General features: G+C 43.2%; 1 protein-coding gene across 1 annotated transcript; it reads right to left on the reverse strand.

The window, feature by feature from the left end:
* Nucleotides 1-15116: 15116 nt before the first annotated feature.
* LOC310688469 (splicing factor C9orf78-like) lies at nucleotides 15117-60404 on the reverse strand. The gene is made up of 6 exons (XM_083465031.1): nucleotides 60303-60404; nucleotides 38683-38835; nucleotides 24668-24745; nucleotides 19557-19758; nucleotides 16479-16791; nucleotides 15117-16403 (listed from the first exon to the last, which is right to left on the reverse strand). Exons 4-6 carry the CDS (start codon nucleotides 19565-19567, stop codon nucleotides 15792-15794), a joined length of 936 nt encoding a protein of 311 aa, XP_083321157.1. The 5' UTR covers nucleotides 19568-19758; nucleotides 24668-24745; nucleotides 38683-38835; nucleotides 60303-60404; the 3' UTR covers nucleotides 15117-15791.
* Nucleotides 60405-60948: the final 544 nt, after the last annotated feature.

Below are 60948 nucleotides of genomic sequence, written 5' to 3' on the forward strand. Positions count from 1 at the left end.
AAGAGCGTATCCTCCTTTATGTGCCAGCCAGGATGTTATGGCTCACAGGACAGATTCTGTTTATAGTGGCATTTCCCTTGGAGGTGCAAGGGGTGATATCCCATGGGGCAGCCTTCTCTGTAATGGCTTCAATAAAGATGCAACAAATGTTGTCTCTTTACATCTGGTGCTCACTGGAGATGCCTCTCTTCTCCTTGGCTTGAACTATTAGTGTTCCCCTATGTACTATCCAGACTGTTGATTTGTATTGTATTGTATTGTATTGTATTGTATTGTATTGTATTGTATTGTATTGTATTGTATTGTATTGTATTGTATTGTATTGCAAAGGGACCCCTGACCTGTTAAGTCCAGTCGCAGACAACTCTGGGGTTGTGGCGCTCATCTCGCTTTATTGGCCGAGGGAGCCGGCATACAGTTTCCAGGTCATGTGGCCAGCATGACTAAGCCACTTCTGGCGCAACGAAACCAGAGCAGCACACAGAAACAACGTTTACCTTCCCGCCAGAGTGGTACCAATTTATCTACTTGCACTTTGACATGCTTTCGAACTGCTAGGTTGGCAGGAGCAGGGATCGAACAACAGAAACTCACCCCATCATGGGGATTCGAACTGCCAACCTTCTGATCGGCAAGCCCTAGGCTCTGTGGTTTAACCCACAGCACCATCCGCATCCCTTTGTATTGTATTGTATTGTACTGTATTTGGGAGTGGGATTGTTTTATTTGTTTCATTATATTTGGTGGGGTGTAGATGTAACCCCACCCCAAAACCTTACAGCAGAAGGTGAGTTGTTGATGTTCATGTGACAATAGAGGGATGACAGTTTGAGATCTTTTATCCAAAGTTGTTGCCTGCCTGGGGCAAGATTGCACTTTACCTTGCTTACCTTCAGCTCAAAGTACAATTGTTTCCTTATTTACGGTGCCAAAATGCTGTTTCAATGTAAAATGGCTTTGTGGCTTAATTACCAAATGCAATGTCTGCAGAACAGGAAAAATGGTTAGTTAGAATATGACTCCAGTCAAAATAGAGGTCTAGGTGCCCCTAGGGAATGCTCAAATGCAAATGTCAGCAGCTTGGGTCTGAGCATGGACAGAAAGATAGCAAGATTTAGGAAATGGGGAGATGGAAATACAAGGAATGAAACACTAATGATTGCCCATTCCAAAGAGGAGAATGAAAGCAGCAGGTTTCCTGGGGTCAGAAGCAGCCCATCCTGTTTTGCCGCCTGAGGCAAAGCAGGAAGATATCACCTGCCCCCAGCACTGAAGCCTCACTTACCAGGGCTCTGCAGTGGCAGCTTCCAGCAAGAGCTTATGAGATTTCATGAGATCTTGCCAGAAGCTGCTACTGCAGCCATGCAACCCCAGCAGCGATGGTCGGGTGGGGTGCTTGCAGGATGCTGCCCTGCAGGATTCCACCACCCAATGTGACTCCTTCAGTCCCCTTCATGAGTGGGCTGGTCTTGTTTTGGTTGTGGTTGAGTAGTAGATTCCTCAAAGTGACAGCGCATAGGATGTTAATGTTAGGGGTGTGGCTTGTTTGTTTTTTAATATCTTGCACTGCAAAGAAAGTTTTATTGGACTTTGTGTAAAGCATAAATGCATGAATGTAAGATTCTTCTGCATTGATGCGATCAAATTTCCAGCTGTGAGGATTTCCTGTCACGCTGTGTGTAGGCTTCTAAATGTCATAGAAGCTCCAGGTGATCTCAGAGAGTGTCCTCCAAGTTCAACATCCTTGCAGACCACCCAAGTGTCCCTATTTTCCCAGGACAGTCCCAGATTTTCAGGATCCAAAAGGTCTAAAGTTGCTGAGAGGCCCTATGAGTGTCTACTGGGGAAATGTCTCTGCCCAGTTCCTCTTGAATGTCTTTCTTTAATATTCTCACTTATGGCTTTTTGTGGGGGCGGGGGGGGGGGTAGCAATAGTAGTTCTTGACACAAAGGATGCAATTTGCTGTGTATGCATCTCTCTAAATAGCCCTTTCCTATACATTTCCTCAGTGGGGCCACATTCTAAGCCAAGTTAAAATAAGCTAAGTTCTAAGCCAAGTTAAAATAAGCTAAGTTCTAAGCTAAGTTAAAATAAACATCATTTAGCTCAGTTGCTTATATTTACTATTCCAGGGGCCACATTGCTGTGCTTTAAATAAGGGTCTGTTTGTAGCAAGTTGCTATTAATGGCAAGGTAGTGGCCATCCAGGACAGCCTCTAACAGTTCACATATGATCAGTATATATAGATCGGTGTCTGATTTTCATGGTTAGCAAAGAAAGGATGTAAATTGATTTTATGAAGCCTTCCTTCCTACATCGAAAATGGATAAGTCTACCAGAAGTGCAAACTAGAAAAGGCTTGTAAGAGCAAATGCACCTCACACACTCAAATTCTTCATGATTTCTGTAGTAAAGAGCCAAGAGACTGTCCCCTTAGCTTGTTGGAACAGCTCTGATGCCCTCATGTGGGAAGAAACATTTTAACACCTGCCAAGAGAACTGCAAAGTCTGTACATGAGATAAAAGGCAAACAAAACATGGAAGCATGTGGGTGAAGGATTTCAGTTTGCAGGGAACCAAGGGCCACATTTCTTCAGGGTAGTCTTCCAAGGGCCATATACTGGGGTGAATAGAAACAGGCAAAAGGGAGTAGAACAATTAATATATATATATATTACCTTAGTACAACAGGGATGTGGGTGGCGCTGTGGTGTAAACCACAGAGCCTAGGGCTTGCAGATTGGAAAGTCGGTGGTTCGAATCCCCGCGACGGGGTGAGCTCCCATTGCTCGGTCCCTGCTCCTGCCAACCTAGCAGTTCGAAAGCATGTCAAGTGCAAGTAGATAAATAGGTACCACTCCGGCGGGAAGGTAAATGGCGTTTCCGTGCGCTGCTCTGGTGTGTCAGAGGCGGCTTAGTCATGCTGGCCACATGACCCAGAAGCTGTCTGCGGACAAACGCTGGCTCCCTTGGCCTATAGAGCGAGATGAGCACGCAACCCCAGAGTCGTCCGCAACTGGACCTAATGGTCAGGGATACCTTTACCTTTATCTTTACCTTAGTACAACAGGTTAGTTTCTACCCAGAGAGAGTGAGAGAGCACCCCTTTTCTGTCTTCCAGTCAGGGCAGAGAGTTATCAGAGTTCAAGGGCACATTCCAGCCAGACAGATACATCTAAGGAGGGTGTGAAATGGGGGCATCAAGCAACGTGGCCTGGGAAGAGTTTTGAAGGCCAGACAGGGATATGTAGAGTGTTGCATTCACCTGCTGGCCTAAGGTTCACCACCAATGTTATAAAAGTAACTTGAGTTATGTGTGTTCACGGTCTTCAAAGGGTCTGTTCTGAGAATGAGGAGATGGCCTTCATTGGCTACTAGCTGTGAGAAATGGACGCTGGACCAGATGGGCAATTGGCCTGATGTAGCACATTATTCTTATGTTCTTATCTAATGACTCACACAGGATATCTCTCATATTCTCTGTTTTACTTCCATTTTGATGTTGCAACTCACATGCTCTAAAACCTCGCTTAAGCTTTGTTTAGAAAGACTCTTCCTTCGCACCCACAGCTTTTGAATTTGGCACTGTGCTGCTCATGTTGCCCTGTGTATCAGACACTTGCCTCCTTCACTCGGTGAGTTTTTGTTTGAAAAACAGCACAGATTATTATTACACCCCATTGCCAAAGTAAAGGAAGATGGAGAAGTGAGTTTGTAAGATTTATAAAGATGGTCTCAGGTGTTTTTTATATACAGAAAGAAACCTGTAAAATAGTAAGTGGCTGAAATTTGGGGGCATTGTTTACTACTGCACAGGTGACAGGTAATTAGAGGGCATACATTACAGGTCTATTTCTGTGAAAATTTCTTCATTGAAAAGTGTACCCCAAAATTGCTTTCAACCATGCTTTTCAATTGAATAACCACACATATGTAGAAGCCCAGTCTACTTTCTGAGACAGAGAAGAACCTTTGCAAGAAATGCCACTCTATTTGTAATACTGCTGAACATTGCCTTGTGGACAAATACATTTTAGGAACAGGGAATTATGGACTTCGGCAATCTCACTAGTGACAGGACAAAAAGAGCAGACCGTGAAGAAGCCGCACAGCCTCCCACTATTTTGTTGACCTCTCCATTTTATTTGGGGAATAAAGGATTATATATTTCAGCAAAGAGTGTGGAAAATCAGACATGCACACAGTTATTAATGGGAGATATTAGCTACATGGCTGTGCACCACACTATAAATTAACTTCAGGGCTGGCAAAATTTAGTGCTTTAGAGACTAGACCAAGGAGTCATTAGAATTGCCTTGTTCAGGCACCCCCCAAAAAGGAATGTCCGGTGAAATCACATCAATAAAACCTTCCTTCAGAAGGTATAGTTGAAGTGGAAAATAATTTTGCTCATATTCCATTATGTTTAAGGGACGCATATATTTTTTTAATTCTACTTTTCCTTTAAAAGAACCACTTTTTGAAAGTCTGTATCTTCTGACTAAGAAGAGCAGTATCAATCCCAAACAAGCATTTAGATCTGCCTTTTCATTTTCCTTACATTGCCCTTCTCTCTTTTCAGTACTGGAACTAAATCAGGCAGGCCATAAATACTGAAGACTGCATAAACTGCCACTAGTTACAAATAAACCAAGCTCTTTGTGTTCTTTTGTGGGGGTGGGGGATGGAGATAGACATTTTAATTTATTTAGAATTATGAGTGTTCTTTTGTCCTCACCGTAAGACGTGCTGCACCAGCAAGGAACTGAGGACAAAGGTGTATCGACCACTGTACATACAGGTGTGCTTATTTACTTATTCACAACTGTGGTTTTAAATTGATGTTCTCAATGGACTATCTATTGGGTGTAGATCCGAATTCAAGTTCCTAGCAGCAGAGGATCCTGCTGGTGTATCAGTGATACATCAGTTCCATTGTGATACTGGTGCTGGTGATACATCAGTTCCATTTTTTGCAGGACATTGATTGTTCAGCTGGAGCCTGTGTACACTGGGGTGTTGTCACACAAGCCCCTCAGCCAACAGTGTCTTAGCAGCACAGCAAGCTGCCACTGTACACCTGCATCAGCACAACTAGACACCTCCATCTGCCCCAGCTGCAACAAAGCATGTCTCTCCCATATTGGTCTCTACAGCCACAGCAGGCGCTGTAACACCCCAACAGTTTGACTTCAGCTCCGAAAGTGCAGCCTTCCATTGTCTCAGGAGACAGACAAATGCCAACCAATCAGAAAGATTAAATGACTACAGAAGGCTTTAATTTCAGCAATTTGTCATTCTGAATGCACACACAGAGACAAACATAGTTTTCATGGTGGAGTGAATTTCTCTATCCCTTTCTCATGGGCACAGTGAGATGAAATCATCCAGACTGAAATTTTTGATTTTATAAGGTTTTGCCATGGACCCTTCAACAGGGTTTTGTAGCTAAAAAAATTAGATCTTAGAAGTTCTGAAGGTGTGGTGTTGTTCTGACAACATGTGGCAAGCAGTTCTGGGTTTGACGGAACATTATTTGTACAGCTTAGACTTAAAAATACAGAGCCGTGAGTGAGCCATTATTTAACTGCACTTCTGTTTTTACCATTTAATTTTTTATTCAGTTTCTTCACATGGCAACATATAGGAAATCATTTAACCCTCCCTGAAACTTCTAACTTGGACTGTGCTATTTGTAGCCAATAAAATATATACCTTCATATAAGTAACTTCTGTTCACAGGGTTTGCCATTATATTATTAGATTAAACTATAGTCTTCATACCGTGGCAACAATAATAAGAGTTTAGGCTCCATCTAAGGTCAAATTTGTATTTTCAAATTATCTAGGGCATTAATTATTTCCTACTGTAAAACCTTCCGTTGATCCATTGGGTTCCTTTTGTTGACGATGTTCCCTATTTTCTTTCCCAGTACTTCTATTCATAACCCATAATCTTTTACTAATAGCTCATATGGTTTTTGTTTGAATTAAAACATAATCACACTGCTGTTCAGTTAATTGCTCTGAGATCAGCAAAACTGTTGGGTCCATGTGATATTCCCAGTAAGTAAAGATTCCGCTCCAAAGCTTGATATACTTTCATACAACAATGTCAAGCCTTTGAAAACTACATGCACAGACACAAGCATCCAGACTGCGTTGCCTGAGATTATTTTCCCAGACATTTTGGCATTCTATCTACCTACCTACCATCTGAAGAGCTTCTTGACTGGATGTGCTTAAAGCTCACAAACTCTCCTTAGCTATCCTGCACCAAAGGCTTATGCAACTCTTCATATATAGGGTTGGATCCTCTGAACAGCTGATAGAAGGGGTTTTTCTCCCTCTCACTGCACCACCCAACATAGGCACACACCCCACCACCAAAAAAAGCTCTTCCTGAAGATTGACAGTACCTCTAGGAGAAGAGAAGGCAGACTCCAGATTTGTGGGATCTGCTTTGCATTTGCACCATTCATGAACTGCACCCAGGAGCAAAAGACATGCTTTTTGTTGTATCACAATTAAGTGTTTTAAATTTGTTGTTAGCCACCCTAAGCCCGGTTTTCTGAACCGGGAAGGGCGGGGTATAAATAAATTATTATTATTATTATTATTATTATTATTATTATTATTATTTATTAGAACTAAAGAACATGTGTCTCTGAGCAGCTGCTGAGCACGGGGCTTTCCTGTAAGTACTAGAACTGAGCTCACAGTCTTTCCATACTATTCCACCTATTCTAGCTCCCCAAGCTTTCTACATTTCAGCAATCAAATTGAGGGAGCAAGGGCTCATTTTGTTGTTGCTATTATAAAACAATTGGGAGTCAGAAATCCTTGCTGATCTACTGGAAGATCACCCATAGATCTGCCAGTAGATCCTGATCTATGTTCAGAGATAAAGCTACATTTTCATTCAGTGTGCCTCCTCCATACTGTTGTCTTATTTCTGCGTGAGGTCCGTGTGTGTGTGTGGTGTCTGTTGTTGCTGTTGTAGACAAGAGTTTCTTAATATTTAACGTTTTTGTGATCAAATGCATTTTAATTGAAAATTGTTTGTTGGATTTGTACACAGCCTTTCTGCCAAGGCCTCCAAGGTGGGTTATAGTTTTTAAAAAATCTAAACCAAATAAATTTAAGTTGTTTCTCTTCTTCTTTCTCACAAGGTACATGGTTTCCATTGGCCTTGTGGGCAGAGGGAACAGTCTGACTGCATGAAGCCCTGACTGCTTCCATCGCCCTCTCTTCCCCTCCCCTCACTCATAATGTAAACTTATAAATTCATTCATAATTTAACCCAAGTAGCCCCATGTTGAAGTTGAAACTTTTTGATTGAGACAGAGGCTGCTTACACCCAATACATTTAAAACACATATTCACTCCTACTCCAAATCCTGGAAATTGTGTTTACCGCTCAGAAAGCTACAACTCCCAGCAAGCTTAAACTCCAATTCCGGGGGGGACGGGGACGAGGAATGAGCTTTCAATGTATGCAATCCTTGCAGCCCCCCTTCTGTTCAATGCCCTTCTGGTTCCTTGGCCCTGCGGTGTGTTTGCTACCCTGCTCAATTTCTTTTTCGCCCGTCTAATTGGATTGCTACAATGCATACTTGGAAAGGGAATAAAGTCAGCCTCTTAGTCTACTCACTTTTCCTCAAAAGGATCAATTCTAATTGCTTCTAAGGCAACCCTGGTATCCTTGCAGCAGCATCTCTGACCTGCAGACCACTCAAAACATCTCTCGTTCCCACTGAAAAGGCACTTTTCTTAGAGCATACGTAGCTGATTCTAATGTTCTTCTGCAGCTTTCATTCCTCTTCCACCTCCCAAATTAAGCCTTTCCCATCACGATTTTAATGAAAAGAAGGTGTCTCTTTCTCATACACACAGCTGTAAGTGTTGGTGGTGTGGTTTAATTTCCTCCAGACAACATATATTTAAATAATTTAATATTTATTGGGAATTCCTCCCCTTCCTCATTGTATTAGATCAGCTTTCAGACTTCCTTTCTTGTGCTCGGAATAGATATCACAATGTCAGTGCTAGGTCCAGTATCAACCAACGCTGATCCATAAGACATGAACCCTTGTTGGTGGAGCGACCACTGGAACCACAGTTGACTGGGATCTCATGACAGGACTTTTTCAGTGGCAGTTCCCCATTTATGGACTGCCCTCCTGGTGAGGTGTGTCTGTCTCCCTCTTTATTGACTTTCAGGAGGAATTTGGAAACATTTCTGTTGCACCAATCCTGGCAACCCTGAGAGAATGTTTTTAATTATTATTGGAATGTATTTTTCAAATTGCATTATTATGGATGTGTTTGCCATCTTGGGCTCCTTCAGGAGTAAGGGTAGCATATCAATTGAATTAATAGAGTGTTGTTTTTTAATGTGCATATTCTGCGTAAATTTGTGGAACGCCTGATTAAAGGTAAAATTATCAAGCACAGCAAAGAATAATCAAGGTGGCTTAAGCAAAAGATAAATCCTACCCAACTAGCTGTTTAGAGTTCTTAAAGGGTGTCAACAAGCATGTAGCTAGGGGTGATTCAGTAGACACTGTGTTCTTGGACTTAGAGGAATTTTTGATAAGGTTTTTCACCAAGGACTCCTGAGTAAACTTACCAGCAGTGTTCTCAGGGACACTGGGACAATAGCAACATTGCCTCAGTTATTGGCACAGTTGTTGTGACCATGATGTAACAGCCTTCGGGCATTGTATAGAACAGAAGTGGCCAACACACTTGAAGAAGGAGCAAACCTTGTATCTATTTAAAACAGAAAAAAAATAAGGAAACCCTCCACAATTCCCAAATAAGTGCCTAGCTTTGCCCCCCCCCTTTCCTCTTATTCCCCTTCCACTTTGTTTCATGTGTTTAGATCAGGCATAGGCAAACTTGGCCCTCCAGATGTTTTGGGACTACAACTCCCATCATCCCTGACCACTGGTCCTGTTAGCTAGGGATGATGGGAGTTGTAGTCCAACAACATCTGGAGGGCTGAGTTTGCCTATTCCTGGTTTAGATCATAAGCTTGAGGTCAAGGGCTATCTTCTACTTATTGGTCAAAAGTCAACTGTTTTGGGAGCCTTTTTCTTTGAAAAAGTGGGGTAAAAACTCTTTGAAATAAAAGAAAATACGTACTTTCATATGTGTGCACATTTGCTTTTCCGACCAGGACAAACAACAGCTTCAAAATAGTGCATGGGTAAAGAGATAAACTCCCTACACACACACACACACACACACACACACACACACACACACATATTCTGATTTGGATTCTCGCCCCACCCCACAGCTGCTAAATGCACAAAACTTCAAAGTGATGGAGAAGCATTCACTCATCTTTGTTGTTGGGTCTAGCTTGGCCCTCGGGGTCTGGATCAGACCATCTAAGTCTCTACAGTATAGAGCTTGCAGTTTTGATATTAGAAAACTATGTAATCAGCAGAGAAATGCTGAGAAGGAGAAAAAGACTTTTTAGTCTCTGTATACAAGGTCATCTATGCTTGATTGCATAGTTAAGGCAGGCTAATTAAAATGGTTTCCTCTCATTATCGCAAGTGAGAGGCCCTCTTAAAACTAGTATCTTGACTATTGAGCAGCCTGGTAATCAATTCCAAAGCATGAGCTCATCAGGATGAATTATTTTTACATTCACAGAATATATTTTGCCTCACAGATCCTTTTGGCTGCACATATTTACATACTATATTCAACCAGAGACACTTAGAAAAGTTATCACTTTAGATTGAATCGTTTCCGCTGGCACTTTAGAAAACTAGTACTTTAGGGGAAGGCAACCCAGAAACGGAACAGCTCAGCAAGAATTTTTATAAAGCACATGACTGGACTAAAGTTAAAAGGTCCCTAACACTTTCCCCCCAACATCCCAAAGAGACTTCCGGAGACTCTTAGTGACCTGGAGAGATGATGGATATATTTGTTTCCTAATCTAGGAAGGTTTAACAGCACTTGCAATTTAGTGACCTGGGGAAAATGCTATTTCAGCCCTGGCAAACATATTATTTCAAAGCCTTTCCAGAAACTGGACTTAAATGTTCTTTTTAAAGCAGAAGAATTGCAGTTCACCCAATACTCAATGAAGAATGTTTTGGTTTTTTGTGTGTTTTTTTGGTAACAATATTTTGAAAACTTCATGATTCCTGGCAATCAACCATCAGGGCAGGGCCTATTATAATTAAGACAGTGATGATCAAAGGCCTGGAAACGATGCCTTATGAGGAACGGCTAAGGGAGCTGGGCATGTTTAGCCTGGAGAAGAGGAGGTTAAGGGGTGATATGATAGCCATGTTCAAATATATAAAAGGATGTCACATAGAGGAGGGAGAAAGACTGTTTTCTGCTGCTCCAGAGAAGCGGACACGGAGCAATGGATCCAAACTACAAGAAAGAAGATTCCACCTAAACATTAGGAAGAACTTCCTGACAGTAAGAGCTGTTTGACAGTGGAATTTGCTGCCAAGGAGTGTGGTGGAGTCTCCTCCTTTGGAGGTCTTTAAGCAGAGGCTTGACAACCATATGTCAGGAGTGCTCTGATGGTGTTTCCTGCTTGGCAGGGGGTTGGACTCAATGGCCCTTGTGGTCTCTTCCAACTCTATGATTCTATGATTATATGAGTCCAGCACTAGGCCAGCATGCAGACCTTCAACGTTGTTGAACCTGCAATAATGCAACTTAGACTCTGGCAAACATTTTACCTCTAACTACGTTTATTCCTTGAATCGAGATCTATTGGTACTTTATCTTCTTGGAATGGGCCATATGGAATCTCACAGGGATCCATTTTGTCAGTTTCCTTTTCACTGAGCAGAAATGCACAGACAATTAAAGTACCTATACACTGATAATAATCTCTCTCCCCTCTCCTCTCTCTCTCTCACACACAGTTCCTTTCATCCCAGATCTTCCAGTTTTATGGATCTTGGAACTGGAAATGTCAAGCAGATTAAAGATGAATTATGACAACTTTTAGATAATGGTAGCTGCGAGAAATGCTTAATCAGTGTGGTCTTTCCACCCATGCAACTTATCAAAGTTGGGTTCATCTAGATCAGGCATTGGGGAGCCCAGGTCCTTCAGGTCTCTCGGTCTGAATTTTTAGCTCCCTTCAGGGCCACATCCTCTTTTCCCAAGCCACACTTGTCAATGGTCCTGCACCACACCCTCTTCAAATGGTTTTTTTCCCCTGGCTGATATGTGTTATGGAACAGTGTGAATGCCCCTTGCTTGCCTGCACAGAGAGGTATGTGTAGAAACCTCTGACTTTTGCATGGCTGGAATGTAGCTGACTGTATGAAGGTTAAAGGTCCATCTTTAACTCCACCTGCTTTAAGCCTCACCCACTACTTGCTCAGGAGGAAATATAGACCTTAAGCTGGAAAATGTTCCTGACTCCTGATCTAGGTCTGATCTGATTCTAGTCATCAGTGGCTAGAAGTTATCTTCAGCTACTATATTGGCTTAGAAAGTTTCACATCTTGATCCCAGAAGTGGTCTTTCATACACTGTCACAGACCCTCCAAGTGTCCTGGTTTGTGATTTGATCCTGGAATGTCCCACTTTTCTCTAGAATGTCCCTATTTTCATTGGAGAAATGTTGGAGGGTATGGAGTTATCTGACCCCTGAGCCATCTGAAGGCAATTCTGTATGGGGAATTATTTTTTTTAAAAAATGTTTAATGTGTTATTATGTTTTTATATGGGACTTGCTGATCGTAAGGTCGGCAGTTCGAATCCCCGCTGCGGGGTGAGCTCCCGTCGTTCGGTCCCAGCTCCTGCCCACCTAGCAGTTCGAAAGCACCCCTAAGTGCAAGTAGATAAATAGGTACCGCTTTATAGCGGGAAGGTAAACGGCGTTTCTGTGTGCGGCGCTGGTGCTGGCTCGCCAGAGCAGCTTCATCACGCTGGCCACGTGACCCGGAAGTGTCTTCGGACAGCGCTGGCTCCCGGCCTCTTAAGCGAGATGAGCACGCAACCCTAGAGTCGGACACGACTGGCCCGTATGGGCAGGGGGTACCTTTACCTTTATGTTTTTATATATGGTGGAAGCTGCCCAGAGAGGATGGGGCAACCCAGTAAGATGTGGGGGGTATAAGTAGTAAAATTATCATTATGGAATGGGACATCCCTATTTTCATCGGAAAAATGTTAGAGGGTATGCTGTCACCTTGTGCCATGGCATTGTCTAGAGTGAGGAATTAACTATTTATTGTCAAAAGTACACTTACAAGTTAGGAAAAGGCATGTCCATCAATCCTATGTCTCTCAGCTACTCCTAGGTGTGCACCCTTAGCTTATGTATCTCCCCACCTGAGCTGTGCACAAGAAGGTGAAGATTAAGCCTGCTCCTCCCTCTTCATTCCTTCCCTGGTCCTGGGAGACAGTGGTCCAGGAGAGGTGGGGGCAGGAGAAGGAGGCAGCATGGAAGCCCTTGACTCTACAATCTGACCTTTCTACCATCTCCTGCACCTGTTCTTCACTCACCAATCCTGCAGCTTCTTCTGCCTCTAACTCTTGTCTCCTGGCTGTTACAGGCTCTCCCATATCACCAATCTCTTCTTCCAATTCAGTCTCAGACCCTCCAAAGTGTCCTGATTTTCCAGGGACAGTTCTGGATTTATAGAAGCCATCCCAGTTTCTGAGTTGATCCTGGAATGTCCCACTTTTCCTTTGCACACCCCTATTTTCATCAAAGAAATGTTGGAGGGCATGGAGCTTTTTGGCCCCTGAGCCAAGGAGATAACTAACTATGCAATCTTTAGAAGACATCTGAAGGCAGCCCTGTATAGGGAAGTTTTTGAACGTTTAATGTTTTATTGTTTTTATATATGTTGGAAGCCATCCTGAGTGGCTGGGGCAGCCTAGTCAGATGGACAGGATATAAATAATATAATTGTTGTTGTTGTTGTTGTTGAATAGGATGTCCCTATTTTCACCAGAGAAATGTTGGAGGCTATGCAGTCTCCAACCCTCTTTCTCCTGGTGTCACTCATCAGTATCCAGTCACTGCTCCTCAGTGTCCATCTAGTCCCTGACACCTTGAGACTTACATAATGACTTCTATACAGTTCTGATGTTGACATGTATTTGGGGTCTCCTGTTGATGGAATGGTTACTATGGAAAATGCTTGCTACCTAAGGAGGCACCAAGCCAGAAAGATTCATATGTATGAAACTGTTTCTTTGGATATTATTTCCTACATGTTATACCCAAACAAGAACAGAGAAGCAACCTTGATATTTTCCATACACCCTGGAATGCTGATATGACACAGTTAATAGGTTGAGCAGTGAGCCTCAGCATTCTTAATTCACACGTCTGACCCATAACAGGCCATCCTCCCTGAACTCGGTGCTAGCATGCTTGCTACCAAGATGACGGATTGTGCATCGTGCTTCTTGCCTTGTGCAAAAGACCCCACCCAGCATCCGCTCAGAGATGAACTGGCATTTGCTCTTCCCTGGCTCCACATCTGAAAGGTGCAGACAGGAGGCCTTGACATTGCCATCAGAACCTGAAGCAGGCCAGTTGGCAGAGTAAACCATGAAAAGTTGTTTTAGGTCATCCTTTTTGCATCATTCTGATGCCTCGGGGTGCAGTCCCCAATGTCCCTAATGTGTCTCCAACCCATATTGAACCTGCCAGTTATAATTCAGCCTAAGGCGAATGAAGCCAATTCTTGAGCCCAGCCAATGTGATAGTGTGGAAGAATCAAAAACAAAACAATCTCTTATTGTGACTAATTTAGGGTGTGAGCCAATCATTCCTGCTCGGCCCTGTCTGGCTAATCCCACCTCTGCAGAGATGGAAACAACAGTTGGAAGGCGGTACAGCCATCCCTCCCCTAATTGGTCAGGCTGCTGAAACAGTCTCGCCTCTTTCTCATATGCCGTTCCTTCTAAGGGATGGAAGTAAAATTGCTCCCGCTGCATGAATTGAGTGTAAATTGCAGACTTGGAATCTTTTTCTTCTCTCGCTCTCTCCTGCTCTTTCCCTCTCTCTTCTTTTGCTTCATTATCCTAGGTTTCCCCCTCCTTCTGCTCTGCAATGACTGCACCGCATGCGCCCAGGCGCACGCACACACACACACACACTGACTTGGTCTCTCTGCTTTTAGCAATAATTTGCACATAATGGAACAGCCAGAGGGGGGTTTGATCAATGACCTCTGTCTCAGAGATGCTGTTCCAAGGGAAACACATCTGCCAACATAAAGTATTGGAGCAATCATAGCTCAGTGAGCGTCGTAATAAGCAACTGTTACACTAGAGCCATCAGTCACGTTCAGTTACAGACCTGAAAGGATACAGCACCTCAGGGAGCAATGTCCTTCTATAAATTTGGGCAGCAATGAAGAATGATTTGCAATCAAGTAATAAAAGGCCTAAAAAAGGTCCACCATGCATACTAACATCCAGTACAGCTGACAAAGGAAATAAAAAACCTTGGCATTGTTTGCTCGTTATGTAAACTACACAGCTGTCCAAGCAATTAAGATATGATTTTGGGAATTCTCTCGTAAAAATTTGCTAACAGAGCTTCCACTTGTGAAAGTGACATTCTTCTTTATCAGTAAAGTGCATTTCATTACGGTAATGCAATTTCATCTAGCTTAATAGTAGGAACTGCTTTAACCTTATGGCGAGAGTACATAAACATCATAAAATTAATGTCACCCCCATGCATTGTGGGAATAAATCTGCACCGTTTGACAGCAGTGATCAAGGGATGAAGAATCTGAACTGCACCTCCCACTTTGATATTTCAGAGATTGGGTCACAACCAGCTATGTGAGCATGTTGGCTTCCTAGTGGACTCACAGTTAAGATGTTAAAGGCAACAACAGCGCAATTCAATTTTCCAACGTCATAGCCAATGGAAATATCGCTCCATTTTAAGCTGCGCTGGAAGTTAAGCATCAGACCAAAGAAATCTCCAAGGACGAATGAAGAAAGTGATGCAAACCCTTCCTGGTAGATGCTATTTTTATCTTGTGGATCATACAGAATCGCTGGGCATTTTCATAAATGCAATTTAAAACTTTGTTAGCTGAACTGAAGAAAGCCCAAGTTGTTGCTTGCTCCATCATAGTAGTCTATGAATATTCACTAGGAGTTAACGAAGTACGTAAGAAATGCCTGGTGGATTGGGTCAATGGCCCATCTAGTCCAGAATCCTGTTCTCAGGGGCCACCCAGATGCCTTTGGGAAACCCACAAGCTGACTACAGCCCTCTCACTTCCTGCGGTTGCCAGCAACTGGTACTCAGAAATGTTACTGCCTCCAGCTGTGGAGATAGGACAACTGGAGGGGATTATTCAATTAGGCATTGACACTAGGTGGAACATTGGCAAACTGGCAGGACCAGGGCGAGGAAACTGTGGCACTCCAGAGGCTGCTGGACTACAAATCCTATCCTCCTTTAGCACTGGCCATGCTGGCTGGGAATGATGGAAGTCGGAGGGCCACAGTTTACGCAGCCCTGTAGTACAATACCCTTACCCACTACAGCCACAATGGGGGGCTACAAACTCAATCATCTTGAATTAGATTATTTATAATGCCCACCTTTTATCAAGAGTTGGTTTCATTTCTTAAAACGTACACACTGCTTCAGTGCAAAAACATCAAAGCTGTTTACAAAAAAAGTTCCCAGTTGCAGGGATGATTCTAAGTGAACCGCCACCTTCTCAAAGTCCCCTGTGCATTTGCCCTTAACGTCTGAAGAGGAATTTTTGCCTTCTGGAAAAGTCAGCCTCAGTACCGCCGGTTCATCTTCTTGAACTTCTCATAGTGATAGTCGTTGGTTGCCTTCTCATCTGGGGGGTGTTTGCAATTTGGTGGGAACCTCTCAGGTTCTGGTTTCTCAGTGTCTCCCACCCTGAGGGGATGGGCTTTGGGCTCTTCTTTGTTTTTCCGTACTCGTGTATTCAACTCTTCGTGATAAAATCTGTTGTGCTGGACGTAGCTGACGGCCATGTTCATTGGGACAAAGGAGGTTCTCCTGTCTTTCTTTTTGTTCTCCTGCTCAGCCAGCAATCGCGCGTTGGCGTCCTCGGTAGAAATGAAGTTTTTGATCTTAGCTTCAATTCCGATGCCGCTCAGCATCTCCTCAGTCTTCTTAGCTGAAGAGACCCAAATGTTCTCAGGCAGCTCATACAGACAGTCCTCTGGGTTCTTCTGCTTCACTTTCTGCTCCTCGTTTTCCACAATTCCCTTCCTTCTCTTCAGCTCGGTTTCAATGTACTTCATCATATCAGCATCTTCATCCCTCCTGTTGGTCTCTGCAGCAAAAGAAGTCCCAAGGTTGAGGTCCTCTTCTTCACTGATCCTGGCCTTGCCCCGTTCTTTCAGTTTCTTCATGTCCACCTTTCCACCGGTCTTTATTTTAAAGGGATCATCCACCAAAGTCATTTCTTTGATCCTGGCCTTGCCCCTGTCCACCTTTCCACTGGTCTTTATTTTAAAGGGATCATCCACCAAAGTCGTTTCTTCCTGTAGTTTCTCCCCCATGAGCAGAGCAGCAGCACTCACTCCATTTGGCCTCCTCCTTAGACTCTGCACTTCTTTTGCTTCCTCTCGTTTTAGCCAGACCTCCTCGGTGACCTGCGCATCCTCATCCTCATCATCCTCAGAGTCCACCTTCCTCCGGCGTAAAGCCTTTACCGCAGGCATGTCCCCGACTGCGTTGGCAGCGAACCCTTTTTTCCCCATCGCTTGTGGGAGGAACAATAGAAGCAGAATCAAATTCCTTCCCCTGTTAGACAAAAGAGCAACAAAAGATTACCACCACTAGTCCACTAATAATATATTGTTTGCCATTCCCCAATTTTCTGGTGATTGCCCGAACAGGAAATTTAAGATTCAATCTGAAATTGGCCCAATTAACATTGTTAACTTATAGCAAACTATAGGTGATATTAAGCACATGACTGATACATGCATGCATGCTTTTTCTTGATTAAATAGCAGCCAGTGGCAGCTTCTCTCCCAGGGCAAATCCAGCCACAGGATTTGCACAATGGGACCATGGCAGGGGTTAAGGGTAAACACACCCTTTCCTCCATGCCCTAGTCTTGGTCCAGGTTGAGGTGGTGGCAGCTGGGAAAGGCTGTGCTTTAGTATAGAAAGAACAAGCATGCCAGGGCCAGTCGCTGGAATAACATCACATCTAGCTTGACCCTTTTCCGGCAGTTTTTGGCATGTTAGCAAGTATTGTGGTGGTTCAATGTGTGCCCAGACTGTGACACAATGAGACCAAAAATATGGGTTGAGCCAGGCTGTGCTGTGCCATGGTCAGTCAAAGTACATGCATATCCAAGCAAAGTGTCAACTCCTGTTGACTTCGTCCAGGTAAAACCAAATGGGATGTGAAATGAGATTCTTACTAAGGAACTGAGAGAGGAGCCCCTGTATTTTCCGTTTCTTCACCGCATGGTGGTCATGATGAGGGCTGTCCGAAAACATTTTGCTAACCGATATACGGAACCCCTTGTGTGTCCCCCAGAAGCCAGCTGGACTGGAAGGTAAGGTTTATTTCAATAGTGGCAATGGGCTTCCCCAACAGCACTGGGGGTCAGCAGGCTAGTCTAGTGGGTAGAGACGGCTGTGTGGCACACAGAGCTCTACCCTCCACCAGAGGGGAACAGCTAAGGGGCTCCAGATAAATGGAAGGGCAATGTCATCATCCCCTCCATACACACCAGCATCTATTTTCTGATGTGGCTGCCTCACTCTGTCCAAGTGTCAGTGCTGCCGCTGGTGATTGCTAAATGCAACCAGTTCACATGCAAATATGGCTGCTGTGTGCTGAGATTAATGGTCATCTCAGAGTACGGTGATATCAGGGGGAAAATGGGGGGTAGAGATGTTGCTGCCACACTATGAGATTGAAAGAAGCCATGGTGTCCTTCTGTGATGTCTGAATCTTCCCTGGTCATCTGGTTTTCACACAGCACAGCAGAATTAAAATTGTGGGGCCTTTATTTTGAAGCAAGCCCTTCTGCATTCTGTGACTTATGGCCTCTCGTGACCAAAGAAAGCTGTGCTTTTGAGTTCACCTCTAAGAGAAATTTCTGCCATTTGCTTTCAGTCATAGCACACTGTCAAAGCTATATTTCAGCATCAACCAGTTATACAAGGTATCAGTCTGCCTCTTCTCCAATAAATCTACACAAAACATTTTTCTGTCATTAGAAGAAGAAATGAAGGACCACTTAATGTTTCAGGCTGACAAGATAGTGCCAGGAATTTTCCCAAAGGGTTTGACAATGCTCTGTTAAGTGTCATCTTAAAATTCACTGAGGAAATATTGTGCAATTTCCAATTCTCCACAGTAACATTTTCTTTATGCATTTTTCACAACTACTTTCCCAATGCATAAAAAAGATAAGTGTCCAAAATTACTCAATTTAAAGTCTTTACGCAGGTAGAAAACTGTCCTCAATAAATGTCCTATCCTGTTTATTGTTTTATTAAAAATGGAGGAAAGACGACCGTAAGAGTGGGTGGATACGAGAGAGAATTTCCCAAAATGGTTGGGCATTCCAGCTGGGAAGGCAGAGCCTTGGCAGCGGCTACCCCTTTACAGGGGTACCTCTGGTTACGAACTTAATTCATTCCGGAGGTCCGTTCTTAAGCTGAAACCGTTCTTATCCTGAGGCGCACTTTCGCTAATGGGGCCTCTCACTGCACGCGCACCTCTGGCACGCGATTTCCATTCAAATCCTGGGGCAAAGTTCACAACCAGGAGCAGCTACTTCCGGGTTAGCGGAGCTCGTAACCTGAAGCATTCGTAACCAGAAGCGTTCGTAACCAGAGGTACCACTGTATAGTGTTTTGAGGGAGTAATACAAGTGTTCCCTTTTCTCCCCCTTTCCCCTTGAGTGGGGTTGGCAGGAGAGCATTCAGCTATAGGTGCCTGGGATACATCTCTCAGTGCATCAACATAGCATTCCAGATCACACCAGGTCTTATTTGCAGGAGGAAAAGCTTGCTTTCCCCGGAACAAAACGTTGCTGAGTTCCCTGACAATCCCATTTCTCACAGCATCAGCACAGTCTCTAGGCCAGGGATCAGTAAACCTTTTCAGCAGGGGGCCGGTCTACTGTCCCTCAGACCTTGTTGGGGGCCAGACTATATTTTGGTGGGGGGGAAATCAACGAATTCCTATGCCCACAAATAATCCAGAGAGGCATTTTAAATAAAAGCACACATTCTACTCATGTAAAAACACGCTGATTCCTGGCCCATCCGTGGGCCGGATCTGGCCCCCAGGCCTTAGGTTGCCTACCCATGCTTTAGGCAAATAGATCTGAACCCTAACCCTTGCAACGACTTACTCATCCCAACTCTGCACCAGGTACTACACATTATGAGTAGATGAAACCAGTAGGGTTTTTGTACCAGAAAACTTTTGTGCATTCCTGCTTGCATACTGCAAATTACAATTGTTAATACTCATTACTGTTTATATTTATGCTGTTTAGAAAACCTCAAAGTGACTTGCAAAACAAATCTTACTGCAAAGACATGATGATCAGCCAGCACAAACATCAAGCACAAACACTATGGGCTGGATCCAAAGATGCTGTTTGATTATGGAACTGCAGTCCAGTAGAGGCTCCTTGCTGGAGAAAAAGAGTGGAGCCAACTTTTCCACCATCTTCCTGCAGCTTTCAACCCTACTTCCAGCACTCTTCTAGGTGGTTTACCAACACATGAGCTGCAACAGAAAGTAAAATCAGCAAGTGCCATTTCCTTCCACTTCCTCCAGTTGGGATGTCCTATGACAGGCATAGGCAAACTCGGCCCTCCAGATGGTTTGAGACTACAATTCCCATCATCCCTGACCACTGGCCCTCTTAGCTAGGGATGATGGGAATTGTAGTCCCAAAACATCTGGAGGGCCAAATTTGCCTATGCCTGTCTTATGAGCTAACTCCACTCATGGGAACTCTAGATCCAAGCCCATGAAAGGCATTAGTTTAAGGATTTGGGGCGGGAGCAGGTTCCACATAGGATTTGGGGTCATTTAACCTTAGACAATCAGGAGGCAGATGAGTGTGAAGAAATGCAGCAGAAGAAATGTAGCACCTGCCCAAATGGCCAATGTAAGTAAGCCAAGCCACAGGCCAACTTATTTCCAACTGTCTATAATATAACTAAAGCACGGTACCCCCCTTCTTTATAATAGTGATGCTCAGAAACAGTGTACTATCACCCGATCACCAGTTTTTTGGGCTACCTATGCCAAATCACATCTTTACATTCTGCATTAAACCAGAATAATACGATCATTTCCAGGACCATTCAATGACTTTTTAATAATAATAATAATAATAATAATAATAATAATAATAATAATAATATAAAAAATTGCTGCACTTTCCTGACACGCAAAGTCAGCTGCCTGAGGTGTCCAACTCACACTGCCTACTGGAAAGACTGATCCTACCAGAACAGTTCATATACAAAATTATGAATAGATATTGGAATCTCCAATTCACCCAACAGCGGCAAGAGTCTTGATAGCACAAGGATGGAAGAATGAGGAAATCCCAACGAAAGAAGAGTGGCAAGAAAAACTGATGAGTTATGCAGAGTTGGCTAAATTGACATATAAATTGCGAGACAAGGACAACTGTGACTTTAAGGAAGAATGGGAGCTTTTTACAAATTATCTAAAAAGACAACAAAATGAACTGGACTCCTTGGCAGGTTTCGAATAAACATACACAAATTTATTGGTTGGTAACATGTTAGATAGATAATGTAAGGATATGTACAATTTTATAACATGCAGAGAATAATATGTGCTGAGAAATCGGAGGGAGGAGGTGAGGGAAGTCTGGGGGGGGATGGAAGGGGGAAATTAATGCAAGTGATTATATGGTTTGATAATTTGTTATGTTGAAACTGCTAATAAAAATATTTTAAATATAAATAAATCTCCAACTCACCTATTTGAACGTACTGTATGTGGTTTTTAAATCCACACTTTTATCATTCTACTTGGAAGTACCAGAAGGTTAATAGATAGCCTAGTTAAAACAAAAGCAAAAGCAAAGGCCATGTGCTTTGTTTTAAAAAAAGGCTTTGTGGTTGAGTTTCCTCAGACTTCCTCAACTAGTTTCTTTCTGGAAACACTTGTGATGAAAAACCTTAATTGTTTTCCTTACCATACCTCAGAAGGTCACACACGGGCAAGAAGCAGGGACATGCCCCGGATTTCTATCAACTCCAGCGTTTGAGTGCTGAGGAGAACCCCAGGTTGTTGCTTTCAACTCTCTAATGGAGCCACAGAAGGGAGGAGGCAGGGGGGGAAACAATTAATACATCAGAACTCTCTGCCAGGCTTTTATGGCATTACAGGCTTTTTCCGCTATAAAGGAACATATTGAATCTTTAGAGCACAGCCCATTCTTCACTGTTTCAGTTGTCTCCTTTTGTTTACATGTCCCTGCCATCCTTCTTTGTGAATTGAATGCTAAACTATCTCTAGGGAGATGTTAGATTGCTTACAGAATGCCTCAGCAGATGGTGGTTCCTGTTGCAACAGAAGGCTGTGATTACACCTGAACTCTGCAAGAACTCGAAACTTAAACAGAAAAACAAGATAAATGAGGAATCCTTAAAGTTCTCTTTCCTCTCCACGGCGTCTGCAGCAGGGGAGAAAAATAATCCATAGGGTTTATAATAATAATTTTGAAAAGGGACAAGATACCATCATTCAGAGTTTGTTCATTACAGGGCTCTCATTATAGAATTGTATTGGTGGCGCATTTCACCATTGGACCTTCTGTTATCAGCAATGTTGGGTAGCTCTTCATCAAGACAGTGAAAGGGACTCCCTTGGGAGGTGGTGGTCTCCCCTTCTTTGGAGGTTTTTAAGCAGAGGTTGGATGCCATGGACCCTTTAGCTGAGATTCCTGCATTCTAGGGGATTGGACTAGATGACCCTCAGGATCCCTTCCAATTGTACGATTCTATGATTCTATTATTTATTCAAGATCTGTGAGTATTTACTGCACAGAATGATTCTACCACCTCCAAATAAATGCTTTCTGGCTCTGTATGTTCTGGTTTTGTCAAGCACACTTCATCTGACACTACAGACACAAAAACATTCCTAGGGCCTTAAATCTCCCCAAATAGACATTAGAAATCTCACTGGAGTAGTAAAAACACACAAAAACCTGTTAGTGTGATTTTTTTTGGTTAAGATTGAATGGAGGTTAAAGTGCAACAACATTCTTTATTGTTTATGAATTTCATCATTCATAAACAATAATAGGAAAGACAAATTAAACTTCCTGTCCCCCAAATACTTCTCTGTGTTCCTTTAAAGCATCTCTTGGGAACTGTATCCTGTAACAACAAAATTCCTGGACACTTTCGCCATTTGGGGAGGCATAAATCAAAGGCACAGACGCGCCCTCCCTATTCATACGTCAGCTGGCAGCGGATGTTTTATTGTACAGCCCAAGAGGACTGAAAATAGGTAGATCCAATATGAATTTAACATTTCTTGCACTTTGCAGTAACTAGATCTATAAATTAAGAGGGGGGAAAGTGCAAGACAAAGCACTATAGCTGAACACACTCCATTACTCAACTTTGGTAGAAGCACTGAGCTCAGGTTCTTTTCAGCCTATCAAAAAGGAGCCTGTATTTGAAAAGAGAATTGTCCAGGATGACATCATGTGGCTGGTCCAGAAACAAGAGGAAACATCTTTTCCCCTCTAGCTCTTAACACAATTACATAGCAAAGAGTTATGGGCAAAGCATTACATCCGCTGGAACGTTTGTTGCTTCCCATGGCAAAAGTACATGAAAAACAAGACTAATAAATGACACAGGGATAGAACTTCCTGAACTTCTTTAAAACAGATTATTATTATTATTATTTTCTTTGTCCATGTAGCCCCTTAAACCCATGTTGCTGTAGTTAAAAGTGCGGGATGTAAAACTACAGTCAAGTACAACATTCCTACTGTGGACATGTTAGGGGATGTTTTGTTCCACTCAGGAGGAGACTTCCTGTTTCCTCCTAAGCTAGGACAGACTTCCACTACATGTGACTTGAAGAGGGGGTGGTCTCTTGTACTAGCATGGAGGAGCACATGGACTCCATGTTCTGATTAGTGTGTCTTCTCCATTTTGTATGTTGCTGTGTGTTTGGAGAAGTGACTGCTTAGTCACAGTCACTTGGGACTAACTTCTTTATGGAACAGTACTAGTTGTTGTGGAATAGTACTAGTTGGGGACGTGGGTGGCACTGTGGGTTAAACCACAGAGTCTAGGACTTGCCAATCAGAAGGTTGACAGTTCGAATCCCTGCAACGGGGTGAGCTCCTGTTGCTCAGTCTCTGCTCCTGCCAACCTAGCAGTTCAAAAGCACGTCAAAGTGCAAGTAGATAAATAGGTACCGCTCTGGCGGGAAGGTAAACGGCGTTTCCATGCACTGCTCTGGTTCACCAGAAGCAGTTTAGTCATGCTGGCCACATGACCCGGAAGCTGTTTGCCGGCTCCCTCAGCCAGTAAAGCGAGATGAACGCCACAACCCCAGAGTCGGCCACGACTGGACCTAATGGTCAGGGGTCCCTTACCTTTACTATTTGTTATGTAACCTAAGCCTGCCTTCAGGTATACTGTACGTCTGTGAACCTGAATGAATCTGTCAGTAAACTAGTAAGGTAAAGGTAAAGGTACCCCTGCCCGTACGGGCCAGTCGTGTCCGACTCTAGGGTTGCGCGCTCATCTCGCTTAAGAGGCCGGGAGCCGGCGCCGTCTGAAGACACTTCCGGGTCACGTGGCCCGCATGACGAAGCTGCAGCTGGCGAGGCAGCACCAGCGTCGCATACGGAAACGCCGTTTACCTTCCCGCTAGAAAGCAGTCCCTATTTATCTACTTGCACTTAGGTGTGCTTTCGAACTGCTAGGTGGGCAGGAGCTGGGACCGAAAGACGGGAGCTCACCCCGCCGCGGGGATTTGAACCGCCGACCTTACGATCAGCAAGTCCTAGGCACTGAGGTTTTACCCACAGTGCCACCCGCGTCCCAAACTACTTTTATATTAATGTTAATACTTTTATATTAATGTTAATAAGATTCTTGTGTTTTTAAGAGGGATTAGAAATGATTTCTAGGTTATTGGAGTTTGTAAACTGAAGTGTATGTAACCTGAAGCGTATGTAACCTGAGGTACCACTGTATTATTTAATGATATCCTTCCTAACTTGTGCTAGCAAGTTCCATATTCTAGCAGTTCCAAATATCCCCCTTTTTAAATTACGCAGCGAGTAGCTTGTTGCTGACTCATCTGAGTCTTACTATTAAAGATTCCTTGGAGTTTACAAACTCCAATAACCTAGAAATATTACCTCGGGTTAAGAACTTTGCTTCAGGATAAGAACAGAAATCGTGCTCCAGCGGCAGCAGAAGGCCCCATTAGCTAAAGTGGTGCTTCAGGTTAAGAACAGTTTCAGGTTAAGAACGGACCTCCGGAACGAATTAAGTACTTAACCTGAGGTACCACTGTATATCCTCTCCTGCCTCCCTAATCATCCCCACAAAAAGAGGGTTTTAAAGTGGCAAATTCATGAGGATAAGACTATCTCTAGCTACTAAACATTGCTGTCAGAGGCAGTGCTGGAAACCCTGGAGGGAAGAGGTCTGTTGCTGTTGAGAAGGATGCCGGACGTGATGGGCTACTGGCCTGATCTAAGAAACTTTTCTTATATTCTTAGAGTATCTGTGCTAATTTTTGTTTAAATATTGAGCCAAATCTTATGACTTTATGCACAGAATCTTAGCATGAACACACATTTTTTTGTAGTACTTGAAGTACTGTGCAAACAAGCATATTTCAAATATTACTTACATCAAAGCTGTACATATTTTGTTCTTATTTGCTTTAGATAATAACACATTTTAGGATTTTGAAAGGAAGAAAAAGCACAAGCAACACCAGACCACCTTTCAAGATATAAGGTATTATTCCGGGAATCCTTGTCTTAAGTTCTTTCGTCTGATACTGAGGCATCAGGCATAAGCCTGCATTTTATTAATGTTTGATCAGGACTTGTATATTAAAGAGATAGCTTAAAGATTTTCAAAAGTTTCATGCCAGGCAGACCAGCTGCTTAGAGAACCTTGACAGTGTTTTCCTCCTAGACAAGGGGCCCCTTTGATTTATAGCAGAAAACAATTCTCAAAGTCGTAAAAGCTGGAATTACAGACTGAGTGAGGACACTGACCCTACATGTTACAGAAGATAACAAAGGCAGAGATAAATATAATTAGGAATGAGTAAATAGTAAAATAATACCAATGTGCCTCCCAGTAAAATGAGCTAGATCTTCTTTCTAAGGTTAAAGACCAAATGGAGAAGCATCTAGCTGGTAGAAAGAAAGCATTTTTGGGAAGTCTCTTTTTAAAAGCTGTTTCTTTCTTAAACTGAGAGAGTTTAAGGGCAATAAATGTTGGGAAGAGCTAATGGGAAAAGCAACTGGCTGGAGAAGGGGGGGAGTGTAAACAGGGGAAGAGGCTTTTTTCCTATTTTATTTTGAGGCTGTAAACTGTTCCTTCCTTGTTACTTTGAGGAAGTTTATCCTTCTAAAAAGCTATCTATGATAATGTATGAAATATGCTGGCTTAAATGTAATTATGCAAAGGATTTAAGAAATGCTAGATTTCATATAGTTGTAAGAGTTGTATTTTGAAATTAAGTCAGCCACCAGTCTAGCCCCCCTGCCAGACAGGAAGACGCCATCCAAGCAGTCCTGAACAGTCCTGATATATAGCTGTCAGACATTTGTTTAGAAACCTTCAAATGAAGGAGATCTTTCAATGTTGATGTGAAACTCAAGATCCTTGACATATGTTTAAGATAAAAATTTAAGATTAACCATTTGTTTTAGAAGGCAATAGGGCAAGGAGGGCAAGAGGTGAGCTGGTAATTAAGATTCCTTGTTGAGACACATGTAAGATATATTACTACTTATTTGTCATTTATAGATGTAACAATATATAGCTCTTTGTGTTCCATATAAGGACAGGAGGATATGGGTGTATCTTTTAGGATTGGATATAGCAATCAGCCAATAGGAAATTCAACCAGGCTGATTGGACAGAGGCAGCCACAGGAGGAGCAAAGGGGGCTGGATTAAGGGAATATAAGTGCTGGCCATAATGGCAGGAGGCCAGGCCAGAGCTTGGTAACCATATACCACTGTGCCTCTCATTTATTTGTCTGACAAATAAATAATTATTTTAATTTCTCTATTGCTGCGTTGAATATTTCATTCCAGCTAAGCGTTAACCACAAGCAGGGTGCTACATTTTATGGTGCGCCTGTGACTCGGATCAGTGGTCTGCTGGAACGCAGCCCCTTCGCCCTATTGGGCAGGGTACAAGAGAGAGGATCTCTAAACTGCCTACCCAGCGCGCACTGGAAAGTCTTTTTCCAGGGGAACGCAGAAGTCTCGTCTGTCTGATACCCTGCTCACTGGCGGCGACGGACCGGGGGGGAAACGGAACCAACCAAGGGTAAGTGCACAAAGGGATTTTTGGCCCTCCAATTAACTGGGAGGAAGAGAAGTCTTGATCAAACTTCTGCGTCTCAGTAAGTGGGAACTGAGTACGCTAGGTGGTTGGGTACATCAGATGGTGATCTGGTGTAGGGAAAGGAAAGTTGGGAGGTAGAGTGTGTGGTGAAGTATCTAGCGCATTGTATGTGTGAGAAAGTACAGAGCAATCTGTAGCTGACCTGAGTGTGGAGTGGGCAGTACTTCGGTTCCTGGTAAGGCGACTTCACCAGGCAAGGAAACCCACGAAGCGTGTGTGTGAGTGACTGAGTGGATACTTCACAGGGCCATACAATGGGAGTTGGGGGTTCGAAAGGGGAAAATACACCTCTTGAATGTATGTTAAATAATTTTAAGAAAGCCTTCTCAGGGGCGTATGGAGTCAAAATGACGCCAGAGCGCCTGAGAACGTTATGTGAATTAGAGTGGCCGAAGCAAAATACTGAATGGCCATCTCAAGGAACCTTTGATATAAATTTAGTAAGCAAACTTTGGTCTAACATCGCCAAAGAAACTGGAGAGTGCCCAGAACAATTTTCATATATAGATTCCTGGCTGAGCACATTAAATAAAAATCCTCCATGGATAAGGGAATGCAAAGTCCAACGATGCAAATTATTGGCTGTAAAAGCCGAAGCTAGGAAAGGAATCTTGCCAAATAAACTCAAACCCATATTTGAGGGACCAGAGGAAGAGCTGCTTCCACCTCCACCCTATGCTCCACATCGAAGGGAGCCTAATCCAAACACTCCACCAGTTGTAACCCCAAGGCAAGAAAGTGGAATGAATAATGGGGCTGGAGTCACAGAACTTGATTCCTTGATAGATTATGAAAAATATCTTCAGGAGGCATTGGAGTCCTATAATAAAGCCCAAGCAGAAGCGGTTATTCCATCTGTGAGTCCCAGTAGAACTCCATCTACAGTCTCTTTTAGTGGAACAACTGATTGCCTACCCCAAACCCCTGTACATCCAAGTCCTAGAGAATTATTACAGAAGTTACAGGGAGACCTTAATCGGTCAGCAAGCAATACAGCCAGGCGTATAAGGCTGCTAAAAGAACGCCTTGGGACAAATACCATCCCCTATGATTTGAGGCCCCTAGAGCAAAGCGAAGAGAAAGATCACGTAGTAGCCCCTCTCAGAAGAGTATTTGATGCACTTGAGGAGCCTGTGCTGGTTAACGGGCAACTCGGACCACGGCCACCTCGAACTTCGACCCTCCAGTACATTCCATTCACAACTACGGATCTGATGAATTGGAAAACACACACCCCATCTTTTGCAGAAAAACCTCAGGCTATGATGGACTTGGTGACTTCAATAATAAATACTCATAGTCCTACTTGGACAGATTGCCGCCAGCTCCTGAATACTCTGTTCACCACTGAGGAAAGGAGAGACATAATTGAAAAGGCACAGATATATTTGCGTGAGCAGGCCAGAGTGGGAAATATTTTTAATATTGACCGTCATCTCCAAGACAACTTTCCCTTGGAAGATCCTAATTGGGATCCAAACAATGTAATTCACCTGGCCAGACTTACCACCTACCGCCAGACGCTTGTGCAAGGTATCCGCAGGGCATGCCAGAAGCCCACTAATATGTCTAAAGTCTCAGAAGTAGAACAGAAACCAAATGAGAGTCCAGGAGACTTTTTAGAGAGGCTGCAAGAAGCCTATCGTATATGGACTCCTTTTGACCCTGAAGCCCCTGAAAACAGCAGAATGATTACTGCTACATTTGTGGCCCAGTGCGCTTCTGACATTCGTAAGAAAATTCAGAAATCAGAAGGATGGGAAGGGATGCTGATGAGCCAAATTATGGCCATTGCACGCCGAGTTTATCGGAATAGGGATGAGGCTGAGAAACAAGAGAAGAAGAAGTGGCAGAAGGAAAAGATGGTAATGCTAGCCACAGCAGTGAAGCAAGACTACCGCCCCTTAAATGGAGGAAGAGGGCGGGGAAGGAATCCACCACTGGGAAGGAATCAATGTGCGAATTGCAAGAAGGAGGGTCATTGGAAGCGGGAATGTCCTGAACCCCTGAGGTTGGAAGAAGTACGCCCAGGCCCAGGCCCAGGCCCAGGCTCCGGCCCAAGAAACCAGGGACGGGGACGGGGAATGATCCGAGATGGAAGATATCAGAGACCTGGACAAGGACGGAGTAGGGACAATGTCATTGGACTGGCAGAGGAGGATTTTACCCAAGACTAGGAACGACCGGACTCCATAAAGTTAGGCTTCCAGGAGCCCACGGTCACGATTCAATTAGGAAGCCATTTAATAGACTTTATGATTGATACTGGGGCTGAATACTCAGTACTCCCAGAACTATTGCAGAAGAAGGCATCCAAAAGTGTAGTCATTAAAAGTGCCACTGGTCAGTCAGCTAAGAGGTCTTTCCTCCAACCTTTGGAATGCCAGATTGGGGGACATCGTTTAACCCATCAGTTTTTGTATATACCTGAGTGTCCAATACCTCTCTTAGGTAGAGATATGCTGTCCAAATTGCAGGCCCAAATCACCTTCACTCCTCGAGGTCCAGAAATGAAACTGCCATCAAAGGCAGCAGGAATAATTTCCCTCTCAGTACCTAAGGAACAATCATGGCGCCTAATGTCAGCCCTGCAAGTCCAACCCACATTGGATACAGAGTTAAACAAGCTCCTCCGAACCCTACAGGTGCCACCAGGAGTATGGGCCGAAAATAGCCCACCAGGAATGGCCAAGAATATAGCTCCAATTGTAGTAACCTTAAAACCTATGGCTACCCCTGTATCTGTAAAGCAATATCCTTTACCCCGGCGAGCAGCAGAGGGCATCCAGAAACATTTGGACCGCCTATTAAAATATGGTCTGCTTAAGCCCTGCCAATCAGAATGGAACACACCCCTTTTGCCTGTTCGAAAACCTGGAACAGATGAATACAGGCCAGTGCAGGACTTGAGGCTCGTAAACCAGGCTATCGAGACCTTGCACCCAAATGTACCAAACCCATACACCCTGCTGAGTTTGATCCCACCAGAAGCAACATTTTTTACTGTATTGGACTTGAAAGATGCATTCTTCTGTTGCCGGCTGGCACCACAGAGCCAACCTATATTTGCCTTCCAGTGGGAAGACCCTTTGACAGGAACAAAAGGCCAGCTAACTTGGACAAGATTGCCCCAGGGATTCAAAAATTCCCCAACTTTATTTGGCACTGCCTTGGCGAAGGATCTAACAAGTTACCCCTCAATACCTGGAGAAAAGGTGGTTCTGCAATATGTAGATGACCTTATACTAGCAGCAAAGGATTTTGATACCTGTAAAGAAGGTACAGAGGAACTGCTCCACTTGCTCTGGCAAGCTGGCTACCGAGTTTCCCAGAAAAAGGCACAGTTATGTTTAGAAAAGGTCAAATATTTGGGCTTTGACATCTCACACCAACAACGAGCATTGAGACCAGAGAGGAAAGAAGCTATTTGCCTTATCAAGGAACCTACCACAAGGAAACAACTCAGAGGATTCCTGGGAACAGCAGGGTTTTGTAGACTATGGATACCTGATTTCAGCAGTCTGGCCAAGCCCTTACATGAGAGCACTCGAGGTGCAGAAAAGGACCCATTCGTATGGGGACCTGAGCAGCAACAAGCCTTTTTAGTTATCAAACAACGACTTATGGAGGCCCCAGCCCTTGGACTGCCTAATTCGGAAAAACCCTTTCAGCTGTATGTACATGAACAGAATGGGATTGCAGCGGCAGTCCTGACCCAGAGATTAGGAAGTTGGAACCGTCCAGTAGCTTATTTGTCAAAACAATTGGACTCAGTAGCAAAAGAATGGCCTCCATGCCTAAGGGCAGTAGCGGCCACTGCAAGCCTTGTCAAAGAAGCTGATAAATTTACCTTCGGCCAGACGATGTATGTGAATGTACCTCATGCTGTTCTGACACTCATGGAATATAAGGGTAGTTATTGGCTAACGAACCCAAGGATGGCTAGGTACCAAGGCCTATTGTGTGAAAATCCCAGGATTCATCTACGAGTAGTGAATATGCTCAATCCAGCGACTTTGCTGCCCCTACCAGAGGTAGATGATGAAGAATCACATGATTGTCTCCAAATAATGGATGAAGTTTATTCCAGTAGACCCGATCTGAAAGATGAACCATTGAAAAATCCAGATGTTGTATATTATACTGATGGTAGCAGTTACCTGCATGAAGGTGCCAGACGAGCAGGATATGCTGTGGTCACCAATGAGGAAGTTGTGGAAGCTGAAGCTTTGCCTGCTGGCACCTCAGCACAAAAAGCTGAACTTATAGGTTTAACTAGAGCTCTGCAATTGGCAGCCGGATGTAAGGCAAACATCTATACTGATTCTAAATATGCCTTCTTAACCCTGCATGCACATGGAGCTCTATGGAAAGAAAGAGGTCTAATAGGAGCCCACGGGAAGGCCTTGAAATATGGACCTGAAGTAGAAATCCTGTTAGAAGCAGTATGGGCTCCAGAACAGATTGCTGTAATGCACTGCAAAGGTCATGGACGAGGAAGGGATCCAATAACCAGAGGAAATCATGCTGCTGACAAAGCAGCCCGAGAGGCAGCCCAAAAGCCTGTGGGAGGATTTATAGCAGCCCTCATACCAGAGGTAGTTCCAGAAGAAGTTAAACCTCACTATACCCCAGAAGAGAGGAAGTGGGCTGAACAGGAAGGAGCAGTTGTGAAGGACGGTTGGATGATCCTGCCAGACAATAGGATTTATGTACCTCATCATCTAGCAGGCACAATTGTAAGAAATTATCATGAATCTACTCACCTTGGCGGTACTGCAACCAGAGAGAGTCTCAGTCGGAAGTTGTATATTATTAACCTATCACAATTAGCAACTTGCATTTCACAGAAATGTGTTCTTTGTGCTAAAAACAATCCCAGGCAGGGACCGGTACAACCTCCTGGAATCCAACATGTGGGATATGTCCCCATGGAAAGCCTAATTGTGGACTTCACAGAGCTGGTCCCTTCTAAGGGATTCAAGTATCTCCTTGTGTTTGTAGATACTCTTACCGGATGGGTTGAAGCTTTTCCCACCCGAACTGAAAAGGCACGAGAGGTAACTAAGAGACTCCTCACTGAATTGATCCCGAGGTTTGGATTACCTAGATGCATTGGAAGTGATAATGGGCCAGCGTTCATTGATCAAGTAGTACAAGAAGTATGTCGAGTCCTACAAGTGAAATGGAGACTGCATGCAGCCTATAGGCCTCAGAGTTCAGGGAAAACTGAAAGAATGAATCGGACTCTGAAAACCCAATTGGCAAAATTAACCCAGGAAACGGGATTGGGATGGGTAGATGTGTTACCCATAACACTGTTTCGTGTTCGGTGTGCACCCACAAAAAGACTTAAGTTGTCACCTTTTGAGCTCCTGTATGGGAGACCGCCCTCCTTTGTTCAGGATATTTCAGCTGATCTTAAACAAATAGGAGACCATGTGACACAGGGACAAGTGCAATCTCTCTCCCGTGTTTTTGTTTCTCTTAACAGGTGGGCCCTCGAGCGCACGCCGTGCAGCATTGCCGAGCCGATTCATCAGTTCCAGGCTGGCGATAGCGTATGGGTGAAAGAGTGGAAACGTGATCCACTTGCACCTAAGTGGCGTGGACCTTACACCGTCTTGCTCTCTACTCCAACAGCGGTGAAGGTAGCTGAGGTGACCCCCTGGATTCATCACTCCCGTTTGAAGAAGTCCGAAGGCAGTTGGACGTGCAAAGGTGACCCCTCTAATCCTCTTAAACTGACTCTCTCCAAAAACCCCTGTATCTAGCCCTACCGGGAACGGGCTAGGTCACGGGCAACATTAGACGACCGGCCTGCTGCAGCCACAACCTGGAAGCTGGCTGACCTGCGCACGCCTGAAGCTTGAGGAGCATCTGAACCAGCGATTGTGAAAGGAAAGATTCTCTTATACAATTAATTGAATGCCCCCCCCCCTTGTGGAACAATTATCAGAGATATTACTCATTGGGGATCCTCGGGATATATGTTTTGGTCTTGGTGGTTCCCCATTTCTGTCACTGGGGGAATTATATTGGGACTAATATTTATTTGCTATCACAATAAGGTAATCTTTTGTGGAAGGAATGCATATGCTAGACATCAACATGATTTTATTATTAATCCTGATCCCTTGGGAAGGGGAAGGGTCCTTGAATCTGACCAAATTAACTAAATATGGATTCCGCCATGACCACAATATGTGGGTAGGTTTAGCTGAAATGGTAGCCAATGTTGCAAATAGGACCAATTGCCTTGTTTGCTCTCTTGGGCCAGATGATTCGGAGGGAGGTATGCCCTTATTACCGATACCATTAGATGCCATTGGTATGGTAAGCGAAATACCACACCAAACAGAAATACAGAATTTCCCCGGATGGAACTCAACTAAACCATTACGAGTTATACCTGTACAAGGGGAATTCTGTGTACATAAATCATCAGATGCAGCTGATTCTACCATGATAGGCTCTTCTCATTGTCACTATACTTGGGATAATATTAAGAATACCTGGGCACACGATACTACCTATCGAACTCGGAATACCTTGCCCTGTGCACCTCCTTTTATTCATGCATGGAAAGTGGTATGGAACATAACTGTGACAGAAAAAGGCAATCTAACATACTGCACTGTGAACTCTCTACCTCTTTTGCTATTTCGCCTTCTGTACTCCACGTACCAAAAACCTCAGACCCGATGGTTGTGGTGGATATGTGGAGAATGGGCATACAAGAAACTCCCCTCCAAATGGAGTGGGACTTGTTTCCTGGGATGGGTATTACCACCAATGTGGATTATGCCCACTAATTTGGCCAAGCGTACACGAAGAAACGCTGATATTTCTCATATAGCAGGAGGAAGTACCCAAAGTTGGAGCGGTACTGATGATTGGCCACCAGAGCGCATTATAGCCTATTATGATCCTGCCTCCTGGAATCCTGGTGAGCTCATACAAGGGGCACGGGATCCTATTTATAATCTAAACAGAATAATTCGATTGCAAGCAGTAGTGGAACTTGTAACCAATGCAACGGCCCAGAGTTTGAGACTTATTGCACAACAGTTGGATGAAAGTAGAGCCGCCATTTTGCAGCTGAAAATGGGAATGGATTATGTACTTGCCAAGCAGGGAGGCCTATGTGGAGTCTTGAACTTGACAGGGAATGCCTGTTGCTTTAACATTTCAGATAATGGTGAGGCAATCCGTGTGTTGGCCACAAAGATGGAGAATATAGCACATGTCCCAGTACAAACATGGGAAGGATGGGATATGGGATGGCTCACCAATTGGTTACCTAATGTCACAGGACTCAAAGGGATATTATTGTCTTGCTTGTTTTTCTTGACGGTAGTGGTAATGGTTTTATGTATGATGCCATGTATCATTTCATGTTTTAGAAGTACAATTAGCAAGATGGTTTCAAATGAAACTCTACCTCATATCATGGCCCTATACAGAGCTTTACCTCAGGAATATGATGAAGGTCAAGCTATCAAGGACACTTGGGACGAAGGTCCTTGAGCTTGAAAGGGGGGAATGAGGCATCAGGCATAAGCCTGCATTTTATTAATGTTTGATCAGGACTTGTATATTAAAGAGATAGCTTAAAGATTTTCAAAAGTTTCATGCCAGGCAGACCAGCTGCTTAGAGAACCTTGACAGTGTTTTCCTCCTAGACAAGGGGCCCCTTTGATTTATAGCAGAAAACAATTCTCAAAGTCGTAAAAGCTGGAATTACAGACTGAGTGAGGACACTGACCCTACATGTTACAGAAGATAACAAAGGCAGAGATAAATATAATTAGGAATGAGTAAATAGTAAAATAATACCAATGTGCCTCCCAGTAAAATGAGCTAGATCTTCTTTCTAAGGTTAAAGACCAAATGGAGAAGCATCTAGCTGGTAGAAAGAAAGCATTTTTGGGAAGTCTCTTTTTAAAAGCTGTTTCTTTCTTAAACTGAGAGAGTTTAAGGGCAATAAATGTTGGGAAGAGCTAATGGGAAAAGCAACTGGCTGGAGAAGGGGGGGAGTGTAAACAGGGGAAGAGGCTTTTTTCCTATTTTATTTTGAGGCTGTAAACTGTTCCTTCCTTGTTACTTTGAGGAAGTTTATCCTTCTAAAAAGCTATCTATGATAATGTATGAAATATGCTGGCTTAAATGTAATTATGCAAAGGATTTAAGAAATGCTAGATTTCATATAGTTGTAAGAGTTGTATTTTGAAATTAAGTCAGCCACCAGTCTAGCCCCCCTGCCAGACAGGAAGACGCCATCCAAGCAGTCCTGAACAGTCCTGATATATAGCTGTCAGACATTTGTTTAGAAACCTTCAAATGAAGGAGATCTTTCAATGTTGATGTGAAACTCAAGATCCTTGACATATGTTTAAGATAAAAATTTAAGATTAACCATTTGTTTTAGAAGGCAATAGGGCAAGGAGGGCAAGAGGTGAGCTGGTAATTAAGATTCCTTGTTGAGACACATGTAAGATATATTACTACTTATTTGTCATTTATAGATGTAACAATATATAGCTCTTTGTGTTCCATATAAGGACAGGAGGATATGGGTGTATCTTTTAGGATTGGATATAGCAATCAGCCAATAGGAAATTCAACCAGGCTGATTGGACAGAGGCAGCCACAGGAGGAGCAAAGGGGGCTGGATTAAGGGAATATAAGTGCTGGCCATAATGGCAGGAGGCCAGGCCAGAGCTTGGTAACCATATACCACTGTGCCTCTCATTTATTTGTCTGACAAATAAATAATTATTTTAATTTCTCTATTGCTGCGTTGAATATTTCATTCCAGCTAAGCGTTAACCACAAGCAGGGTGCTACAATACCTGCAAACCGCAACTGCATACAACAACTATACTTTGCAAAGGCATATGTGGAACATTACAAAGAACAAGTTCATTTTCTGCAAGCACTGCTTCTTAAGGTTGTCGCGTCTGTCACTTGTATTCATAAAGACATACGTGGAACACAAAAAAAGCTTCTATTTGGACATTACGTATATAAGAACTGATCTATGCAGCAGAGAGCATTGTTGGCTGCCCACTCTCCACCTTAGAGCAGATTTATGCCACAAGGTGCCATAGGAAGGCACTGGACATAGTAAAAGATCCATCGCATCCTGGTCACTGTCTCTTCGAGCTCTTGCCGTCGGGACGGAGATACAGGACGATGAAGACAAGAACGAGCCGTCTTAAGAACAGCTTCTTCTCCAGAGCGATCTCGGCCCTGAATGGGAAGCCCGGACTTTGAAAGTCATCTAATCTCCCTTGATGTATTATACTGTATTGTTTAATTAGTGTTTTTATGGAGCAGTCAAGTAATTTCGTTGTCCCCAAAGGGGGCAATGACAATAAATATATTATTATTATTATTATTATTATTATTATTATTATTATTATTATTATTATTATTATTATTTTATTATTTTATTATTATTATTATTATTATTATTATTATTATTATTATTATCTATTTGTATTTCCTGTTCAAAAGGTTGGTCTTTAATTGCTTCTACTTAATTTGATAATGTGAAAAGAGGTATGTTTATAGGATGTATAAAGAATTCATATAGTTAAACACAGCCAGTTACACTGTGGGTGTTATTGTTAGTTGGATTTACGTAACTAAAGGTTTGATAGGGTTGTGCATGAGTTCTTCTGGCATATATTATGGCAAGAATACTTTTGCATGCTGTTGAGGGCCCATAGTTTGTGTGTAACTTTCTCATTTGCTAATATGCAATGAGAGTTACTTTTCCGTTTCTGGAGCTATCTGAAAAGAAGAACATGCAAGAACGCATGAAGAGCTCGCTGGATTAGGCCAATGGCCCATCTAATTCAGCATCCTATTCTCACAGCAACCAACCAGATGCCAGTAGAAAACCTGTAAGCGGGACCTAAGTACAAGCTTGATGCCATCAGGAGCATTCTTCCATGAGCATGCATGGCTTGTGGGTAAGACACATCCAACATGCTCTGCTGGTGGCTTACAAATGGGCCAAGGCATGGAAGAACCAAGCAATCGTGCTGTTTTGCTTCTGAGGATGCAATGACCAGCCCTTGTTCTCTTAAGATGGTTGCCTGCATCTCAATTTGTATATTTATAAGTAGCCAAAGAAATTTCATCTGTCTCCAGTGCACTCTACCTCCCTCCCTACCCACAAGAAAATAGACTGTGCACTGTACTTACAGCTCAGGCAAAGGGCAGGTTCTGCCCACAAAGCCATTTATCCACTCTGTTGCAGATTGATCAGTCTGCAAACACCTACACCTACAACTCTGCTGTAGAATAACTGCTTGTATCAGGATGATAACGAGTATAATTTTAAAATTTATGTCTCATTATTCTGTTCATAGGAGGGATGAACCATGGAGCCTAGGGCTTGCCGATCAGAAGGTCAGCGGTTCGAATCGCCGTGACGGGGTGAGCTCCCGTTGCTCAGTCCCAGCTCCTGCCAACCTAGCAGTTCGAAAGCACTTCAAAGGGAATGTAGATAAATAGGTACCACTCCAGTGGGAAGGTAAATGGCATTTCTGTGCACTGCTCTGGTTCGCCAGAAGTGGCTTAGTCATGCTGGCCACATGACCCGGAAGCTGTATGCCGGCTATCTCGGCCAATAAAGTGAGATGAGCGCTGCAACCCCAGAGTTGTTCGCGACTAGACCTAATGGTCAGGGTTCCCTTTACCATTTATTTTGTTCATAAAGCAACCAGAGTAGTTTAACCACAAAAAAGAACTACCATCATGGTGCTAAGTCTATTGTTACATCAGCACAAGGATATACAATGGTGCCCCGCAAGACGAATGCCTCGCAAAACGAAAAACTCACTAGACAAAAGGGTTTTTCGGTTTTGCGTTGCTTCGCAAGACGAAAAACATCGCAAGACGAAAAGACTCGCGGAACGAATTATTTTCGTCTCGCGAGGCACCACTGTACGCTTGTACCATAGAACACTTGTACCACTTAGAAGTCAAATAAAAAACAGCAGCAGAATGAAACTTTAAAAGGAGGGCCTGGACAAGACCTGCCAAGGAAAATAAAGAACTTATTTATGTATGCTACAACAGCGGTAAGAGTCTTGATAGCACAAGGATGGAAGAATGAGGAAACCCCGACAAAAGAACAGCGGCAAGAAAAATTGATGAACTATGCAGAACTGGCGAAACTGACATGTAAATTATGAGATACAGTGGTGCCTCGCAAGACGAAATTAATCCGTTCCGCGAGTCTCTTCGTCTAGCAGTTTTTTCGTCTTGCGAAGCAACCCTATTAGCGGCTTAGTGGATTAGCGGCTATTAAAGGCTTAGCGGCTATTAAAGGATTAGCGGCTAAAAGGCTATTAGCGGCTTAGCGGCTTAGAAAAAGGGGGGAGCGAAAACAAATCGGAACACTTGCAAGACGTTTTCGTCTTGCAAAGCAAGCCCATGGGGAAAATCGTCTTGCGAAGCAGCTCAAAAATGGAAAACCCTTTCGTCTAACGGGTTTTCCGTCTTGCGAGGCATTCATCTTGCAGGGCACCACTGTAAAGACAACTGTGACTTTAAAGAAGAATGGGAACCTTTTACAAACTATTTAAAAAGACAACAAAATGAACTGGACTCCTTGGCAGGTTTTGAATAAACATACACAAATTTACTGGGTTAATACAGTGGATAGATAATATAAGGATGTATACAATTTTACAATATGCAGAGAACAATATGAGTTGAGAAATCAGAGAGAGGAGCTGAGGGAAGTCTTGGGGGGAAGGGGGAGGGTTTGTTGGGGAGGTGGGAGGGGGAAAAGGGGGGAATAATGAAGATGATTTGTTTTGATAATTTGTTATGTTGAAATTGTTAATAAAAAAATTTTTTAATAAAAAAAAAATCTTTAAAAGCCGGGCCAGCCCTACTATTAGAGAGAATGAGGCAGTCGCCTCAGGTGGGAGATCCTGAGGTGAGCAACAGCTATGAGCTGTTTGAGAACAGAGCTGTGTGTTTTACTGCCTACCCTGCTGCTGCCCAGAAGTTGCTGTTCTGTCAGCAGTGCTGAAATAAGGTTTAGCTACCAGTCGAGTTGGCTCTGAAAGACGGAGTCGAGAGGGTGTCATCTTGGCCTTCGTCAATGGAAGCAAAACTTCTTGGGCTGGCCCTGATGAAGAGCCTGAGGAAATAAAAGCATTCTCCATTTATTTCTAACAGATAGTAAAGAGCAAGGCTGATGAATCTCCACAGGGAGAGTATACCAGAACTTCAGTGCCTTCAGCAAAAACGCTTGGCAAATATTTCACTGCAGATTTCAGGATTGGAAAGGAACAAAGTATCTTTCAAGTGTTCAAATTCAAAATGACCTCAATGGATCAAGAAAGGAACTATATCTTGTTTTTAACTCCACATTTTAGGATATGTGAAAGAAGATTTTATTTTTTAAAAAATACAGGAATCTATCTTAGGATATGATGTTGCGTTAGTAGAAGCAATGTAACCTGATCCTGTTATAATAAATATATCTTACATTTAGTGCCATCAGTACACCGTGGCACACTACACAATAGTGCCTCACCCAGTCACACAGCATGTCCACCTTTAAAGGACTAGTTGCAGAAAACAGAAAATGCTGGATTTCAGGACATTGGTAGAACAGCTGGACATGGCACAAATTAACCAGAAGAACCATGGGACATTCCTCCTGGAAGTCTGCATTTTCAAGCAGGAAGAGAAAGATTGTAAAACAGTTGTCATGTGTGGCAACACATAACAACTCATATTAAATCTCATAGAATCATAGAATCATAGAATCATAGAGTTTGGAAGAGACCACAAGTGCCATCGAGTCCAACCCCCTGCCAAGCAGGAAACACCATCAGAGCACTCCTGACATATGGTTGTCAAGCCTCTGCTTAAAGACCTCCAAAGAAGGAGACTCCACCACACTCCTGGGCAGCAAATTCCACTGTCGAACAGCTCTTACTGTCAGGAAGTTCTTCCTAATGTTTAGGTGGAATCTTCTTTCTTGTAGTTTGGATCCATTGCTCCGTGTCCGCTTCTCTGGAGCAGCAGAAAACAACCTTTCTCCCTCCTCTATGTGACATCCTTTTATATATTTGAATATATAAATCTGAGAACAAACAGAAAAGCAGAGCTGCAAAAGTAAAAATGCAGGCATGAAGCTGTGTGTAAATAAAGATATTGCTTAGTACCATCACATCCATTTTTCTGCTTAACCCCATAGACTAGGGGTCAGCAACCTTCAGCCTTAGAGCCATATGCAGCCCTTGGCCTAATTAGATGCAGCTGGCAAGGAGAGGGGAAAGAGGGATGGCACAGAAGGGAGAGGGAGGGGAGTGCCCGAAAGAGAAAAAAGGGTGACAGCCAGGAGAGAGAAGGGGGTGGTCCCTTTTGGTCTGAGCACCACCCATTTTGGGAGTCTAACACCCCCCACTTTTGACTCCAGCCCCGCCTACTTTTGATTCCAATCCCAGTATTCAGCCTCCAAGGTACAGTGGTGCCTCGCAAGACGAAAAGAATCCGTTCTGTGATTCTCTTCGTCTAGTGGTTTTTTCGTCTTGCGAAGCAAGCCCATTGACGGATTAGCGCTATTATCGGCTTATCGGATCAGCTGATAAGTGGCTTAGCGGCTTAGAAAAAGGGGGGAGGGGGAAAAACCCGCAGGAACTCGCAAGACATTTTCGTCTTGCGAGGCAAGCCCATAGGAAATTCGTTTTGCGAAGCACCTCCAAAACGGAAAACTCTTTCGTCTAGCGAGTTTTCCGTCTTGCGAGGCATTCGTCTTGCGGGGCACCACTGTACTGCAGCATTCAACTTTTTCCTTTTTTTTAAGGCTGCCCACCCCTGATATAAGCAATGCAGGTTTCAAATTCAGAATTGCCTGGCCTCATTAAAACTGTAGCAATATTTTTCAGTGGGGACGGATTTCAATCTAGCCCAAGTAAATTTATTTTTGTGTATTCAAGAGAGGGTTGCATTCAAGCAGCAATTTGGTTTTCTCCCACTAAGTTAAAAAAATAATAATGGAAACTGTTAATTACGGAAATAGAAGAGATTTGAGAAGAAGAGAGAAAAAAGCTCTCCACCATGGAGTCTGCTAATAGCTCCTTTAGTGACACCTAGTGCAGTCAGTGGAGATGAGGCACTATTAAACGCTGTAGCTGAGACACACTGCCTTGTTAATGTTACTTTGATTTCCAATAAAATGAGCTAACTCAATAGTGCTGAAAGGCAACCATTTCTTTTAGGCTCCAATTTGCATGCATATTCTAATTCACATTTGAATCTTTGAAAGAAAAAAAGGCAGCTAAGCTTATGGACCATACTGTCTGCTCAGTTCGTCACTTAACTGTTAGAACCACTGGGTCATTAATATCAATAATGAGAGAGAACTGCAATTAGGATCCAAATGAAATATGCCATGCCTCAGTTGATTTATTAGAATGTTTGTCAGTACAAAATGCCGTGGCACAGTAGACAAGGCTGCTGTGATTGGACTGCTGCCTTCTCTCTAAATAGGAATCAAGAAAAATATTCACAGGGGCGATCATTCCATTACTGAGTGGGAATTCAGAATATAAAGCTGAACTTTCTTTTTTTTAAAAAGCAGCAGTGCCTTGCTAACTCATATTAATGTTGGGAGGCGTATTACCAATTATTGAGTGTTGTCAATTAGCGAGTAATTATTTTCTTGCTGCTGATCTGACCCTTTCACTCTTTCCATTGAACACCTCCCATTGGCTCCTCTTTGCACGGTTAATCAAATCTAAACTACTTGCCATTATTTTCAAGGGCTGGTGGTACTCAATCTCTGACTTACATTTCAGATGGTTTCCCTAATCCCATTTCCTGAAGCAGACTCTCTGCCAGGGAGGACGGACTCACCCATCCATTTAGTTAGAAATTATAGCTAGTGGGTGGGGGAGTCAAAATGGCTGGCAGGAACAAATTTTATACCCAAGGTAATTGGAACAAACTACTGAGGGAAGTGGTGTGTTCTTCCCTGCATGCAGCTTTCATATCAAGGTCCACCCCCACCCCCAGCAGCCAAATCACTTTAAAGTCACATCCATTTCAGAAAGGAAGAGATAAACACATGCTTATCCAATCCAGTCTACTGTATGGAAGTGGAATATCTGATGCAAGATCTATTTATTTATTCATCTGTATTACATTTTGCGTGGACAGGCGGAGACACACACACACCCTGAACCCCAGGCAATCCCCAGACAGAATAATGACACCCGACAATGTTTCCGAGCACAATTCAAAGTGTTGGTGCTGACATTTAAAGCCCTAAACGGCCTCGGTGCAATATACCTGAAGGAGCGTCTCCACCCCCATCGTTCTGCCCAGACACTGAGGTCCAGCACCAAGGGCCTTCTGGCTGTTCCCTCACTGCGAGAAGCCAAGTTACAGGGAACCAGGCAGAGGGCCTTCTTGGTAGTGGCACCCGCCCTGTGGAACGCTCTCCCACCAGATGTCAAAGAGAAAACAACAACCAGACTTTTAGAAGACATCTGAAGGCAGCCCTGTTTAGGGAAGCTTTTAATGTTTAATAGATTATTGTATTTTAATATTCTGTTGGAAGCCGCCCAGAGTGGCTGGGGAAACCCAGCCAGATGGGTGGGGTATAAATAATAAATTATTATTACTACTACTTACTACTACTACTACTACTACTACTACTACTACTACTACTATTGGATTAAAATTGGCCACAACTTTATTAAACGTTCAGATGTAGGAAGACCTTGGCTTAGGCATTGGGCGTTTATCCCTCCCAGTCCCCAGCTGGGGATCTGGGGAACATCAGGGTTATCCAAAGTGTGTGGGGATTGGGCTGACTCTAGAGAACGTCTGTTCAAGCAGAGAGCCCGTCCCCCACCCCCATTTCGTCGCGCCGTAGGGGAGAGCACTGACAACCCACTGGCATATGGCCAATGCCTCCCCTCAAAATACCTCTTTAACGGGGAACCCTGGGGTCGCTGCTGCGGGGGGGAGGGGGTCACCGCCACACACACACACACACACACACACACACACACACACACACACACCATTGAAGGAAGATAGACTAAAGGATTCCGCCCAAGGCCTAAAAACTGCCAAAGTTGTGATGTTTTGCTAACAGGAAGGCAAAACCTGCCAATGCAGGGAAATTCCTTCCTGGTCTCTCAACGGCATCCATCAAAGACCGCAGCAGCCCCCACATAGCTGTAAAGAAGAAGGTTAAACTGCAAAAGAAGGCATGAACTGAGGGAGGGCAGGGTGGGGGAAGTTCTGGAGCCGACTGAGGACTAACAGGTAAGTTACACTCCCTATTGTAAGTGTGGGGCGGTCCTAACTCTACCTGGCCAACACCCTTGGCAACGCCCCCCCAAGCTGAGACTGGCTAATTGTCAAGGCTAGGTGGGAACCTCCAGGTACCCAGCTTGGGGGGGGGGAGCCAGCTACCTTGCCAGGAGTCTTGTAGTCCCGGGTGGCTGCGCGTGACCACACAAAAGCCGCCGCCCAGTTAATGTGGGGAGCGGTCATTATTACCTTTCTCCAAGGAGCTGAAGGTGGTTCTCCTCTCCCCATTTTATTCTCACAACAACCCTGTGAGGCTAAGAGACACTGACTGCCCAAAGGTCATTCATTGCTGAATAGGAACTAGAACTCAGGTCCCCCAGATCTTAGTCTAACAACCTACCGGCTGTGAGTGCTGAAAGCCACTCCCTGCAAGACCCTTTCCATCTGGCCTGGGGGGCAGGGCCCAGGCTCACCCTGCCCTAATTCAGTGACTGCTTTTAAATGTTTTAAAATGGTTTTAATTTGTGGTGTTTTAGATTTTGGTTTATGGTTTGGCTGGGGATTAGTTTTTTTTTAATATAACTGAATTGCTTTTTGTTTTGCTTTTAATTAGTTTCTATTGCTTTATAGTTTGTAGTTGGTTTTTAAGGGGAGAGGGTCAGGGCTGCCTGGGAGTGGGCCCGAGCCAACAGAATGGCTGGGGCAGGTTCCACGGGGGGATGCACTGGGGCACCCAATCTCAGTGATCACAGGTAGGAAGAGGAGTTATGCTATGACCAGACCATGTCATTACAGAGGAGGCAGGTTTAGTCGTTGTCTGAGGACTATTCCTGCCTCCGGGTCTGGTCCTGTCTGGACGGATACTAGAATCAGCAAGGGATACCCACATGACCTGAAGGTGCTGCTGTGCAATGCCAGGTCAATGATTCATAAGACCACTGGCATGATCAATGACTTGATCATTGATGGAGGACTTGACCTGGCACGTGTGACAGAGACTTGGTTGGATGGAGCAGATGGGCCTGTCCTTGCCACTGCTTGTCCACCAGGTTTCTTGTATGCACAGCAATCCAGGTCATATGGGTGGGGAGGGGGGGTTGCTGTGATTTTTAGGAAGTCACTAGCTTACACCATGCGTCCTATTGGGAAGACCCAGTTTTCTGATTGCATGTTCTGGAAGTTGGGCAATAGGGGCAGTACAGGATTCCTTTTAGTGTACTGACCTCCCCGCTGCACCAAGGATTCCCTGCCCGAGCTGCTTCAGGTCATGGCAGATGTTCTCCTGGAGACACCTAGTTTGGTTGTCCTAGGGGATTTTAACATCCATGCTGACACAAGGGGCCGCTTGGGAGTTTGTGGAAAGCATGGCCTCCATGGGGCTGTCCCTGAATAAGTTTGGTCCAACTCATAGTTGCGGACATGCCTTAGACTTGGTGTTCACCTCCATTGACGTGGGTGATCTGAAACTAAATAAAAGCGAAACAAAAGAAGTGCCATGGTCAGATCACTTCCTGGTGCAACTGGACTTCTCCGCAACCCTTACCCTCTGCACAGAGGTGGGACTGATTTGGATGGTCCGCCCCTGCCACTTAATGGATCCAAATGGTTTCCAGAGAGTGGTAGGGGATATTTTATCCCATGTTGATGGCATTTCAGCTGATTCACTGGTGGCCCACTGGAATGTGAAGTTAGCCAGGGCTATCGACTAACCATCACCCAATCAACTGCTATGTCATATTCGAAACTGCTTTCTCAATTCTTTTCCAGAGGGGTTTGCCCTCACCAGCTTGGAGCTGGTGTTTGCAAAACACAAGGCCAATTATCCCTTGGGAACTAGTTATACAGTTCCCATGGACCCTGACCATGGATCTCTCAAGTTTTTGACAAGGCTGGGCAAAGAGGGGTTTACTCTGCCTATTAAGAAGCTGTGATTTGCTGGTGATGAAGAAGGAGGTAATCACATATGGTTTTGGTAGCAAGCTATCTTTCTCTGATCTCTGGATTCTGCACCTTTCTCTAAGGTAGATGCAAGTCTGGGAACAAAGGTTTATGGAGGGATGCCTGGTCTACCTGGACTCTGATCACACCTACAAGGAGTCGGGCATTGCAGTGGCAGCAGAGTAGCAACTGTTAACTCATTTAAGGTCAGAGCTTTATTGGCCAATTGCCATAGTTAATTAACCTCAATCTCCATGATGAATCTTCCTAGCTAAACCTAGCTAATTCTTCTCTTTTTTAAAAAAATGGGGTTATTTTATAATTTCTCAATACAGAAAATAACATAACCAGGGATTCCCCTTTATATATTTGTTTTCTATTCAAGGGTAAGACTAGGCATATCAATGAAGGTGAAAGTTCACAGAAAGTTGTGTGTAGATTGTCCATTGTTTGTGTTGCAGTGTTAGGGTATTATTAACCTTTGTTCATCTCCAGAGAGATGTTGCGTGTGCAGTCAGAGAACAGGGACAGCTGTCATTGGAGACAGGTTCACCTGCTCAATAATTTCTGCTTGCCATGCAGCTGTAAAAGACTCAAAGTGATATTGGGATGCTTTAGAGAAGGTTTTTGCTTTCAAGGTGGTCTTGAGGATAATTTTAGTGGAGAAGAGGGAAAACTTGGTGAAGAGGTAAAATACAGGAGAACTTCAAAACTGACTAAGAGGGGAGAAATAAAAAGCGTAATTTCATTACTTTTGACTTTAATTTGTTGTTATTCCTTTTAATCTGCATAACAATCTAAATCCGAACAAGAGTTATACATAAATGGAGATTTTACATTACAAACTTTGAATTTGATCATAAGGGGGGGGGGGTTAAAATAGATGTTCTTTAAATGTGTTGGCAGTTTCATATCTGTTTATTTATTGTTGTCAAGTGTAAATTACCAAATGCCTTAAACTCCCACTTATTAAATATTGTCAGAGTTCCAATAATGCTTGTCAAATACTAAATCCATTCAATGTCAGCTATAAAATGCCATACTGCACGTCAGCTATCAATTTCTGTCAGTTAGAGCTGCAAACTTAAATCATTTTAAGCAGTAGATTAATTATCTAAAACTTTAGCCTCTAATCCTACACACATTTATCAGGGAATCACTGTTGAATTAAAGGGGATTTGCTTCTGAGTAGACATGGATGGAATTTCACTCTTACTTGATTAATCAGGTGGGCCCGATGAAGGCCAATTTTAATTGAAAGGGCCAACAGCTTGAAGTGTGCTTGTTGTTTTTTTGGCATTATTTTGACTGTGGTATTAATTTGACTGTGGTATGTTATTGTAACAGAGAATGGAAGACAAAATATTTAAAATGATGGTACCTTCTGACAATGCAAAACTGTGCAAAGAAATATATGGTTTACTGGGCAATATAAAATGCCAAGTGTAAATTAAATAAACTAATTAATAGTAGCTTTGTGTATTAAATAGCAAATTATCTCACTCTGCCATTAGTGTCTCAGAAAGGTGAATATACTGGGGTTATGGTAATAGGAATTTTTATTTAAGAGATTAATCAGGGGAAATATTCTATACATAACTGACAATTCTACAAATATTCAAGACTGGATTCCAACATCAAAAATCATTGGATTTCAAATACTGATGCCAAATAGAAGCTTGACTAATCAGACACATGAGTAAATCTTATCTTTCATGCCTTCTTAGGTACCCACAATAGTCCATCATGTGCAAATCCCCATGTATCATTTTTTTCATAAGACAGCCAACAAATAATAATAAAAAAGAAACAATACCATCAGCTACTTTTGCAATACATTCCAAACAGGGAACAATTTTCAAACATTTCATCTAGACCCAATCTTTTGTATCGTAATCTATCAGTTAATTTGGCTGATTTAACAGGCAACACTGTTAAGGAATTATTGGGGTTGAAACCAAATCAGGGATATCGGTCCATAACATATATGTCATTCCTCTACTGCAAGGTATGCAATGTGAAGAAAGAGTTGTCAGCTATGTTCTACATGAATGTCATGGTTTGCCTCTGGCTTCTTGCCATTTACCCTTAGTGATTTTCTACTCGGAAAGGTCAAAATATCCCAGGTGCTATTCTAAGGCCACTGGGTAATTCATACGGAGAGGGTGTTTTTATGCTTCGTCTTGTATATTCAGTGTTTATATTTAAAATCAACATTGCATAATGGCCTCCATCACTCGCTGTGTTAGAAGAACTATCAACGGTGGCCAGACAGATATGAGCATTGTCTTCATGTAACTACCAGGAATGTTCTGCTGCTTATCAAGTTATATTCATTTTAAAAAGGCTTTGTTTTAAAATCATTTTGGTTACCATACGTAATGTGAGTTATCTTAGCATCAGGAATATTGCTATGTCCTTAAAAAACTCAAAGCAGAGGCACATGGCAGAATTTTCCACAGAACTTCCATAAACTATTATTGTTACTATTATTTGTTGTAATAATACATGGTAAAATTTCAATATAAATTGAAAAAAATTAAAGGACATGAATTGGCTGAAAGTGCTCACCCTGCAATGACATATAAAGGACAAATCCTACACCACTTCTGTGTGCTATTTTGGGGGTTCTCCTGTCCCCTCAGAGTAGATTTGGGGGGCACAGGAGAGGAGAGCGGAGAAATCCCCATTGCACTAGCAGGACTCATTGTGCTGGCTTCCACTAGAGCAACTCTTAAAATGAATAATGCCCATTATTTGGCTATATTTTGTCACTTCATTATCTAAAAATGGTATATTATGTTTTATAATAATAATAGCAACTAATACCTAGTAAAGCACTGACTTAATATGAAAACAATTTATCACAAAGCTTAGCTCTATCAGCCATACTACAGTTGTGGGTAATCTTTAATAGGTAGGTATTAACAGATATTAATTCTAAATTAATTAGGTACTAATGGATACTAATGAAGGGGTTTACATGCAATCTCAAGCCCCTTCCAGGAAAAGCAACATTGAAATTTATGGATATCGAAAGCCTATTCCCTAGTCATATTTTCCTCTAACTTTGGTAGAAAAATGTTATGAATGGAAAACTTCTTATATGTATTTGTTATCACAATAAATTATTGTGTTATTGCTATTGCTATCTTATTTATATGCTGCCTTTTTCCCTGACAGGAACTCAAGGCAGCTTACAGATAAAATAAAAAGGACTAAAAAGGAGAACAACAATGCCATTAATGATTACTTTGACATTTGAGGGCTTATAAGTTTCAATAATGTATTACTTATTTCCATTTAAAGCCATTTTATATAAAATCTGCAGGCAACATTATTGAGCAAAGGTGGTTGTTTTTGGTTGGTTGGTTGGTTGGTTTGCTTGTTTTTTTAAAAAAAGCTGAACAATGTTTGAAATCATTAACTGGGCAAGAGTGAGGTCTGATATGAGTAAGAAATGTCTTCAACCTGGCTTTGGAATCAAGATTGGTAGGAAGGAAAATAAGGGAGAATTAGTGTACGGCCAAACCTCACCCTGAATGTGGATGCTTTCTGAATATTTCAAGTATGTGATTCTCTTGAAGACTAACTCTTGAAGATGTGGGGGGGGGGTATTTTCCTTTGTTCTTCCTAGTCAATAGCAGTTACACACCGTCTGTTAATGTGGGCCGCATGATGTTAACCAAGCAGAGAATTCTATTCTGGGGCTAAATCGAAAAATTGTAGCCATAGAAGGCCTTTTTGATCAGAGTTAGCAAAACATTGTGCCTTCTCCATTCCCCCACTGTCCCTCCCTTCCCTTCTTTCTCAGAGACTCTGCCAAGCATGTCAGATCATTCATGTTAAATTATTCTTGATGGCATTGAGATGTGCAGTACTGTCATCCAAAGACTGGCTTGTGCAGCTGTCACATCCGTTTTCTTCCCGAATCTTGTGCAAGAACCCAGCCATGTTCCAAGCTAGGCTTATCTGCTAATTTATCACGAAAACCCAAACAGACAGGCCTGACAAAGCAAAACAAAAAGAGTCAGAATCAAGGGTTGGAGAGGGAAGGATATTAACCCAAGCTTCCCATCGACAAATGTCTCAGTGCTGTCTAGTGACCTATTGGTGAACCTGTCCACTGAAATAATTTGCCCAGCTTTAGGTTCTTCCTGTGAACAGCCCCAACCCCATTGGTATAATCTCCATTATTGCATGCATATTAGTGTCATGACCCCCTGGCCTCAGGCGGCCTGTAATGATGTGGCTCAGGAAGAAGCTGCTTTGGGAACTCCCAGACCCTCCAAGCTCATTGAAACCAGTCGGACAGGGAATAGCCTACACAGCTCCTGAAACAGAAGGTCTCTCTTTGACCCTGAGTCAAATGAGCTGAGCCTCGCTAACCCAGAGTCTGCACGCTCTCTTCATCTCAGTGCACAAACGTGCTTGGGTCCCTCCTTCCCCTCTTAGGCTCTGCTTGATTTGGCATGCAGGAGCCACATGGTAACATCAAAGTTCAAGGCTCCAAGTCAAGAGCTTGCCTCTTTAAGATCCTGTCAGCTGAAGTACTGGCTGGGCTGGCCTATATCAAGATTTATGGAAAGGCTGCAGAACTCCAACTCCCTTCACCCTGGACCATTAACTATGCTGGCTAGAGCTGATGGGAATTGGAGTCCAACAACATACGGAGGCCAATTTGTTTTCTGTTCCATAGTCTGGCCACCCTCTGATACAATGCCTATGTGTTGCCAGCGCAGCACCTATGGGCACACAGACACTGGGAGGGGCCCTCCCTGGTGCCTACAGGGTCTCAATCCCTGGATGATGAAATCAGGCTTTAAAAAATAGAATGACCACTATAATTGAGGACTGGGGGGGGAGGACAAGTGAGTGTGGTTGCATGTGTGCATAATTGCAGTGTGCATGGTGCCCACAAGAGTTTATCCAGTTTCCAAATGGTCAATCCTTCTGAAGAGCATTTCTCTGGTTTCACTGCTAGACTGTCATGGGCTAATTACTACCTCGCTCGGCATTGCACAGGTCCAGATACCGCCTAAAACATGGGTGGCTAACCTTTTTTTGGCCTGAGGGTTGCCAATGCCCTTAGCCAATATGCCAGGTGTGTGTATGGCAAAAAGTAGGTGTGGTCACCCCATGCTTTCTCTCACACGCTCTTGTACAGGCACAGGGTGCGCACACATATGCAGTTGCATTGCCTCCTCAGCTGATTGGTGCAGATCACCTGAGGAAGAGGGTTATTGCCCTATCTGCTCATTAAATGATCAGTCTCATGACTAAGGAAGGAGCAATTTGCATGCTCATCACAGCACTAGACTCCACTCCTCCCAGTGTTGTGTCTTTCCTTTTTCCCCACCACTGGGGAACCTTTGGAGAGCCAGAAAAATGCTTGCAGTGTAGCAGATCAGGCCCCTGAACTAGGTTCTCGTGTGTGTGTGTGTGTGTGTGTGTGTGTGTGTGTGTTAGAACAAGGCAATTCTGCTTTGCCACACTTTTGGTACTTTTTAATTTATGTATACAAGGAAATATGTTGACAATTGGCATTTGTTTCCTTCTGTTTTCCACTCTCTACATCATACTAAAAACAACCAAAAGTGAACCAGTCATTGATGCCTGCTCAGAAGTAATCCCATTGTTCTCAAAATGTGCATAGACCTGCAGCCTAACCCTTGTAATAAAGAGATAGTATTCATTTCAAGTTAATTAATCCCCTGCAATGCAGGACTTACTTGGGTATCACCCATCTCTTTGTCTTTCTGGAAGAAATACATAAATACAAGCATACAAATGGATAGATATGCACACACACACAAACATTAAAAGCTTTATAGCTCTTTGTGTAAATCCTTTCCTGAATCAGTGCTAACTCTTTTCCCTCCGACTTGCCACTCAGTCCAATCCGCACACAGATGGAACGGAATCATTTCCAGGTTTTCCCTTGCTCCCTTCCCCTCCGCCCATCCTTTGACCGGCAGGCAAATGAAGCCATTCAAATATTTGCCTATCTTGTCATCTGTTCTCATCAGACCTTGCAATTCCTGTCATGCCCCACATGTCATTTTAAAGCATAACGTCATTAATACCTAGAGTGCACTAATGGATGCTTCACACATGAACGCATTAATGAAATGTGTTATTGTTTTCCCTCACAGGACATTAACAATCTCACGCACGTCGAGCCCCCAAAGCCCTCCAGTGCTGCTGAAAACCACTAGCTATCAAATGAACCCTCAGTTACACCTCAGTAAGTTTAAGTTCAAGTTTATCACTGAAGCGTCACTCATGTGAAGAGAGGATACAAGCCTCTGAGGGCTTTTGGGTCCAGCTTCAATTACCATAAAGAGAAACAGGAGGCAATAGCCAGGGGTGGGAGGGAGAGAAGCAACACAGCAGAAACAAAATCCTGTCAAGATAAAATGGGAAAGATCTGGGTGTCACTGTAGTGATTTGTTTCTTTGTTTCTCCCTTTTGTCTATGGCCTGATGGTTTGAATAATGAAGAGAGGATTGGTTTTCTCTTGTCGTATACAAACATGGGTGGTCTCGTTTTCTGCTAGCATAGCTGACATATTAAGCAAGATTAAAGATTCTCCGGCAAGGCAGCATTTGAATTGGGTTTCTTAAACCTAAGGAAATGTATATGCACAGGCAGAATTGTAAAATGAACCCCCTGGCCAAAAGTAATATAAAATTCCTGTCCTCTCAGGACAGGTACGGCTTTGATAAATTGGCAGCACTTTGTATTTGGTGTTTCAGGACGCTGGTGGCTATGCTGAAAGGGAAATAGGATCCCAGTTGTTGGTTTTTATTTTTTAAAAAAGCTTTCTTTAATGACTTGAACTGAAGTTACCTAGACTGTATTGCAAAACAAAGACGCATCAAGGTTATTGCTAATTTGTGGATGGGTTTCAATTGCATAGTGGCAAATTCAGGTTGTGTGATGAAGGTGAATTTAGAACTCATGCACAATAAAAATGCTTTAAAAAAAACAAGTTTTTGGTGGTAAAGAAAGTTATGTGGAGTATACAATGGGAAGTATACAATGGCTGTTGCTTGATGCAACATTGTATTCTCTCCCCACAAACAAATATTCAAGAAACAGTGGACACTGCATAACACACACACACACCCCTGAAATGTTGTGCAGACAAATGCAGATGAATTTTGAGTAAACGGGTAATCCTTCAGGAGTCGCCGTTTTGTCCTACGCTTTTTATTCCTGGTAATGAATCCACGGGTTACTTTCAGGACAAAAATCACACTCAAATGTGGGTTTAATTTACACGTAAGTCAGATACACCAAGATACACCTGAAGGAGCGTCTCCACCCCCATCGTTCACTGAGGTCCAGCTCCAATGGTCTTCTGGCAGTTCCCTCACTGCAAGAAGTGAGATTACAAGGAACCAGGCAGAGGGCCTTCTCGGTGGAGGCGCCCGCCCTGTGGAACGCCCTCCCACCAGGTGTCAAGGAAATAAACAACTACCTGACTTTTAGGGAAATTTTTAATGTTTGGAGTATTACTCTGTTTAATATTCTGTTGGGAGTCACCTAGAGTGGTGGGGAAAACCCAGCCAGATGGGCGGGCTATAAATTAATTACTTAATAATAATAATAATCAGTGTCCACATGGCAGGGCAGAGTGAATGTATGTTTGAAGCATGGTAGAGGCTGGCAGCCACTCCAAGCTTGCTTTACTGCAGAGTCAAATAACATCCCAGAAGGGCTATGCTTGGGGTTTATTTATATATTCACCAAAGCTATCTTTATATCACCATTTTGTAGTAATATGACAACCACTCATTTGTGCAATAAATGTGCAGTATCACTTTTGTTGTAGATGAAACAAAATTTAAAAATTCCTTCCAGTAGCACCTTAGAGACCAACTAAGTTTGTTATTGGTATGAGCTTTCGTGTGCATGCACACTTCTTGTAGAGATATCGGTTTCCCCTACACCTGCAGAGCTACTGCCAGGTCCTGTTGGAAGAAGTGGTCCCTCGGCAGCCCTGGACCTCTGCTTTCTCCCTGGAATTGATTCACCTGTACCAGCACCACCAGTGACCTCGTGCACTCACACATTCGTAAATATGTGTCATGAAAGGCTACGCATTCCCCTGTAAGAATCCCCCCACAACAGCCCACACTTTTTCCATTCCCTGAAACATGGCAGTCCCCTCTGGAGTAAGGATGACCTTTCTTCCACCGCTTTGGAACTGGGTGTTGGCACTGGAACTACTGGAACTGGATGCGAAGGAAATTGCCTGTTTTTGTTACGGAAATGGCCACCATGGTGCCTGAAATAGAGATCACAGCTCCAGATACAGAAAGTGTTAGGATCATGGCATGGTGGGAAAAAGTTAAGCTACTCCTCCCTACCCCACACCCCAGGGTTTCCAGGTTGCTATGTATATAACAACAAAGAAGAAGAAAAAGAAAATGGCATGTGCATCAATTGTATTCACACATGTCCATGTTGGCCCTGAGTTCCTGCTAAGTTTTTTGTCATATGGAAAGGTCTGATGTTGAGACAGACTTTCTGTTTGCTGCAGAGCCACATAAGAGCATAAAAAGTAACCAAAGTCCCTTCGAGTCCAGCATCCTATTCTCACAGTGACCAATGAGACCAATAAGGGAAGTCCACCATACACAGGGCATGAAGGCAATGTTCTCCTCAGAACTGGCATTCAGAGGTGCTGGCGCTTGAGGTAGTATGTGTCCATCATGGCTACTAGCCTTTGGTAGGTTTATTAATGTACTCAGATACATTAATGTATCTGAACCCATTTTAAAGTCATCCAAATTCATGACCATCAATACATCTCATAAATTGGTGCCAACACATAAATCCTTCCTTCCTCTTACAGGCTCAGTTGTCCTAGAACAGGCATAGGCAAACTCGGCCCTCCAGATGTTTTGGGACTACAACTCCCATCATCCCTGACCACTGGTCCTGTTAGCTAGGGACAATGGGAGTTGTAGTCCCAAAACATCTGGAGCACTGAGTTTGCCTATGCCTGTTCTAGAAACTGATCCTTCTCAAGAACTTGCAAATTGGCAGTGGAACACAATTCTTTCTGGTTCAGGTAGCCAACTCTTTTCTGCAACATCATGAACTTTGCCTTTCCTTGCTATTAGCTAATCAATACAGACCATAAACCTGTGACTACCTTCTGCTATTACATGAGTTCCTCAACATAATTTCTTCATGTTTCCAGCCAAGAGTTTTTCATCACTTAGCCCTTTCTATCTCTTCTGAATTAATGGCAGTGTCAGCAGCATGGAGCTACATTTGCAAAAAAAAAATCACCTTAAACTGGCATGCCTTCTCCGTCTCTATTTCTTCCTAAGGACATGTTCATATAGACTTTTTAAGGGATTGTGTGGGCTTTGTCAGCACTCTGAATTTTCACATTATGAGAGTAAAGGAAGCTGCTATCATGCCACACACAAACACACCCCGTTCTATCAGGATCTGGCATGTTTGGGCAGCCGCAGTTGAAAGTGGAGGAAGGAGAAGAAGCTGGGAGGGCTGGGAAAGCCATCTGCTTGTCTCCTTGGAGGCCCACTGCCACTCAGGGTGAACAACACCAGGTTTTGTGGACAAATTAACTGAGTTTGGGTCAGGCAGTTTCATTCATACGGTGAAATATGATGCATGAGGGACAATTTATGAGGTGCCGCTCATCCCAAACATAACCTATATAACATGCATACAGACCCACAGCTCTGTGGCCTATTGCATTGGGCTATGCCTTTTCTAATGTCTTCTACAAATGCTTTTTCTGTTCCACTGCCAAGCAGGAACTGAAAAGCTCTTTTTTGTGTCTGTTACATTTTATATTTAATACCTGAAAATGACTACCAGCCCAAATTTAGGAACAGTTCTGAGATGTACACAACTGCTTCCAGCATTCCTGCTTGATTAGCAACTTCATGCCACAAAATACAGCTCTTGGGTTCCACCCCCCTCCCTCCCAGTCTTCAAATTTATGAGCAACTTCACACTTTTACAATTCTCTTTTCCCTTTGGATGGGGAATGCCGTTCTCTTCTGCAGCAGTGGCCTGAAGCGATTCCATTCACAATGTCTTTAGCCAGAGCAGCAGCATCTAGCCAACGTTTTCATTGGAACAATGCCCAGTTGTGCCTCATTTATTCAGGAAACTATCTTTTGCTAGAGAGCATTTAGAGATTATTACCCATGAACCCTGCAGTGCAATATATATTGCTCAAAACGTACCACGTTTCGGCTGATTATGGCTTTACATCACTGACACTGGAGCTGTGAAGCCAGAATTCTTTTTACTAGCCAAGAGAGATTCAAGAGGGCAGGCACTTTTTGGTTTCCAAAGGGTATAACAACATCTAGTCATGCTCTTAAGACTTTCATTTGCAAATTTTTTTTTTTCCAATATATATTTATTAAGGTTTTTCAATACAAAAAAAACATATTCAGTAAAATAACATTAATTATTTAACATCTTTTCATCATCACTTTGGACTCCCTCACACCTCCCCCACACACTTGCATCGTTATAAAATTATTTCCAAGCAAATTATCATTTTGTTCGTAGTCTTTAGATTCAATCATTAAAATATGGTTAAACTTAAGTCTAGTTTAGTGATAGACAGTTATTTCTGTTCTGGCATCCCTATCAACATTCAGCCAAATTACAATATTTTTGTAAATAAATCTTAAATTTCTTCCAGTCTTCTTCAACTCTCTCTTCTCCCAGATCTCGGATTCTGCCGGTCATCTCAGCTAGTTGCATATAGTCCATCAGCTGCGTCTGCCATTCTTCCAAGGTGGGTAGCTCTTGAGTCTTCCAATTCTTAGCGATCAATATCCTTGCTGCCGTTGTTGCATACATAAAAAATGTTCTGTCCTTCTTTAACACATTCTGGCCAACAATGCCCAAGAGGAAGGCCTCTGGTTTTTTGGTAAAGGTATATTTAAACACCTTTTTTAATTCGTTATATATCATCTCCCAGAAGGCCTTCACTCTAGGGCAAGTCCACCAGAGCATTTGCAAATGTTTTAACTACGTTCAGCAGATACAAAGATGGCAGGAGGACAAAGCAGGTGAATTGGGGACTTTGAACCATTTGCTTCTCCAGAGCACTGCTTCTTGCTCTGGAACTATTTAAGTTGTGCATCTGGGGGATACCCACAACATCCCACACATGCACATGTACATAGGACCTCTCCTCACACATGCAAATCAGTTCACACAATACCCTAAGTGTACTTGTAGCAGAAAACAGCACTTGCATTCCACTTCAAATTCTATAGGCCCCATCTATAGCAAAGGCTTAAACTGGCTTGATAGGCACTGCATCTTCTGAAAGAACACAGGGGCCAACAATGTCTAAGGGAACCAGGCATTCTCAGTAGTGGCGCCCGCCCTGTGGGAACACCCTCCCATCAGATGTCAAAGAGATAAACCTAACATTTAGAAGACATCTGAAGGCAGCCCTGTTCAGGGAAGTTTTTAATGTATTTTGATGTATTTTTAATCTTTGTTGGAAGCCACCCAGAGTGGCTGGGGAAACCCAGCCAGATGGGTGGGGTACAAATAATAAATTATTATTATTATTATTATTATTATTATTATTATTATTATTATTATTATTGGAAATAAATACTCAGCACTCTCAACAAATGACAGTTCTCAATATTAACTTCCAAGAGAGTGGTCTTATACATAATGGTTACGTATGGTTTTATAAGGCCACAGAATAATCATTTCATGTCATTTTATCTCCAGCCCAAGCTACACATTACACAGTAGATCCATGACTGGATCTCCCAGTGATTTAATTTTTACTTGAAAGATGGAAGTATACATCGCAGTGGGATGAAGAGTCTTCATGTGCCCAAGGAATAATTTATTTATACCCCACCCATCTGGCTTGGTTTCCCCAGCCACCCTGGGCGGCTTCCAACAAAATATTAAAATACCATAGTCCTTCAGATATTAAAAGCTTCCTTAAATGGGGCTGCCTTCAGATGTCCTCTAACCGTCTGGTAGTTGTTTTTTCCTTTGACATCTGGTGGGAGGGCGTTCCACAGGGCGGGCGCCACTACCGAGAAGGCCCTCTGCCTACTGTAATCTTGTGCAGAAAGAGAAAATCTGAAGTAAAACCTGGGCTGGAACCACATCAGACTCTGGTAAGTTGGAACCATTAGAAAAACCAGTGGCATTCCAAACATTTCAGGGGGCTTCAAAAATGAGGCCTTAGAGAAAAGGGCATTTAACCCTTTCCCCCCTGTGCCACTTCCCTGATCTAAACTGCATCCTCAGATAGGAGGAAATACAGTGGAGCCCCACAAGACGAATGCCTCGCAAGACGGAAAACTCGCTAGACGAAAGAGTTTTCCGTTTTGGAGGTGCTGCGCAAAACGAATTTCCTATGGGCTTGCTTCGCAAGACGACAATGTCTTGTGAGTTCCTGCTGGTTTTTTTTCCTCCCCCCCCTTTTTCTAAGCCGCTAAGCCGCTTATCAGCTGATCCGATCAGCAGATAAGCTGCTAAAAGCCGCTAAAAGCCGCTAATAGCGCTAATAGCGCTAATAGCGCTAATAGCGCTAATCCTTTAATCCGTCAATGGGCTTGCTTTGCAAGACGAAAAAACCGCTAGACAAAGAGAATCACAGAACGGATTATTTTCGTCTTGCGAGGCACCACTGTACAGCTGAAGTGAAAGGGCTAAACACACCACGAGATTCACCCACAGGTCTTCAACGTAACATATATTTAGGTTTTTGGAATTCAAAATAACCCATTACCTGTGCTGCGGCCCTCTTAGGCATTCTAACAACTTTACACCAGGGAGACAACTTCCGATCACACATCTGAAATTCTCACAACATCCTTCTCCTACGCCAGGTTTAAGATGCGCAACCTGTATTACTCACTCCAGTAATTCCTCTGCTGTTATCTGAGAAAGAACGAGTCTCCCTGGGATCAGGATCATAATTACAAATAGCTAGAAGGATCCGTTCTAAGAAAATGAGATATTTTCTTCAGGTAGGACAATCAAAAATCAATTAGGGTTTAAACACAAGGCAGCATTGCCAGGCCCTGGAGGTGTAATAAGTAGCACTTGGCTTGCCTCTTCATTACCAAGATAATCAAGAATGACACTGCTTAATTATTTGCAATGATCCTACATAATTTGTTTCTGAAGTGTTATGCTGAGTTAGGTCGCCCTGGTATGCAGCCACCAACACTTCCATTTCCACACTGTTCCTTCTAATAATAAACTAGAAGCATAAATCACATCTTTTGAAAGTTTCCAAACAATCCTGCCAAGAGCCAAAACGGACAATCCAAGGCATTGGGTTTCTTTGTTTTCCTGTCTGAGTGAAACTTTGCCAGGGTGCATTCTAGTACAGTGGTGCCCCGCAAGACGAATGCCTCGCAAGACAGAAAACCCGCTAGACGAAAGGGTTTTCCGTTTTGGAGGTGCTTCGCAAAACGAATTTCCTATGGGCTTGCTTCGCAAGACGACAATGTCTTGCGAGTTCCTGCTGGTTTTTTTTTCCTCCCCCCCCTTTTTCTAAGCCGCTAAGACGCTTATCAGCTGATCCGATCAGCAGATAAGCCGCTAAAAGCCGCTAATAGCGCTAATAGCGCTAATCCGCTAATCTGTCAATGGGCTTGCTTCGCAAGACGAAAAAATCGCTAGACGAAGAGAATCACAGAACGGATTCTTTTCGTCTTGCGAGGCACCACTGTACAGTGGTACCTCGGGTTAAGAATTTAATTCGTTCTGGAGGTCTGTTCTTAACCTGAATCTGTTCTTAACCTGAAGCACCACTTTAGCTAATGGGGCCTCCCGCTGCCACCACGCGATTTCTGTTCTCATCCTGAAGCAAAGTTCTTAACCCGAGGTACTATTTCTGGGTTAGTGGAGTCTGTAACCTGAAGCGTCTGTAACCCGAGGTACCACTGTATGTGGGGGTGGGGGTGGGAAAAGCCTCCTTTATGTGGTAGCTCCTCACATATTGAACCCACTCCCTCCTAAGGTGCTTTTGGCCTCATCTCATTACAATTTTCTGGGAGGCTTTTCATTAAACAAATATATGAGTTGCTGCTACAATTAGTAATTGCCCTTTAGTGATTTGTTATGAGTTGCTGTGCTGTTGTTATTAAGGATTGTACCTTTTTATGGATTCTTATGTGGGCTTTTGGCTGCCCTTTGCTGTGTTCAGTGAGCCCTTTAGGTCCAATGGATGCGGGCCAAGCCCCACGTCTGGCCAATAGGGAAAGGCTGTCACTCAATAATAATAATAATAATAATAATAATAATAATAATAATAATAATAAATAAATAATTATTATTATTATTATTATTATTATTATACCCTGCCCTCCCCAGCCAAGACTGGGCTCAGGGTGGCTAACACCAGGTATAAAAACAATTGATTAAAATACAACTTAAAAACAAGATGAAAATACAACATTAAAATGCAGCCTCATTTCAGTAGAAACTCAAATCAAAAACTTTTGGGGGGATGAAAAAGTCAAGTCTTCATCAAGGCTAACTATCCAGACCGGTCCTACATGGGCCAGAAAAAAGCCAGGGTAGTCCCTAAATAGGAGTTCCATCACAGGAGGAGAAAGGAAAAAGGAAAGAGGGGGAGGGGATCAAATTGATTCCAAGCCAAAGGCCAGGCGGAACAACTCTGTCTTACAGGCCCTGCAGAAAAAAATCAGATCCTGCAGGGCCCTGGTCTCATGAGGCAGAGCGTTCCACCAGGCCGGGGCCAGTGTTGAAAAGGCCCTGGCCCTGGTTGAGGCTAATCTGACTTCCTTAGGGCCCGGGACCACTAGGGTGTTGCTATTTATGGACCTTAAGGTCCTCCATGGGGCATACCAGGAGAGGCGGTCCCGTAGGTACAAGGGTCCTAGGCCATATAGGGTTTTAAAGGTTAAAACCAGCACCTTAAATCTGACCCTGTACTCCACCAGGAGCCAGTGCAGCTGGAAAAGCACTGGGTGAATATGCTCCCATGGCAGAGACCCTGTGAGGAACCTCGCTGCAGCATTCTGCACCCGCTGCACCATCCCTGACTTGAACTGACCAACTGGCCACTAGCGTGAGGATGCAATACAAGAAAACCTCCATTTTATGTCCACAATGCTAAAGAGACAGATGTTGTGCAAATGTTTTTAAGCCATCCCTAGTGATTAAGGCTGTGTACACAACTGGGCCATTAAAGCACATTTGAAGCACTTTCTTTCCCTCAAATAATTTTGAGCACTGTAGTTTACACCTCACAGAGTTACCATTTCCAGCAACCCTTAATAAACTTCAGAATATCTTTTCTTATAGCTATGCTCCTGGGACAGGTTCAAGGTTCTTGTGTTAATTCAAACCTACCTGATTCCTTATGCTGCACCTCAATCGCTGTGATCTTTTGATTGGCCCCTAAGGCTCAGTCTGCCCCCACCAGAGGCCAAGCCATTAGTGCAACAGGTCCTGCCCTGTGGAACTCCTTGCCAATTGAAGTCTGGCAGGAGTCATCCCTGCTTTCTTTTAGATGTCTTTTTAAACGTGCACTTTTCAGACAGACCTGGGAATGTGATTTTTTTAAAAAAAAAACTGTCTTTACCAATGCTTTTGTTGAGGTGATATATCACCTTGTTTTATTTTTGATGAATATGCAGTTTCTAAATATTTAAATAAATAAAATAAATAACTCTATCTAGTTCCCCCTGTTGCAGGCAGATAGTTGCTGATTGTCCAGCCATCAGGCCTACTCATGTCTAGCCCCAATATCTGGCCTTCCCATCCTGAATTGGGTTAATTCTATTCTTATTCAGTGATCTCAATTTAAAAAAAAAACTCCATTTATGATGCAAGCAGTAAACTTTATGATAACGGTTTATTAATACTTGACTGCATACTCCCCCAATTACAAATGTTGGAGTTGTTTTTAACAGCGCTAAAGCTAGCATTATCTGTATAATGCATTTGTTTATTTACCATGAATATTTATACACAGTAAACTCTCAATAAATCGGCA

Source organism: Podarcis liolepis, assembly GCF_965112155.1.
Source record: "Podarcis liolepis genome assembly, chromosome: 11".
In the NCBI taxonomy this organism is placed as follows: Eukaryota; Metazoa; Chordata; class Lepidosauria; order Squamata; family Lacertidae; genus Podarcis; species Podarcis liolepis.

Excerpts from the sequence above, each read along its gene's own strand:
- LOC310688469 (XM_083465031.1), bottom strand. Across the intron at positions 16,404-16,478 it reads AAATAAAGACCAGTGGAAAG|GTGGACATGAAGAAACTGAA; the intron begins GTGGACAGGGGC and ends ACCGGTGGAAAG.